We start from the raw sequence: 72,089 nt of genomic DNA, 5'->3' as shown, positions 1-72,089 counted from the left end.
ACTTTGTTATAAAGCAGAAACTAACACACCATTGTAAAGCAATTATACTCCAATAAAGATGTTAAAAAAAATAAAAATGGACATTTAGGTTGCTTCCATGTCTTGGCTATTGTAAAGAGTGGTGCTATGAACATTGGGGTCCATGTAACTTTTCAAATTAGAGTTTTTGTCTTTTCTAATGGCTTCATTTGAACTTAATCACTTCCTTAAAGGCCTTATCTCCAAATAAATACAGTCACATTCTGAGGTACTGGGGTTAGGGCTTCAGCATAGGAATTGAAGGGGGCACAATTCAATCCATAAGTAAGTAAGTACAGGAAGTGAGACAGGGAGAAGGAAAGAAGCAAATGAGGGGAGCTCTGGTTGCTGCTGTGGGTGACTGGGGACAGTGGGAGACAGTGTAAAATGCTCAGAGTTACTCCCAGGCACTGACTCTCCAGCGCTCCTAGTCCAACAGGAAGTGCTCAGACTGAGCTGCAGCCGCCTGCAGTTAGATGCAGTCAACATGCAATGGAATGGAGTGTGCCAGGGGCATGTGGGTGGGCGCTGAATGTCCACTGTGCCATCCCCCATCTACTCCTAAGTCCGTCAGATTCTTATGTTACAGTACTTGGCTCCAACCCAACTCTAGTTGGTTTCAACAGCCAATCTCAAAATGATCTTTATGTTTACAAATGGCAAAGTCAAGTTAGAGCCCTTCCATCAGAGCCTGCTCAGTTTCTACTTTCTGCTGCTCGTCCCATCCCATGGCGGGAGCTATTGCATTTTCACGCCTTCTGGTTCAACCTTGTAAGAGTCGGGACTCTTGCATTGCAAATGGCAGAAACTCAGTTCAAATTGGCTTAAAAATAAAGAGGGGAAAAAAAAAAAAAAAAAAAAATAAAGAGGGAAGGGGGTTAGTTAATAGGCTCACGTAACTGAACGTGCCAGCACTGCTGATTCAGGAGTTCAGAAAATAACCTTGGGAACTAACACAACATTGTAAACCAACTACATTCCGATAAAATTTTTTTAAAAAATAGCCTTGGGAATTTGTCTTTCTGAACCTATTGGCTCGGTTTTTCTGTGCTGGCTTCTCTTGAAGGTAGGTTCTCTCTATGTCATGGCACAAGTGACCTCGAGCAGCTCCAGGGCTACATCCTACCAGTAGCTTTATCCAGTAAGATGCTTTTGGCTACTAGTAACAGAAAAACTGGCTCAAGAATAAGGACAGCACCCAGGGTCCAGAGGCGGGCTGGGCGTTCACTGTTTCACTTAGCTGTTCAGCGAATACCGCCAAGTCCACCAGGCAACAACTCCAAATATGCAAAGGGCACAAAACATGAGCTCTGACTGCACCTATTCCTGCCCCTCTCCTCCAATCTATTCCCTATACAGAATCCCAAGTGACCCTTTACGGTGCAAATATAACTATATCATTCCCCTGATCAACACCCTTCTGTGGCTGCCTCTTGCTCTTTGGAAATCTTCACCAGCAGAGATGAACACAGCCTCTGCACTGGGTGCATCTTTGACCTGGCAGATGAGTTCTTTTCAATCCTCATCAGAAAGGAGGACCCTGAGGAGTCCCATCCACTTGTTCACGTTCGTGGTCTTGTCCAGAGTGATACCAACCCTCCCGCTCTGTGGCAATGTAGTCCCAAGTGATCTCGATCTTTTGGGCATCCCACTGGTCTACTATACCTCTCACTCCGGTTCACTACACTGATGACACCATGCTCATCAGACCTAGTGAGCAGGAAGTAGACAATATCTGGGCATTCTGGCGTACAACAGGAGAGGAGGTAAACTCTACAGAGATTCAGGAGCCTGCCACATTGGTGAGGTTTACCTTCCAACCTTGTGGTCTGGGGCATAGCAAGACATCGCCTCCAAGATAAAGGGAAGGATACTGCATCTTGCATTTCGTATCACTAAGAAGACAGCACAAGGTTGGCCTCAGGCTTTTAGAGACAATTCATACATACTTGGGGATGCTGCTTCTTGCTAACTTAGAAAGCTACTGATTTTGAATTAGGCCCAGAGCAAAACAGGGCTTTATAGTAGCATTTGCACATTACAGGGGGTCCTGCAACTTAAGCCATATAACGTGGCAGATCCCATGGCAGAGAGGTACCCATGGTGGAAAATGACACTGCGTAAAATCTCTGGCAAGACTTGGTAGGAGAATTGCAACACAGACCCCTAGGGTTCTGGACAAAGGCCATGCCATCTGCATCAGAGAACTCCTCAATATTTGAAAACTCAGCTCCTGGCATGCCACTGGGCTCTGGTAGAGACTCTAGTAGAGACTACCTAACCATGGGACACCATTATGAGCTGGCTACTGTTAGACCCACCACGTCATAAGATTGGGCAAGTGCCTTAGAAACCCATAGTACAGTGGAAATGGCACATTTGGGATCAGTCTTGAGCAGATCCAGAGGGCTTACTTAAGTTATACAAACATGTGGCCCAGACCTCCCTGTTATCTACCTTTGTTGTTCTGATACTCTTCCTCAGCTCATACCTATGTCCTGATGAAGGGTTTCCTACATACCTGTTGGAGAAGGAGAAAATCCAAGCCAAGTTCATAGATGGTTTGGCTCAATATTTTGGTGTGATCTGAAAACGCACTGTTCCTGCATGACTTCCCCACTCAGGGGCAGCTTTGAAAGACTGGACAGAGCTTTGGGCAGTGTATTTTGTGAAAAGAGGAAAGTGGTCTGAGTTAAGGATCTACACTGACTTCTTGGCAGTGGTGAGTAGCTTCAATGATTGGTCAGGAGCCTTGATGAAGGAAGATTAGAAGATCACAGATCTTAAAGCAGAGGCGTGTGGATGGATCTGTGAGAGAGGCACGAAGTATGTAGATCCTTGTGTCTTGTGTTAATACTCATTGGAAGGCATCCACCAAAAGAGAACAACTGAAAAACTGGGTGCACAGGGTGACTTGTTCAGTGGAGATCGGCCAGCCCTTTTTTTTTGTTTTTTTTTTTTACAGTACGCGGGCCTCTCACTGTTGTGGCCTCTCCCATTGCAGAGCACAGGCTCCGGATGCACAGGCTCAGCGGCCATGGCTCACGGGTCCAGCCGCTCCGCGGCATGTGGGATCCTCCCGGACCGGGGCACGAACCCGTGTCCCCTGCATCGGCAGGTGGACTCTCAACCACTGCGCCACCAGGGAAGCCCCAGCCTTTTTATTCAGCTGTAACTGTGCCATAACTGTGAGCCCTTGAATGGAATAAGCACAGCAGAGTTGGAGGCTCAGCAAGGACCCAACAGTGTGGGCTCCCTCCCACCAAGGCTGGTCCAGTCCCGGCTGCTGCTGGACGTTTAGCCTGTCAGCAACACCTGTTGACACTAAGCCCTCAGTATAGTGCCATCCCTGGAAGAACCCCACCTGCCCACTGGTGGCAAGGTGATTGATTGCATTGCACCATTTGTACCCTGGAGGGGCTAGTGGTTTGTCTCTACTGGAGTTCAACTGGATTCCAAGTATGGGTTTGTTTACCTTTCCTGTCCACCCAGTACCTTGGCCAGCACCACTCTCAGAAGACTCACAAAGTGTCTGACTTTCCATCATGGGATCCTGGGTAACAAAGCCTTAGACCGAGGGCCTCCCTTTATGATGAAGGATGTGGACATGATATTCCACATCACTCAGAAGCTGCCTGTCTGAAAGAATGCTCAAATGGCCTCTTAAAAGCACAGCTAAGACACCAGCTCCAGGATGATACCGTAGGGGGTTAGGATGCAGTCCCTCAAGATGCAATATAGAATTTGAACCAACAGCCATTATATGATGGTGTGTCCCTAAAAGTTATAATGCATGGATCTGAGAACCAGAGACATCACTACCCCTCCACCGTCACTCCCAGCAACCCACTTAGGGAATCTGTATTTCCTCTCCCTGCAACTTTAAGCTCTCCTGGACTAAAGGCTCTGGTTCCTAAAGGAGGGTGACACAGTAACCATTCCACTAACCTAAATCTGAGCTGCTATCTGGTCACTTTGGACTCCTTATGCAGGCAAAAAAAAAAAAGAAAGAAAGAAAGAAAAGAAGAAGCAGTTACTATATTAGCAGAGTAATTGACTCTCACTATCACAAGGACATAGGATTGCTGCTATATAATGAGGACAGAGAAGAGGATTCTGAAACTCAGAGGATTTCCTGGGGTGCCCCTTGGTCTCCTATGCCCAACTTTAACTGTGAAGAGGCAATTACAGCAACCCCAGCCTCCTTCTGGCGTGGAAACCTGGGGCTCAGAGCCCTCAGGGATGAAGTTCTAGGCTAAATCATCACACCAGCAGAATTGGTGGCCAAAATAAGTCCAGGAAAATATGCTCAACATCATCCGTCATTAGGGAAATACAAATACAAACCGCAATGAAATATCACTTCACACCCACTGGGAGGTCCGCAACCAAAAAGAAGAACAAGTGTTGGTGAGGAAGTGAAAAACTTGGAACCCTCATCATTGCTGGTGGGAATGTAACATAGTACAGCTGCTTTGGAAACAGTGTGGCCGTTTCTCAAAAAGTTAAGCTTTGAGTTACCATATGACCAAGCAATTCCACTCCTAGGTATATACCCAAGAGAAATAAAAACATATGTCCACACAAAGACTGTACATAAATGTTCATAGCAACACTGTTCATCACAGCCAAAAAGCAGAAACAACCCAAATGCCCACCTTGAATGGACAAAGAAAATGGTATATTCATGCAATAGAATAGTATTCAGCCATAAAAGGAATGATGTACTGATACATGCTGCGACGTGGATGAACCTTGAAAATACTATGTTACTATGGAGAACAGCATGGAGGTTCCTTAAAAAACTAAAAATAGAGTTACCATATGATCCAGCAATCCCACTCCTGGGCATATATCTGGAAAAGATGAAAATTCTAATTTGAAAAGATACATGTACCCCAATGTTCATAGCAGCCCTATCTACAATAGCCAAGACATGGAAGCAACCTAAAAGTCCATCAACAGATGAATGAATAAAGAAGATGTGGTATATATACACAATGGAATACTACTCAGCCATAAAAAAGAATGAAATCATGCCATTTGCAGCAACATGGATGGACCTAGAGATTGTCATACTGAGTGAAGTAAGTCAGACAAAGACAAATATCATGATATCACTTATGTGGAATCTAAAATATGACACAAATGAACTTATTTACAAAACAGAAATAGACTCACAGACATAGAAAACAAATTTATGGTTACCAAAGAGGAAAGGAGGGGAGGAATAAATTGGGAATTTGGGATTAACAGATACACACTACTACATATAAAATAGATAAAAAATAAGGAGCTACTATATAGCACAAGGAACTATATTCAATATCTTGTAATAACCTATAATGGAAAAGAATCTGATCTGTATATGTATATATATATATACATATATATATTATATATATATGAATCACTTTGCTGTACACCAGAAACTAACACGACATTGTAAATCAACTATACTTCAATTTTTAAAAATTTTAAAAAAGAAAATATTGTGATAAGGAAAAGAGGCAAGGTGGAAAAGACAACATATTATATGATTGCATTCATAGGAAATGTCCAGAACAAGCAAGTCCACAGAGACAGAAAGTAGATTGGTGGTTGCCAGGGGTTGGATGGGGCGGGGCGGGGCGGGGGTTGGACGTGAAGGGAGTGGGCCGTGGCTGCTAATGGCTATGGAGGGGTGAAAGTGACCTGAAATTAGATAGTGGTGATGACTGCACAAATTTGTGAGAATACTAAAAACCACCGCACTGTCCACTTTACAAGAGTGAATGTTATGGTTTGTGGATTTTATCTCAATAAAAAGAAAGGTATGAGAAAAAAAATTGCTGGCCAAAGTTGAGGAGAGTTGAGAATGGTGATTGGAGATAAATGACGGCCTCAGGACCAAATGAAAGAGCAGAGATGGAGCTTATACCACGGACCCTCCTTTTGGCTATCTTTTTTTAAAGAAATTGTCATGATGGGCCACCACCCAGAAGGATCGGTGACAGGACAGAGGGAAGAACACAACGTGAAGCATGAGGGAATCCAAGCACACACCCTTCGCTATAGCTTCGGCAGCAGCTATATTGGCCTCAGTGCTCTCTCTGGCCACAGGCAAGGAAGCCCACTCAGTCCACCTGCAAGGAAAGCCTGGAGTGCCCTTAACAAATGCTGATAAGAACTGATGGGGGACTTCCGTGGTGGTCCAGTGGTTAAGAGTCCCCTCTTCCACTGCAGAGGGCATGGGTTCGAGCCCTGGTCGTGGAACTAGGATCCTGCATGCCACGCGGCGCAGCCAAAAACGAAACAAAAAACGGATGGATTACCCAGCAATTACACTTATAATACTTTATACTATGAGACATTCTGATATGGTGTGTACAAAGATACAGTGTGTGTAGGATGCTAATAATAGCAGTGACGACAGCAACAAAAAAGGAAAACAACCAAATGTCCACAATAAAGGATGTAATAAATATACAGTAAAAAAAAAAAAAAAAAAAGAATTGATAGATTAGCAGCCCATCTCTCTCTTTACCTTAACTCTGTGGTGCGTGTTCTATACTTTCTCCCCGAGTTCCCCAGTGGGGTCTGCACCCCAGTTGCCCACAGCAGTAACTTGTTGCACAAAACATTTTTAACTGGCTTTCTTCCCTTCCCTGTCTTGTGACTCTAATACCCTACTGAGGCTTCCTGGGATCAGCTGCCAAACAACCTACTTGCATTCACACCCTTGTTGCAGGATCTGCTTCTAGGAAAACTCCACTGGTGACAACTCCATTCCAGGCAGGGTCTCCCCAGTTGCAATCAGTACATTCAAGTTTACATTTTATCTTTTCCTCAAACTAAACTGGGAGAGGGGGGTAGGGTGGAGATAGATTGTTTCTCCTGAATTACTTTATGGCCCTGGGAGGAGGGTAAAGTGAGGATCTCTGAGAGCACTAGGCATTTTCAAGGAAAAGTGACAACTCTTCTTTTTTTTTAACACCTTTATTGGAGTATAATTGCTTTACAATGGTGTGTTAGTTTCTGCTTTGTAACAACGTGAATCGGCTATACATATACATATATCCCCATATCTCCTCCCTCTTGCCTCTCCCTCCCACCCCTCTAGGTGTTCACAAAGCACCGAGCTGATCTCCGAGCTGATCTCCCTGTGATATGCGGCTGCTTCCCGGCTCGCTATCTGTTTTACATTTGGTAGTATATATAAGTCCATGCCACTTTCTCACTGCGTCCCAGCTTATGCTTCCCCCTCCCTGTGTCCTCAAGTCCATTCTCTACATCTGCGTCTTTATTCCTGTCCTGCCCCTAGGTTCTTCAGAACCATTTGTGTTGGGTTTTTTTTTAGATTCCACATATATGTGTTAGCATACAGTATTTGTTTTTCTCTTTCTGACTTACTTCACTCTGTATGACAGACTCTGGGTCCATCCACCTCACTACAAATAACTCAATTTCATTTCTTTTCATGGCTGAGTAATATTCCATTATATATACCTGCCTCATCTTCTTTATCCATTCATCTGTTGATGGACACTTAGGTTGCTTCCATGTCCTGGCTATTGTAAATAGAGCTGCAATGAACATTGTGGTACATGACTCTTTCTGAATTATGGTTTTCTCAGGGTATATGCCCAGTAGTGGGATTGCTGGGTTGTATGGTATTTCTATTTTTAGTTTTTTAAGGACCCTCCATACTGTTCTCCATAGTGGCTGTATCAATTTACATTCCCACCAACAGTGCAAGAGGGTTCCCTTTTCTCCACACCCTCTCCAGCATTTATTGTTTGTAGATTTTTTGATGATGGCCATTTTGACCAGTGTGAGGTCGTACCTCATTGTAGTTTTGATTTGCATTTCTCTAATGATTAATGATGTTGAGCATCCTTTTATGTGTTTGTTGGCAATCTGTATATCTTCTTTGGAGAAATGTCTACTTAGGTCTTCTTCCCATTTTTGGATTGGGTTTTTTGGTTTTTTGATATTGAGCTGCATGAGCTGCTTGTAAATTTTGGAGATTAATCCTTTGTCACTTGCTTCATTTGCAAATATTTTCTCCCATTCTGAGGGTTGTCTTTTTGTCTTTTTTATGGTTTCCTTTGCTGTGCAAAAGCTTTTACGTTTCATTAGGTCCCATTTGTTTATTTTTGTTTTTATTTCCATTTCTCTAGGAGGTGGGTCAAATAGGATCTTGCTATGATTTATGAAGAGTGACAACTCTTTGAGATTTCCAGCCCTTGGACCCCAGCAAATTTTCAACAGTTGCCAATGTTCCCTATTTTGTCATATTAGAAGCTACTACCACTGTCTTGAAAGAATCTTGGTGTTTCTTTCCACTGGAGTGGAATCATGCCCTGTGAAATTTCCTTAAGCTTTTCTTTCACGGGAACATTTTAAGATGTCTCTGCACGCTGACAAGTGTTTCTAGATGTAGGCACTGCACCTTCACTAGCACAATACACGTGATCTAAAAGAGGTACTTCAGGAATTCCCTGGCGGTCCAGTGGTTAGGACTCCACGCTTCCACTGCCGGGACCCGGGTTCCATCCCTGGCCGGGGAATTAAGATCCCTGCAAGCCGCACAACTCGGCCAAAACAAGGGTGGGGGTGGGGGGTAGTATTTTAAGTGGAGGAGCAAAGTAAGCCTTTGCATGCCACCCCAGAAGCTTAGATTTTCAATGGTCCCACGAAGTTCATCTGGGATGTGGGCTCAGGGGACCTGAAAGCAGACTTGATGGAGGCTGCTATGAGGCTATACAGGTCCTGGTGGACAGAGAGTCCTGCTGTTTTTCTTTCTTTCTTTCTTTCTTTTTTTAAGTGGAGTGGGTGGGAGAGAGGTGCATGAACAGTGTCTCTGTAGGGAGAGGAAGCACTTAATAAACCAACTCTAATTTGCTGCGTAGGGTTTGTGGCAGTGTAAGTAAAGGATTAATTAGCTTCAGGCTTGGGCTGGGGCAGGTCTACCTGAGAATGACCCCAGGTCTCTGAGTTCTCACAGTGCAGTTTCCTTGGAAAACAAAGAGTTAGGGTGAATATGGAATGTCCTGAGTTTTTTCTGCTGTGTGGGAATGCAGGAATGCACCTGTATTGGAGGCTCTCTGAATCTGCATGTGAGCCTTAGGGCCGTGTGACTAACATGGTATAAAAGATCGGTAATAAGTCAAGGCTGAGGCTTCTCTGTATAAAGGTGATGTATACACACTTTAGCTCTTGTCAGGGCAACTGTACACAGGTGTTGGATGTCACAACTAGGAGAAGGATGCTACTGGTATCTAGTGAGTAGAGGCCAAGGATGCTGTTAAATATCCTACAATACACATGACAGCCCCACAACAAGAGATTATCAAGCCCAAAATGTCAATATAGTGCTGAGGGTGGGAAACTATTAAAGTCTGTGATGCCTCTAAACTCTGAAAAATAGCCAACCCAAACTTGTAACCAAAGCTGTGATGCTACAGGTTGACCTCGATCTTGGTCCCCAAAAGTGTACTCATGCTGCAGGGGTAAGAATGTTATTTCTTTACACCCTGGCCACACTGAGGATTATCAATTTGTTTACTCTCTCCTGGAAGCAGAATGCTAGTATAGAACAGAGACCTGACTTTCATCAGGAGAGTGGTGAGGGACCCAAAGGGGGTTTCTTACCCTCCAGTGGGAGCAGTTTTGCAAATTTCCACTAGGGGGGCAGCTATCAGCAGCATCCCCTCTTAAAGGTGGCTTAAAATTAAATCAAAATAAAACAAAACAAGAAAAGACCTGCTACCTGTCACCATGCTCTCCTAAAGAGAAGTGAAAGAGCCTGGAATAAGAGAGACACATGGCTTAAAATCCCAGCTCTTCCATTTACCCATATTTGCCCAAAAAATAAGAGATACTGATGAATACCACATTCTGTTTTTCCAAGGAAATTTTTCAGTGAAAAATATATGTAAGTACTCTCAACATATTTGTATGGAAAGTTATTTTTTAAATGACTTTATAAAGACAAATTTGCTTTTAAAAATATATAGTGAAAAAAATATATAGTGTAACTTTTATAGTTGAACATACACATGGAACAAATGTCAAAATGTGCAAAAGAATACACAACGGAAAGTAGATCTCTATCATGCTTTTTATTTTATGCCATATCATTAAATTGGCAAAAAATTAAGAGTGTTGTCAAAAATAAATTTGAAATGGATCAAAGACGTGAATGTAAGGCCGTACACTATGAACTCTTAGAGGAAAAGCTAGGCAGATCACTCTTTGACATAAATTGCAGCAATGTCTTTTTGATCCACTTCCTAGAGTAATGAAAATAAAAACAAAAATAAACAAATGGGACCTAATTAAACTTAAAAGCTTCTGCACAGCAAAGGAAACCATAAACAAAGTGAAAAGACGGCCCACAGAATGGGAGAAAGTATTTGCAAACGAAGCAACTGACAAGGGGTTAATCTCCAAAATATAAAAACAGCTCATGCACCTCTATATCGAAAAAACAACCCGATCAAAAAAAACGGGTAGGGCTTCCCTGGTGACGCAGTGGTTGAGAGTCCGCCTGCCGATGCAGGGGACACGGGTTCGTGCCCCGGTCCGGGAAGATCCCATATGCTGCGGAGCGGCTGGGCCCGTGAGCCATGGCCGCTGAGCCTGCGCGTCCGGAGCCTGTGCTCCGCAACGGGAGAGGCCACAACAGTGAGAGGCCCGCGTAACGCAAAAAAAAAAAAAAAAAACAAAACAAAAAAAACGGGTAGAAGACCTAAATAGACATTTCTCCAAAGAAGACATACAGATGGCCAAAAAGCACATGAAAAGATGCTCAACATCACCAATTATCAGAGAAATGCAAATCAAAACTACAATGAGGTATTACCTCACACCGGTCAGAATGGCCATCATCAAAAATCTACAAATAATACATGCTGGAGAGGGTGTGGAGAAAAGGAAACCCTCCTATACTGTTGGTGGGAATGTAAATTGGTACAACCATTATGGAGAACAGTACAGAGATTTCTTAAAAAGCTAAAAATAGAACTACCATGTGATCCAGCAATCCCACTCCTGGGCATATATGCAGAAAAGACGAAAACTCTAATTCAAAAAGATACACCCACCCCAGTGTTCATAGCAGAACTGTTTACAGTAGCCAAGACATGGAAGGAATCTAAATGTCCATTGACAGATGAATAGATAAAGAAGATGTGGTACATATACACAACGGAATATTACTCAGCCATAAAAGGAATGAAGTAATGCCACTTGCAGCAACAGGGATGGACCTAGAGATTATCATATTAAGTGAAGTAAGTCAGTCAGAGAAAGACAAATGTCATATGATATCACTTATATGTGGAATCTAAAAAAATGATATAAATGAACTGATTTACAAAACAGAAATAGAGTCACAGATGTAGAAAACAAACCTATGGTTACCAAGGGGTAAAGGGGGTGGGGGAAGGGATAAATTGGGAGATTGGGATTGACATATACACACTACTATATATAAAATAGGTAACTAATAAGGACCTACTGTATAGCACAGGGAACTCCAGTCAATACTCTATAATGACCTATATGGGAAAGGAATCTAAAAAAGAGTGATTACGTGTATATGTATAACTGATTCACTTTGCTGTACAGCAGAAACGAACACGTTGTAAATTAACTATATTCCAATAAAAAATTTTTTTAAATTAAAAGTGTTGTGATTCTATGTGTTGGTATGAATGGAGATTCACAGACACTCCTTTACTGCTGGTGGAAATATGAGTGGGTACAACCACTTCGGAAAACAGTATGACATTATTAAAGTTAAAGATGTATAATTCCTCTCCTCGTGTATATATGCAATACATGTATACATCTGAGAACATTCATAAGATCATTGTTCATAATGCTGTTGGGAACTTCCCATATGTCCATCTATGGTAGAATGCATAAATAAATTATGGTATATTCATGCAATTGATACTATACAGAAATGATTATCTTTTTGATCTCAGGACTCCTTTACACTCTTAAAAACTACTAACCAAAAAAAAACTGCTAACCGCCCCAAAGAGCTTTTGTTTACATTTATATCTATACGTATTTACCATGTGGGAAGTTTGAACTGAGAAACTTTTTAAGTGTTTGTTAATTCATTTAAAAATAATAAATATATACCATAACATAAATAATATTGTTATGAAAAATAACTTTTTTTAAAGCCTAGCAAAAATGGTGACATTACATATATGCAAATCTCTTTAATGTCTGCCTTAATAGAAGGCAACTGCATTCTCATATCTACTTCTGCATTCATTTGTTGCAATATCTCACCTCATGTAGTTCCTAGAAAGCTCCACAGTACATTTTTTCTAGAAAGCTACACAGTACTCATGAGAGAATAAAGATAAAAAAGGCAAATCTCTTCTTAGTATTTATATGCTATGTGTGTATACTTGGTACTATGAAAACAGTTTTGACCTCTTGGATGGTCTGATTTTAAGAAGCACCACTATATAGCGATGAAAATGAATGAGCTACATCATTATATGCCTCGTCGTAGAGAGTTCTCTCAAACATATTGAACAAAGGAAGCAAGATGCAAAAGAATACGCTCAGGGGAAGGGGGAGAATGGGGAGTTAGCGTTTAGTGGGTACAGAGTTTCAGTTTTCAGTTTTGCAAGAGTAAAAATGTTCTAGAGATGAGTGGTGGTGATGGTTGCACAATACTGTGGATGCACTTAATATCAGTGAAATGTACACTCAAAGCTGGTTAAGATGGTGAATTTTATGTTACATGCTGTTTTCCCCCCAGTTAAATGGTTCCTTAGATATGACACCAAAAGAAAAAATTGATACATTGCACTTTATCAAAATTATAAACTTTTCTGCTTCAAAGGACATCATCAATAAAGGGAAAAGGCAAACCATATAATGGGAGAAAATATTTTAAAATTATATATCTGATAAGGGAACTATATCCAGACTATTTAAAGAATTCTTAAAACTAAACAACAAAAAGATAAATAACCCAATTTTTAAATGTTCAAGGACTTGAATACATATTTCTCTGAAGAAGATATACAAATGGCCAATAAGCACATGAAAAGATGCTCAACACCATTAGTCATTCAGAAAATACAGGGACTTCCCTGGTAGTCCAGTGGATAAGACTCTGCGCTCCCAATGCAGGGGGCATGGGTTTGATCCCTGGTCAGGGAACCAGATCCCACATGCCACAACTAAGAGCCCACATGCTTCAAGTAAAGATCCTGCACATGGCAACGAAGATCCCGTGTGCCACAACTAAGACCTGGCACAGCCAAATAAATAAATTAATATTTTTTAAAAAGAAAATACAAATCAAAACCACAATAAGATACCACTTTATATCCACTTGATGGCTGTAATAAAAAAAGAGGCAATAACAAGCCTTGGTGAGGATGTGGAGAAACAGGGACCCTCATACATTGTTGATGGGAATGTAAAATGGAATAGCTATCAACTATACTTCAATTTAAAAAATTAAAAAAATAAAAATAGGGACTTCCTTGGTGGTCCAGTGATTAAGACTTCGCACTTCCAATGCAGGGGGCGTGGGTTCAATCCCTGGGCGGGGAACTAAGATCCCACATGCCGTGTGGCATGGCCAAAAATATTTATTTTAATTTAAAAAAATAAAAAATAAAAAAAATGGAATAGCTGCTATGGAAAATATTTTGGTGGTTCCTCAAGAAGTTAAACATAGAATTATCATATGACCTTGCAATTCCATTCCTATACTCAAGAGAATGGAAAGATCTGTCCACACAAACACTTGTGTATGAACATTCATACAGCATTATTCATAATAGCCCCAAAGTGGAAACAATCCAAATGTTCATCAGTTGATGAATGGATAAACAAAACTATACAATGGTATACTATTCAGCCATAAAAAAGCTGGACAGGGGACTTCCCTGGTGGTGCAGTGGTTAAGAATCCGCCTGCCAATGCAGGGGACACGGGTTCGAGCCCTGATCCAGGAAGATCCCACATGCTGCAGAGCAACTAAGCTCATCATGTGCCACAACTACTGAGCCTGCACTCTAGAGCCCGCGAGCCACAACTACTGAGCCCGCGTGCCACAACTACTGAAGCCCCCATGCCTAGAGCCCGTGCTCCCCAACAAGAGAAGCCACCACAATGGGAAGCCCACGCACTGCAATGAAGAGTAGCCCCCGCTCGCCACAACTAGAGAAAGCCCGCGCGCAGCAACGAAGACCCAAGGCCACCAAAAATGAATAAATAAATTTATTTTTTAAAAAGTTACAGAAATTACTCCAGCCTCAATTTTTATAACACATTGTCTTAGAGACTTCTTTTAAGAATGATTAGCTTCTGTGTCACAGAAATATTTTTATTAAAGTATATTAATTCCTTTCAGTTTTTCTTTGTTAGTAAGTCCAAGTAAAATTAAATGTAAAACTTGTATTAAAAAACAAAAAAGAGAGAAGCCACTGCAAAGAGAAGCCCACGCACTGCAACGAAGAGTAGCCCCTGCTCGCTGCAACTAGAGAAAGCCTGCGCGCAGCAACGAAGACCCAAAGCAGCCAAAAATAAATAAATAAATCTATTAGGAAAAAAAAAACAAAACTGGACAATTATTTGGCAAAAAGTACTAATACATGCTACAACATGATGAACCTTGAAAACATGAGCTAAGTGAAAGATGCCAGACACCAAAGAGCACGTGTTGCATGATTTCATCTATATGAAATGTCCAAAATAGGCAAATCCTTGAAGACAAACTATGGTTTGGGGCAGGGTTGGGGGAGGGGAGGTGGGGTCAGGCAGGCATGCATGGGGAGTGACTGCTAATGGGTTTCTTGTGGAGGTGACAGAAAATGTTCTAAAATTAGTGGTGATGGCTGCGTAACTCTGTGAATATACTTAAAGCCACTGAATTTATATGTTTAAAAGGTAAATCTTATGGTATGTGGATTATACCTCAATAATGCTGTTATAAAGATATATGGTGGCAAACAAGCATGTGAAAAGATGTTCCTCATTATTAACTATTAGGGACATATATATGAGATACTCCCACATATCTGTTAGAATGGCCAGAAAAAGGAAAAAGACGGACAATATCAAGAACTGACAAGGCTGTGGACACACTGGAAATCTCATACATTGCTGGTGGGAATGTAAGATGGAGCCACTTTGGAAAACGGTTTGGCAGTTTTTTTGTAAAGTTACACATACACGTACCATAAGGCTCAATAACCTATTCCTAGGTGTTTACCAAAGAGAAATGAACACATGTTCATACAAAAACCTAAACATGAATTTTATAGCAGTGTCATTACCAGAACAAGAAAACCCAAGGACTTCCCTGGCGGTCCAGTGGTTAAGAGTCTGTGTTTCCGGTGCAGGGGGCGTGGTTTTGATCCCTGGTCAGGGAACTAAGATCCCGCATGCCGCACAGCACAGCCAAAAAAAGGAAGGGAGGAAGGAAGAAAGGAAAAAAAGAAAGAAAGAAAGGGATGACCCAAATATTCAAATGATGAATAACCAACCATGGTTCATCCATGCAATGCAAGAGGAGTCCGCAACAGAAAGGAATGAACTGTGGCTATAACAATGTGGATGAACGTCAAATTAAATAGGTTAAATGAAAGAAGCCAGCCCCAGAAGGCAACATACAGTATGATTCCATTTATAGGATGAGCTGGAAAAGGTAAAACTGTAGGGACAGGAGACAGGTCGATGGTTGTCAGGGGCTGGAAGTAGAGGGAGGGGTTGACTGCAGAGGAGCACACGGGAATTTTGGAGGCGACGGAAATAGCCTACATCTTGACTGTGGTGGTTGGTACGTGATTGTATGTGTCTGTCAAAATTTGGAAAACTGTAAACTAAAAAGAGTGAATTTTTATGTATGGAAATTATACTTCAGTGATTCTGACTTAGAAAAAAAACAAAACCAAAGGGGGAAAGAAAGTGGTTCTTCCTCTCATATGGTTGGACCAATCTAATTCCATTTTCCCTTCCGAGAAAGCAATCACTGTTACCAGTTTGTGTATCCTCTCAGCTTCTCAGAAATACTCTAGATATATACAAGTGCATATGTATATATGCATGTATATATATATACATGCACAGATATGTATACATACAATTTTAGAAGCCTATTATACACTGGTTTTTACTGTGCTTTGCACTTTATATATTTTGAATATCCTTCCATATCAGTACAGAGCAGGCTGTCTCATTCCTTTATTTATTTTTTTAATTAATTAATTTATTTTTATTTGGTTGTGCCGGGTCTTAGTTGTGGGCAGGCTCCTTAGTTGTGGCATGCGAACACAGTTGGGGCACGCAAGTGGCATGTGGGATCTAGTTCCCTGACCAGGGATTGAAGCTGGGCCCCCTGCACTGGGAGCGCAGAGTGTTAACCACTGCACCACCAGGCAAGTCTTTTTTTGAAGCAGGCAGATAACTTGGCTGAACTCAAGCTGCAGGCTGCCCCCCGCCCCACCCCGGATCTTAGCTGAAGTGTATCCGTTCACTTTGTTTAACCGCAGCTGGAGTTGCCCTGTATACAAGGGTTCTGCTAGAGATTGGAGCAGGGCTCACGTATAGAATGGGGTGGGGGGGGTTCCTCTTCTCTGGATCTCCCTTTCCAGGATTGCCCCCTCAATTTCCAGAGGCCATGTTCATGCACACTTAGCTCTCTGATTCTTCAAGCCAGTAAACCAGGCATTCTGGCAGAGATGCAGCCACCCCCACCCCCACCCCCTCTGCCCTGCCTTTGAAAATGGGACATACACCCGGGTCCTGTCCCTTTCTTCTACGTGACAACACCCCTTCAGCAACGGTCTGTTTTTGGTCATTCTCCAGTGCCCTCAGGTAGTTAAGTTTTTTACATTTTATCCAGCATTTACAGCTGTTAACTGCACAGGACTGATGTGGGGAGGTGCTCGGCCATGACTGGGAGAAGGATTTTGCCTCACTCTTTCTAATGGCCACATTGCACCTTCAGGACAACCCTGCAGGAAAGGTAATATTATTGCCCCCTGCCTGCAGAGCAGTGGGTCATATGGGCCCATTAGACCCCAGATCCTTTGAGCATTTTGGGATCGAGTGTGATTCTTTTTCCAAAGATTTTATTTTATTTTTTAACCATCTTTTAAAATTGAAGTAGAGTTAATTTACAATGTTGCATTAGTTTCAAGTGCACAGCAAAGTGATTCAGTCATATATATATTCTTTTTCAGATTCTTTTCCATTATAGGTGATTACAAGATATTGAATATAGTCCCCTGTGCTATACAGTAGGTCCTTGTTGTTTATTTATTTTCTATATAGTAGTGTGTATCTGTTAATCCTAAATTCCCAGTTTATCCCTCTTCCCCCTTTCCCCTTTGGTAACCACAAGATTGTTTTCTATGTCAGTGAGTCTATTTCTGTTTTGTAAATCAGTTCATTTATATCATTTTTGTTTAGATTCCACATATGTGATATCATATTATATTTGTCTTTCTCTGTCTGACTTACTTCATTTAGTATGCTAATCTCTAGGTCCATCCATGTGCTGGAAATGGCATTATTTCATTTTTTTATGGCTAATATTCCATTGTGTATATATACTACATCTTCTTTATCCATTCATCTGTTGATGGACACTTAGGTTGTGTCTTGGCTATTGTAAATAGTGCTACTATGAATGTTTGGGTGCATGTATCTTTTCTAATTAGAGTTTTTGTCTTTTCCAGATATGTGCCCAAGAGTGGGATTGCAGGATCATATGGTAACTCTATTTTTAGTTTTTTAAGGAACCTCCATATTGTTCTCCATAGTGGCTGCACCAATGTACGCTCCCACCAACAGTGTACCAGGGTTCCCTTTTCTCCACATCCTCTCCAGCAATTTTTATTTGTAGACATTTTGATGATAGCCATTCTGACCAGTGCGAGGTGACACCTTGTTGTAGTTCTTTGTGGGTTTTTGTTTTTTTTTTTTGCCCATGCTACGTGGCTTGTGGGATCTTAGTTCCCCGACCAGGGATTGAACCTGGGCCCTTGGCAGTGAAAGCACAGAGTCCTAACCACTGGACCATCAGGGAAGTCCTGATGCCTCATTGTAGTTTTGATTTGCATTTCTCTAATTATTAGCGATGTTGAGCATCTTTTCATGTGCTCGTTGGCCATCTGTATGTCTTCTTTGGAGAAATGTCTATTTAGGTCTTCTCCCCATTTTTTGATTGGGTTGTTTTTTTGACAGTGAGCTGAATCAGCTGTTTGTATATTTTGGAAATTAATTCCTTGTCAGTTGCATTGTTTGCAAATATTTTCTCCCAGTCCATAGGTTTTTTCACTTTGTTTATGGTTTCCTTTGCTGTGCAAAAGCTTTTTTCTTTTTTTTGATTGACAATGTTTTATTTCTGTTGTACTGCGAAGTGATTCAGCTATACATATATATATATATATATATACATTCTTTTTTACATTCTTTTCCATTATGGTTTATCACAAGATATTGAATATAGTTCCCTGTGCTATACAGTAGGACCATGTTGTTTATCCATTCTATATATACTAGTTTGCATCTGCTAATCCCAAACTCCCATTCCACCCATCCCCCACTCCCCCTTCCCCTTGGCAACCACAAGTCTGTTCTCTGTGTCTGTAAGTCTGTTTCTGTTTCATAGATAGGTTCATTTGTGTCGTATTTTAGATTCCACATATAAGTGATATCACATGGTATTTGTCTTTCTCTTTGACTTACTTCACTTAGTATGATAGTCTATGTCCATCCATGTTGCTGCAAATGGCATTATTTCATCCTTTTTTATGACTGAGTAGTATTCCATTGTGTATATGTACCACATTTTCTTTATCCATTCATCTGTCAATGGGCATTTAGGTTGTTTCCATGTCTTGGCTATTGTGAATAGTGCTGCTGTGAACATAGGGGTGCATACATCTTTTTGAATTATAGTTTTGTCTGGATATATGCCCAGGAGTGGGATTGCTGGATCCCACTCTATTTTTAATTTTTTGAGGAACCTCCATACTGTTTTCCACAGTGGCTTCACCAACTTATATTCCCACCAACAGTGTAGGAGTTTTCCCTTTTCTCCATACCCTCTTCAGCATTTCTTATTTGTAGACTTTATAATGATGGCCATTCTGACCAGTGTGAGGTGGTACCTTATTGTAGGTTTGATTTGCATTCTCTAACAATTAGTGATGTTGAGCACCTTTTCATGTGCCTGTTGGCCATCTGTATGTCTTCTTTGGAGAAATGTCTATTTAGGTCTTCTGCCCATTTTTCTATTGAATTTTTGGTTTTTTGTTATTGGGTTGTATGAGCTGTTTGTATATTTTGGCAATTAAGCCCTTGTTGGTCATATCATTTGCAAATATTTCCTTCCAGTCTGTAGGTTGTCTTTTCATTTTGTCTATGGTTTCCTTTGCTGTACAAAAGCTTGTAAGTTTGATTAGGTCCCATTTGTTTATTTTTGCTTTTATTTCTATTGCCTTGGGAGACTGTCCTACAAAAACATTGGTATGATTCATAGCATAGAGCTCTTAGAGTTTTGAAATGCAGTCTGTAACCACCACCATGATCAATGTATAGAACAGTGTCATCACCCACAAAAGTTACCCCATGCCTCTTTGTAGTCACCCCCTCTTCAAACCTCAGCTTTTGGAAAGCACTGATTTTTTTTTTGTCCCTATAGTTTTGCTTTGTAAGAATGTCATATATATATATATATATATATATTTCTTGACTCTATTCTGTTTTATTGATCTAGATATCTACACTATCTCTAGTACAGTGCTGTCTGGACTATTTTTTTAACATCTTTATTGGAGTATAATTGCTTCACAATGGTGTGTTAGTTTCTGCTGTATAACAAAGTGAGTCAGCTATACACATACATGGGGATATATGTCTGGACTTTTTAGCTTTTATAGTAGGTCAGAAAATCAGGTAATGTGAATCTTCCAACATTGTTCTTCGATTTCAAAATTGTTTTGGCTATTCTAATTCCTTGACTTCTACAAATAAATTTTAGAATCAGCTTGCCAATTTCTACAAAAGTCCTGCAGGGATTTTGGATCAGAATTGCACTGAATCTGTAGATCAGTTTGGAGTGATCAGCGTTAAAACAAAAGCTTTTAAGTTCACTTAGGTCCCATTTGTTTATTTTTGCTTTTATTTCCATTATTCTAGAAGATGGATGCTAAATGACCACAATTCACGTCAAAGAGTGTTCTCCTAGGAGTGTTCTCCTAGTGTATGTTTTCCTCTTGGAGTTTTATTGTATCTGGTATGACATTTAGTCTCTAACCCATTTTGAGTTTGTTTTTGTATATACTGTTAGAGAATGTTCCAATTTCATTCTTTTATGTGCAGCTGTCCAGTTTTCCCAGCGCCACTTATTGAAGAGACTCCTTTCTCCATTGTGTATTCTTGCCTCCTTTACTGTAGATTAATTGACCATAAGTGCATGGGTTTATTTCTGGGCTTTCTATCCTTTCCATTGATCTATATGTTTGCTTTTGTGCCAGACCATACTGTTTTGATTACTGTAGCTTTGTAGTATAGTCTGAAGATGGGGAACCTGATTCCTCCAGCTCTGTTTTTCTTTCCCAAGATTGTTTTGGCTATTTGGGGTCTTTTGTGTTTCCATACAAGTTAAAAAATTGTTTGTTCTAGTTCTGTGAAAAATGTCATTGGTAATTTGATAGGGATTGTGAATGTGGTTTTTTGTTTTGTTTTGTCTTTTTATTTTGGCATCTATGCACTTAACCACGTGCAACCTAGAATGTGGTGGTTCTTAATCCTGGCTGTGCATCAGAACCACCTGCATATCCCGCCAAGCCCTGCTGAATCAGACTCTTTGGGCTCTACTTTGGAAAGAAACTCCATGCCTCAACACAGAGTCAGGGCTCAAATATGGGCATGCCTTTCCCCTCCCGTCTCCCTTTTTCTGCCTCCCTGGGGAAGATTTCTACTGCCAGCCTCTTCCTCTACCAAGTCTCAGACCTAGATAATTAGGGTTACCTTTGACCCATTCCTGCCAGATCTATGTCACCAGCCTGCACAACAGGTGGAACAGGCTTCAGGAGCTGCAGGAAGAAACAGCTATCCTTTGGATCATCCTTCTCCACCTGTCAGAAGCCATAACCCTGATTACGTGACTGCTGGGAAGGATGCTATGAGCCATGGTGTATGTGCCACCCAATCTCTGTGTTTAAATAAACCACACCTGACAGCCCCATGCTATCCTGAGCCCCTTCAAGTTCCTGGAACCTCCCAGATGCTTCTGAAGGTAATTGTAGTTCAGCTGTGGTACCAGCCACACTTAAATTGCCCTGAATGTTAACGTGGGAGGGAGTTCTCATACACCTCTAGGACATTCCTCTCTAAGTCAAAATTTGTTCATATGGCTTTTATGGTCCTATGTGATTGGGCCCCTGTGTATGCCTCTGGCCTAAGCCCTGTCACTCCCCATCGTTATCCATACCTCAGCCGTCCCAGCCTTTTGACTGTCCCTAGATCACACCTCAGGACTCTTGCACATGCCACTCACCCCAGCTAGAAACTTCTTCCCTTAGAACTTCACACTCAAATGTCACCTCCTCACAGAGGCTCTTCCTGACCAGCCAGTGTTAAGTCACCCTCACCCACCGCCCTGTCACTCTCCATCTCCCTAACCCGGTTTAATTTTCTTCATAGTACTTATCACATTCTACTGTTATCCTCTCTCTGCTTGTCTAGTTGCTTATTGTAGCTCTCCCCCACTAGATCGGAAGCTCCAGGATAGCAAAAGACTTGCGCATCACTGCTGTATCCTGCATGCCTCAAGCAATGCCAGGAACAAGCCGTCACTCAATAAGCAACCGTGAGAGAATGATACCTTTGTCATCAGCAGCAAACCAAAGACAGGTAGACACCTGAGGCAGGCACAGGGGACAGACACAGCGAGGAACCCCACACAAGGTAAGTCAGCTCACCCACTGGGTTTGAATCCTGGCTGCATCACTACTAGCTGTGACCTTGGTCTCACCTCTGGGGGATGTAACCTTGGGCTTCCTTCTCTGATCCTCGGTTTTCCTCCTGCATAAAACCGGGAAAAGAATCAGACCTACCTCACAGTGTCATAGTAAAGGTAAAGGAGATACTACACTTTCAGCATGCAGCACAGAGCCAGGCCCATTGGATCAATAATCCTGGATGCAGAGTGGGATAGGGGCATGCACAAAGCCTGAGAGATGGCCTGTGTACCTAAAGGCGCCCCTGTTTGCACTTCCTTAAAAGGTAGATTCAAGGCCACTGCCCTGTGTTAATCTACCAAGCTTGTTACTGCTGGAGAAGCCAGGCAGAACCACTTATCAAGCGTCCTTTTGGGGCTCCACAAATAATTATCTGGGGCACCTGCCAGGTGCCTGAGGGAAGACAGGTGAAGCCGATGAGGTCTGTGCCCCCTGAGAACTTAATCCAGGAGCAGAGACAAGATAAAACACAGGATCAAAGATAACAGAGGGTAACTGTGAGACGGAAGAAGGCCGGGGACAGTCTGTTGGCAGTGGATCAGCTTTGCTCCTGGTACACGAAGATAGGATGCCCCTCCCCGTGGGCCCCTCCATAGGATGCCTCTGCTGTCAAATAGAGTCGTGGTTAGGAGACCGTCCTCCCCAGCCAGGCACACCCTGTTTTAAATCGTGGATCCTGTGTGACCTCAAGCACATGACTTCACCTCTCTGAACCTCATCACCTCGTTTATAAAATGGGGATAATATTAGGACCTATTTGCAGGGTTCTTGGGAGAATTTAAGGAACTTTGCATTAAAAATACTTGGCATGGGGCGTGGTGAATAGGAAACGGGTGGCAAATGCCAGCCAGAGTTGTGGTGGTGTTGTTACGTTTATCCAAATGGGAAGCGCGTCAAAGAAACATCTCTAGCATGTGCCACTTGAATTTATTTACCTGGTGCTTGTGTGCTAGACAATGTCAGGGAATTGTCTTGACAAACATATGAGGAAGGTACTATTTTTTTCATCTTTTTTTTTTTACGCATAACATAAAATGTATCATCTTAACCATTTTTAAGTGTACAGCTTAGTAGTGTTAAGCGTGTTTACTTTTGTTGTGCAACAGATCTCTAGAACTTTTTCATCTAGCAAAACTGAAACGCTTCCCATTTCCCCCTCCGCCAACCCCTACTTTCTGTTTCTAGGAAAACACTATTTTAACTCTGTTTCACCAATCAAGAAAACCAAGACCAGCTACATACTTTGTGGGACTCAGGACCAAATGAAAATGAAACTTAAAAGGAATGTCTAGACCGCAATATCAGAGCATTAAACCAAGCACAGGACCCTTCTGAGTGCAGTCACACAGGGCCCATGAAACAGGTCCCAGAGGAAACCAAGGTCCAGAGAAGTTAAAGTACTTTCCCAAGGTCACACAGCAAGTTTGGGAGCCTCTAAAATGACACGATTTCCCTAACTTATTGTAAACGCCCTGCAGGCAGGGGCTTTGATATGTTCACAGCGGATTGCCCAGCAGCCAGCACAATGCCTGCCACACACTGGCGCTCGTTACAAAGTTCATATCTGGGGAAATGAATGAATAGGTCACATTCATCCTAGAGAGAAGAGGCTTCTCCAAGTTTCTGAGCTCTACCTCAGCTCTGACGCAATAACATTCCCATTGCCACTCGTCTTTTTTTTTTTCTTAACATCTTTATTGGAGTATAATTTCTTTACAATGGTGGGTTAGTTTCTGCTGTACAACAAAGTGAATCAGCTATATGTATACATATATCCCCGTATCCCCTCCCTCTTGCGTCACCCTCCCATCCTCCCTATCCCACCCCTCTAGGTGGTCACAAAGCACGGAACTACTCATCTTTTGCGTTTACCTAGAACCCTCGCATTCCTAGGAGAAGCAAGCGTGGCGTGTGTCTGTCTCTACATAATGTCCCCTGGCACTTTTATGAGGCCACACCTCTTCAGAACATTCCTGGTTTTGAGTTCCACTTTTATGAGGTGAAGTTAGAAGACACAGGACAACATGAGGTCCCTGGTGGCACGTTCTGGCTCCAGGTCCCTAGGTCACCCAGAGTCTGGTCTGAGGGTCAAGTCGCCTCTCTGATCTGAACACAAGAAAACTAGAACAGAAGTATAAGCAAAACATGAGGGGGCTTCCCTGGTGGCGCAGTGGTTAAGAGTCCGCCTGCCGATGCAGGGAACGCAGGTTCGTTCCCCCGTCCGGGAGGATCCCACATGCCGCGGAGCGGCTGGGCCCGTGAGCCATGGCCGCTGAGCCTGCGCATCCAGAGCCTGTGTCCCACAATGGGAGAGGCCACAGCAGTGAGAGGCCCGCGTAACGAAAAAAAAAAAAAAAAAACATGAGGTGTTTTTGTTTTGTTTTGTTTTGTTTTTTACAGTTATGGCATTAAGTGCTACAAGAGTTTAGGGAGCTAGCCTAATTTTGGTTTCTTTGAAAGGGACTTCATTTTTCTGTCTGTTTGTGAGATTCTTTGCTGGTAGTGGGAAGAAGGGAGGGCTGGAACTTCAGGAGCACATCAGTGGATTAATCATAACCCTGATCTCATGACCTCTTGTCATCATTGCTCTGTGCATGGCTCCCTTGTAGTTTAATTGTTCTTTCTTTCTTTCTTTTCATTAAAATAATGAATACCTGTGAACCTACCCAAGACCAAGATCATTACCAACAACTCTGGCTTCCTCTTCTGTATCTCACCCTTCCTTCTCAGAAGTAATGAGTCTCCTGGATTTTGTGTTTTCCAGTTGTCTTTTTGCCGATGTGTTATATCCGTATGACTAACTAAATAACGCATTGTTTAGTTGTACCAGTTTTTGAAATTCACAGAAAGGGTATTATATAATACGCCATCATCTGAGACTTGCTTTTTTGATTCAAGAACAGCTAAAAAGATTCCCATCACAATATTGTTACATGTAGCTGTATTTTACTTATTTTTCACTGCTGTACAATATTCTAGTGTCTGGATGGAGTTTAATGAATCTATTCTCATGGCATGGGCATTTGGGTTGTTTCAGCTTTTTGTTATTAAAAAGAGAGCCTCCATGAAATTCTTGTGCAAGTACACGAGTTAAATTTTGCCTTGGGTATATAACCAATATAATATGAGAAAGATACTATATATATTTTTTTGTGGGGGTGGGGGTGGGGGAGTGTTGCGTGGCTTCTGGAATCTTGGTTCCCTAACCAGGGATTGAACCCAGGCCCTCAGCAGTGAAAGCACAGAGTCCTAACCACTGGACTGCCAGGGAATTTCTGAGATACTATATTTCTGGTCTTTTTTTTTTTTTATGTAACACAAAATTTATCATCTTAAACATTTTTAACTGTATGCTTTAGTAGTGTTAGATATATTCACTTTTTTGTGTAACTAGAATTAGAATTTTTTCGTCCTGCAAAACTGAAAGTCTATACACATTGAACATCTCCTCCTCATTTTCCCCCTCCCCCAACCCCTACTTTCTGTTTCTAGGAAAGTAGCATTTTAACTCTGTTTCACAAATCAAGGAGTGGAATTACTGATTCATGGGGTATAGGAATGCTCAATTTTGCAAGAGAATCCCAAACTGTTTCTCCAAATGACTGTTCCAATGCACACCCCCCAATGATCACAGGGGATCCCACTGTTCCCCATCTCCCACACATGGTATTATCATTTTTTTTTTTTGCCACACCACATGACTTACGGGGATCTTAGGTCTGGGACCAGGGATTGAACCTTCGCCCTCAGCAGTGAAAGCACCAAGTCCTAACCACTGGACTGCCAGGGAATTCCCAGTCAAACTTCTTACTTTTGCCAATTGAATGAGTGTTGAGTGAATACATGAATTAACGGTGGAGGGAAAATAGGTTGCTCATATCAATTTTCAAAAACTCAGTTCATATGAGGACTTAAATAATCAATGACCTTCAGCTTTCAGCAAATTAAATGTGCCTTAAAATGCTGCTAAGAAGGCAAAATGGAAGGAGTCAAACATAAGGTTGCAAAAATATTCTAAAAACTAAAATCACCTATTATAAGTAGATGTAAGATAAAAATAGTTTAAAAACAAAGTCCCTTTATAGATCATATTGTAGTTTGCATCAAATCATAATATATATATTTATGCTTTTTTTCTTTGTTAACAATATATTTCACAATTTTATTTTATTTTTTAATTTTTTTTTTAGAAATGGGTTTTTTTTAAAACAAGTTATTTATTTATTTTCGGCTGCATTGGGTCTTCTTTGTTGTGCGTGGGCTTTCTCTAGTTGCAGAGAGCGCGGGGGCTACTCTTCATTGTGGTGTACGGGCTTCTCATTGCGGTGGCTTCTCATTGCAGAGCACGGGCTCTAGGCACATGGGCTTCAGTAGTTGCGGCATGCGGGCTCAGTAGTTGTGGCTCACGGGCTGTAGATCACAGGCTCAGTAGATGTAGTGCACAGGCTTAGTTGCTCTGCGGCATGTGGGATCTTCCCGGACCAGGGATCGAACACGTGTCCCCTGCATTGGCAGGCGGATTCTCAACCACTGCGCTACCAGGGAAGCCCCGCAATTTTAAAAGGGATAAAATCATCTTTGCTCTGTGTATCCTATACACAGAAATATTCAAATAGATTACAGAGTTTAATTTAAACTCAGGAAGCTCATACATAAACTAGAAGGACACGTAAGCAGATAAATATCTAAAGTGGGTACTGAATGGCCAGGAACTACTTTTTTAAGTATACAAATAAAGGTAAAAACCATGAAGGAGGGAATTCCCTGGTGGTCTAGTGGTTAGGACTTGGCACTTTCATTGTCGAGAGCACGGGTTCAATCCTTGTTTAGGGAACTAAGTTCCTGTAAGCTGAGTGGTTCGGCCAAAAAAAAAAGTGAAGGGAAGAAGACTGATGGATTCTATTAAAAATGCAAAAATGTTTGTGGGCCCCAATATTAAATAAATATAAAGGTAATATAAGGGCAATCAATCAACTATCTGGGGAAGATACGTTGGTGGTATGGGGATATATGTATCTACCTTTGATGAATTTGGCCTCAGAGTGTGCAGGCCAGAGTAAGAATCTGGTGATGTCACTGCTACTGGGGCACTTGGGGGATTGGATTATAAATGTATATAAATACAGTCTCCGCGGGGGCAGGCCTCACTCTAACTTCTGGAGCCTGGGTAGTAGTCCAAGTCCCCTTCAGTGGACAGGCAGAGGTTCTTCAGTCTCCCAATTAGGAAATTTTAGCAAAAGGAAATAAGGTAGGAGATCTACTAAATGTATGTGTTTGGTGGAGGTGTGAGGGTACAGTGGGTTTGAGAATGACAAAGGTATAAAATCCTAGATGTGAGAGCCCCAAAATTGCTACAGAGGAGGAGCTTGGAAAGGGATGCTTCATTCACCATAGGTATAGCACAAAAGGCTCTTCAAGGGTTTACAAAAATATTGGGGAGGTAGGTACAGCAGTGGCAGGGAATGTAGTTCCATATAACCGAAAGAAATTTACAAAATTGATATTAGTAAAGGAATTTAATGAAATGGACCAGATGTAACATTTCGCCAATTAGTCAGGCAGCTCAGTTAAATCTCATCAGGGACTTCCCTGGTGGTGCAGTGGTTAAGAATCCGCCTGCCAATGCGGGTTCGATCCCTGTTCCGGGAAGATCCCACATGCTGCGGAGCAACTAAGCCCCGTGCGTCACAACTACTGAGCCTGCAAGCCACAACTACTGAAGCCTGCCTGCCTAGAGCCTGGCTGCTCCTCAACAAGAGAAAACACCGCAATGAGAAACCCGCGCACCACAAGGAAGAGTTGCCCCCGCTCGCCGCAACTAGAGAAAGCCCATGCACAGCAACAAAGACCCAATGCAGCCAAAAATAAATAAATTAATTAATTAAAAAAAATCTCATCAAAAGTATATTTAATGTGGGTTGTGGGTACATTTTGACCTGTTTGACACGATAAGGCGTGAGCTCTCCATAAATGAGTGCCAAGGGTGAGCAAAGCTTTGTAAAGGGCTCTTGGCTGAGGAGAACGGTTGGACCAAGTCATACCACTGACTGTATTCTTTCAAAGTACACTTACTCCTCTTCTGGCAGGGGTCTGATCTACTCTACCCTAAGGGTGTGGCCTCCTTTGAATCCCATCAGGTTGATTAATTAAATTGGGTGTGGAGGAATTAACCAAAGACCACTTTGGAGGCAGGGATACCAAGACGATTCATCATTCTCTTGTCCAGTTTTTCTTTCATTAGATGTGATTTCCCCCTTTCATTCACACAGAGCTTTTTTTCAAGAAAAGCAGCTGTTCTACAGTGGACCCAAGAGCAAGAAAATTTTAGTGAGTTACCAAAGATAAAGGAGAGAGAAATTTGTTACATGTGAAAAGCACTGATGATGTGGTTGAATTAAATTGTATTTGTGTCTCTGGGACTGCCCTTGATTTGCCAAAATCTTATCGCCATGGTATTTCTATAGGTTACATAAAAATGTATTTAGTTATTCAACAGATATTTCTTGAGTGCCTACTATGTCCAAGCAGTGTTCTAAGATCTGGGGATACAGTATAAGCAAAAGAGACAAAAATCCCTTTTCTCAGATGAAGGGGAGACAGAGGATTTAAAAGTAAACATACACCCTGTAAGTAATGATGAGTGACTGCTTGGAATAAAATTAAGAGTAAAGGAATAGAGAATGATGACGGTGCTATTTAGATAAGGTGGCCTCAGGAGACTTTTACAATAAGATAATTGATTTAAACCGAGTTCAGTAAGAATTTGGAGTGTGTATTTAGGAAGTCCCTGGCAAACTTTGCCACATCTTGGCTGTGTGACCTTGCTCCCGGTGACTAACTTCTCTGAGCCCAGCCTGTAAAATTCAGAGAGGAAAATGCGGAAAATGCATTTGTAAATAATAGTGATTATTGCAGTTTATGAACACAATTTTATTACATTATGAATTTTATGAACGTAATAATAACTTCCCCATGCACCAAGGAAAAAATAGTCCAATCTACTGAGGGGGTTCTTGGTACAGTTCCCGGCATGTATAATTAGCGATGGAATTTCGGACCCCGCCACTGAGCAGACATTCCCCTGATTCTGCGAATTCAGAAAGTGCATGATCGCTCACTAGCTTCAGTTCCCTCATCTATAAATTGGAGATAACGGTAGTGCTGACCACCTCGGGTTTTTTGTTGATGTTGTTAAACTAACATTTATTGAGCCACATTGAACCATGTGCCAGGGACGGTCCTAAACAATGGATATGTATTCATTAATTTAATCTCTAACAACCCAGTAAACCAAATACGATTTTTTTAAACAACATTTTATAATATAACCGAGGAAACTAAGGCACAGAGGAGTAAAATCTAGAGTCCCCACAGCTAGGATTCCAACCCAGACAACTAGGCTCCCGAGCGTGAAAATACTGTAAAGCGCTTACCCCCATGCTTAATATATCAAGCATATACTTAAACAGCTCAATATATCTTTACAGTAGTGGTTGTTATCAGTTCAAGCCCGGGGCTGCTCCAGAATTTCTCCTTAGGAAGAACGTTAGGTAACCAGTTTGTTGTAAGAGGAAGCTAGGGGGTGCTTGCATAGCAACCATAGTTTACTGCATTTCAACCATAATGCTTATTTAAACTGGGGAGAGGAATCGGTGGTTCCCCCCCGCCCTTTGAGGCAGATGGTTTCTTCCGTTCTCCCGGATGGCTTAGGTTACGCGCTCGGGAGTCACAAAGCGCGGGGTCACGTGGGCGGGCCGGTGCGCTTTGTGACGCCGCAGGCCCCGCCCTTCGTCCCGCCTATGCGCGCACGTCAGGCCCGCCCCGCGCGCGCCGCCCGTGCAATCCCTGCTTAAGAGACCCCGGAGTGGGGCGCTCGTCCGAAGCCAGGCCGCGTCCGCCATAGTGGTTGGCCTGGAGGTGTCGCCGGCACCTGGCGAGAACCCGAGAGCGGCAGGGGGGGCGAAACAAAAAGGGAGCCGGCGGAGCCCTCGCCGTTGCCCGGCGGTTTCCGGGCCTAATCTTTCGGTACTGGGCCGAAAGGCGACGGAAGCGAAAGGCGAGAGAAGCGCGGAGCACTCGGCGAGAGGAAGCGTCAGGGAGCCTCGGCGGTGTCGCCAGGGTCAGCCGAAGCCCCCCGGCCGCTGGCTGGGGCCCGGGGTGGTGAGGAGGCCCTGCAAGGCCTAGCCGAGGCCTAGTACCGGCTTTGTGTCTGAGGCGGCGTTGGCGGCGGCGGCGGCGGCGGGGGGGAGGCGGAGCTGGGGGCGGCCTGCGGGAAGGCCTCTCCTCCGCCGACCGCGCGTTTCGGCCTAGGCCGCGGGGCCGCCCGTGGCCTCCGGGGAGCAGGCGAAAGGGGTCTGTGTGTGGTGGGGGCCTGGGCCTGGGGCAGCCGACGCCGGTCGTCCGGAAGCCAGGAGGAGGCGAGAGGCCGCTCGTGGACTCCGGGCCTAGGCCCTCTCCCCTCAACCTTCTCCCGGGGCCTGGGTCACCCCCGTCCACGGAGAGAGAGACCAACCGGGAGGTGCGGCCGCGCTATGGACCCCTGACCCCGCGGGGTCGCTCGGACTTTAACGTGTGGACTGACCGCTACTGACTGCACCGCCTGCCCCCGTCTCCTGCCGGCCCTTAGCATGAGCGAGGGGGACCCAGCGGGGTGACATTGTGCCCGTTGGCGGATTCTCGCTTGCCCCCTGCCCCGTCCTCGTCCTCCTCCTCCCACATGAAGCGATTTTGAATATCCGGGGGGGGGGTGTTCTGGATTATTGTTTTTACGAACCCCCGCTTGTGGCTGGGGGGTTATTTAATCTGAGGCCTTAGGGTCCTTCGGTGTCTCTTGAGTGTTCTGTGTGTGTACATATTTTGCTCTTAAGTTTATAAATATACATACATTGAGCGTGTCCACGTCTACTCGCTGAACCTTAGGAATCCTTTGGCACCATGTCCTGTGTGCATTATAAATTTTCCTCTAAACTCAACTATGATACCGTCACCTTTGATGGGCTCCATATCTCCCTCTGCGATTTAAAGAAGCAGATTATGGGGAGAGAGAAGCTGAAAGCTGCCGACTGCGACCTGCAGATCACCAACGCGCAGACGAAAGAAGGTAAGAGCCACAGGGGCTCCAGATCCTCGCTGGTGGAAGAGAGATAGATGCTGGTGGCGAGGTGCCTGGCAGGAGACTAACCGCCATGATGTCTCTTGTGGGACTGTTCGTTCAAACACTTTGGGGACGACTTTCATTGATAGCCAAGGGTTGCAGCAGTCGGCCCTGGAGTTTGACTTATTTGATTTCTACGTACTTGGATCATCTGGAACAGGCTGATCCCCAGTCGTGCGAAGTCTGATGATTCCTCCCAAATGATTTTTTAAAACGAGGATTTCCGTGGCACAGGATGGGGGTGTCGTCCAGGTTCTCTGAGTGCTTGCCCTGGGGCGTTTTCTAACCTGTTTTTCTTCAGAAGGAGGGGAGGAGCGCATAAGCCAGGCTGCTTATTTGTTAAAGCAGCACTAGAGATACTTTTCTAACTTTCTAACCTAACCACGTTTGGGGGTTTAATGGCAAATTCTGTGTTCTCTTCTCCCTCTCCTGATTTATTTAGTTAGTTTTAAATTTTGGAGTTGCCTGCGTTGTGGTGAAAGATCCTCACTTTAATGTTTTAGAGGATTTAATCCAGCCAGTCTTTAATGTTGGAATTGCTTTTGGAACTTGGTATATTCCGGTGTGACCACTTTTGTCTTGTGTGTAAATTCCAGAATTAGTAATGCAGTAATTAGGTAGTTGAACTCTTAGTTCATCACATTACTCTCAAACTTCAGCAATTTCGTAAAGATCAAAAGTTCTTTTTTTTTGAATAGTAATTGCTAGACTTTACATGATTATGTTGATACTAGGATACTGAAAAATAGTCAGCTGCTACCATATGAGTAGCTTATTTATAGAAGCCACTCATTGGAATCTTTAAGTTCTTTCTCCTTTTTAAAAGCATTTTATGCAATATTGAGAATGTAGCACAGGTATGAGAATGAGACAAAATGGCCTTTTCAGATTCTGGCTTTGAGCTTGTTTTGGTTTCTTTTTCGCATTACTGTAATGCTGATGTGTAGTTTTTAGTAGGTCAGTCTTTTGAGTTTTACTGATGGGATGAGAAGTAAAGTGAAGTGCTAGTTAGGGTATTTCATTGATCACTACATTTGGCTTAAGGTGGAACATGGGTTCTTTTAGTTGAAATTTGGGGGGGGCCCCCACATCTAGCATATAGTTTGGTAGGTAGAGTAACTCTTGTCATGTACAAGAGCTGTTTTCCATTTATCAGTACATCCAGACATAACTAATTGTGTTATGTTAAGAAACTACTACTGACATATCACAACTCAAAAATACTCAATAAGGAAGAACTTTATATACTCACTTGATAACACGTGAAAGAATAGTCTCCACTTCCCCCCCACACTTTTTTCAGTGTATCAGACCTGAGGGCCACTTCATGTGAGGCTTTAGTAATTGTAATTATGTGGGGAAATTATTGGGGATCATGAACAGTTGAGAAACAGCTTTTAAAAATATTATTCAAGAAAATACCTTAAAGAAGATATTCTTTAAGGCCACAAAAGCATCCCTTAAGCGTTATAGTCACGCTTAACAGAACAGATGGATTTACACGAATTTTAGGCCATCTTTATATGTTAGTGATACTTAAAGAATGAGAGGAAAGAAAATATAAATGAAATTAGAGAATATTAAGGCAATTTTAATCACATACTACGCAATTTCATATTTTACTGGAGTATAACAGGATTTAATCATTTAAGGCTAGACTTTGTCCATCTTTTCCACCTAATAATTGATAACAACTTTGTTAAACTGGAGTAAATTATTGTTGATGGAATTCTTGTCCGTGAATTTAAGAGTTTTGTCATGTGTTGTTTTTTTTTTCTAAGCCAGGAAATTATATGATACGTTATTTTTACAAACGCTGAAAGCAGGGAAGTGCTTTGCCCAGCAGCATATTTTTTATGTATTTGTGAACTGTCATTATTGGAGAAAGCTTTGCTATTAGATTGGTTAAGAGAAGAGAAAATTTGCATCTTATGCAGTCCTCAAATTAGGAGAGAAAAAGATATCTAGGCACTTAATGAGTTTTATGAGAAATAGCATCCAGTGTCACAAGGTAGCTGAGTAAGAATGCCACTTGGTTTTAGCACCATCCAGTGAATTAAAGAGGACGGAATAAATATAGCTTCCTAGTTAGGAGATTGCCTAGGAAAGAATGCCAAACTGGATCACTTTCGTTTGTTTGAATTAATATTTCTATCATGTTTCTATAAAACATTCCTTACAGTTTTGGAAATCTGTCCATGTTTAGGACTCTTACATCTTAATTAGACTAAAATGCTTGGATCAGAATTTCATGTTTTAGATTTAAGAATTCTTCTTTATTTCTAGACTGTATTTCAAAATGAATCTCAAATTATCTTTTTTAATGTTTTTCCTGAATAAACTTGTTTTCCTAATTTTCTGCTTATTTGCAATCCCCCTCCAAAAAAAAAAAAAACACACACACGCGCGCGCACACACACACACACAACAAAACAAGCTTTATCCTGAACTTAGTGTGAAAGATTTGGAAGCTGAGGATGAAGTATTTTCAAGACTGTTTCTCCATTTCTTAAATTCATCTTGTTTTTCATTTCATCCATAGTCTTCATGTTTTTGGATCCGAAATGACAGTGTTGCATAGAAAGGGTCTTTTGAAGTTAACAGACTACTTATTAAGGAGGTATTTAAAGGGTAAGAAATCATCAGTGTAACTCAGATACTTTAAAAGGTCAATTAGAAAGCATGTGGCATCAGGGCACCAGACTTCAAGCTTGATAGAGCACTGTGTTGATCAAATGAATAAGTTGGATTGGAGAGCTCATGAACATACTTGCTATTTGTTCCCACAGTGAACTCTTTTGAGGGTTGTTACATAGGTAGAAGCTTAACTGTCCTGTGTTTGACACCAAGTTTTGGTTCCAGAATTTTTAAAAGATACCCCATCTCCCCTGCTCCCAGTTTTTCTTACTCAGATCTTGCTTGGAATTTGGGACTATCCTGAACTATCCAAAAGATAATGATGGTAGCCTTACATTGGTATGCGAAATCTAGGAAATTGCATCACTCTAATTGGATACTTGTGAAGATGCAGCTTACTACCTGAAATATACTGAAAAGAGCCCTTTCCTGAACACTTTAGTTTATAACAGGAAATAGTAATAGTGTGATTAAAAATAATAGAGCTGATACATATATAAAAGCTTAAAATGCTTACATATGTGATAAACTTAAAATAATTAGAACAGTGGTAGTCAGCCCCTAGGTGCTGAGTAACATTAGTGAATCAGGTAAACTCAGTAATCTTAAAAGAGTGAACCCTGATACCTGATTGTGTGATTAAGGGAGATGGGTACATTTTTACATTTGTCTCCCTGTAGTGGATTATTTTTCTTTTTGGTAATTTTACAAATTCCTTTCATAGCAAATCTTTTTTTTTTTTTTTTTAACCATAGTTGAATTCATTGGTCCAGCTTCCTTTTTAATTTCGTTCTTAGGAAAGTATTGCAAGCAATAGTCAAAGAGTAGAAAAATTCTTCTCCCTGTTTGTCTTCTGAGAAAGTGACATCCTTGTTCATCCAGTTGCTTAAGCCAGGAACCCAGGAATTCATACCTGATTCCTCTTTCACCTTCATCTCTGCCCCCGCATCCATCCGAAAGCCTTCGTTCTACCTCAAAACACTCTGACTCTTGATTTCTCTGTCACATTCCAGAACAGATCATTATTCTCTCTTACCTAAACTACGCAGCAATCTTCATATTAGTCACCCTGTTTCTATTCTTGTTCCCATGCAGGTTCATTCTCCACTTACCAGAGTTATCTTTGTTTTTAATATTGTTTTTAAAATTGTCATCATTTTTATTTGAAATCCTTCAGTGGCTTCCTGTTGTACTTAGAAACAAGATATGAATCAGTATATATAATGTGTACCTTTCTACCTGTATTTCAAGTCATTCTTTCATTTTCATAAGCTCTTCTGGCCTTTTTGTGTCATTTTTTCATATGCTTTTCCCTCTATCTGAAACATTCTTTGTCCGGTGTTTTTGCACATCTTGCTGGCTTCTTAGTCTCACATGTCAGTTCCTCAGAGGGGCCTTCCTTGAATCAACATACTATCCAAAGTTGCATCCACTTTTAATTCTTTATTACAAAGCCCTTTATTCTGTATTTGAAATGTGTCATATTTTAATTTTTTACTGTGTCTTCCCCAGTAATACTGTGTTTAGGGCCTAGGAGAGATAGAATGTTTGCATTCTAAATAACAGCTTTTTCTCATATAGTTCAGATGTTCTGCATTACTGGCTAAACAGAGAATGACTTAGTCTTACTGAGATTTGGGGTTCCACAAAAGTAGAGGTGCCAGAGCCAAGAACCTGCTGATACTATTGGGTGTCCTTTTAAGAGAAACCCCTTATGGCTTTGGATATTTGTTCTGACAATTTCAGTAATCTAGATGTAAGGAGCATGTAGGTACTAATGCTCCTTTATATTTAAGATCATTTCCCGTAACATTTATGTCTGGTTGAAGTTTTCTATTTCTTGAGGACTATGAATTATCCAAATCCCAAATAGAAATTCAAATCTTTATCTTTTTATTTACAGAATATACTGATGATAATGCTCTAATTCCTAAGAATTCATCTGTAATTGTTAGAAGAATTCCTATTGGAGGTGTTAAATCTACAAGCAAGACATACGTTATGTAAGTATTTATTAAATCCCATGTTTAAGTTCTCAAAATAGACTTTTTTTGTGAGAAAGAACAAGTATATTTTAGAACTGAACTCATTACTTTACCCTAATAACTATGTCTTCTTAATCCTTAAAATTGTGAGGATGAGTTTGTTTTTTCCTGATTTCTTCCCCCAGCTAACTTAACCTCTAGTTAGGAGTAAGAGCTAATTAGAAAGATTTTTTGCTCTGTATAGGTAATATTTACAAAGACAAGAAAATGATGTTCAAATTAGTGAATAAATATTTCTGAACCCTTCTTTGGTTTTTATTTGCCTGTACACTTTTTCCCCCTACCATTTTTTCACTACAGAAATGTATATTAAGTGCCTTAAGAGATCTGTCCTAAATGTTGTGTCAGCATCAAGAGTATTCAGTAATGCTAACATTTGTTCCTAATCAGTACGGGGCTTTTGTTGGGAAGCAACCACAGACACTGGAATCAGGCTTAGGTTTGACTCCATTTACTACTTCCCACCAGTTGTGTGAAGTTGTATTTGGGTAAGTTACCTAAAGCCTGTGACTCAGATTCCTCAAAATAAAATAGGGATATGAGTATTTAACTCCAGGGAGCTGTAGGAATTAAATAGTGCCTGGCACATGGTAAATGCCCTTTATTGGAGTAAGAATGTGGTAATATCTTAGGAGTAGTCTAGAGCTTAAGAAATTCACTAAAGGGGCAGGATTAAAACTTTATATCTAACTTTCTCTACTTTCTTGAAATTTCAATGGTGATAACAATTAAAATATGTGAAAAGGGTAGCAATTTGAGCTATTTAAAGCGTAGAGATTTTTACCTTACTTGAAATTCTGGCAAATTCTGCTTTTGGTCAATGAAACATTCTGGAATTTGCCAGTCCTAGGAAATGGAATGTGTTCTTGGAATTGAGGGAAAATAGTCATTTCCTGGAGCTTTACCTCATGTGGACAAGTTTTCTAAGAATATTCTCATTAGTTTAGTGTAAAGTTATGTTCCATACGTTAACGTTTGGAGGTTCTTTTGTGTATTATCTTCTGTATAGCAACAACTTAAAAAGCTGAATACTTTTTTTTTCCTGTAAATACCAAGTGAACTATGTGCCTTTTACTTTACATAATTTTGAGACATTGTAAGAGAAGAATTAATTCTTAGAATCTAGTGTGAAGTTATTCCTTAATTTACCAAGTGCTTTTTAAAAATAGCAAGCGTTCGATTTCAGTAGATTTTTTTGATATTCAGAGACTTTGAGGAGAGAATTGTTCAAAGTATCAATACTAGGGAAAATAGTTGCCCCTTAAAGAATTAAATGTGAATTCACTATGTATATGATTTCCTTTGTGATATACTTGCCTCGTGAAGTGCCTTTGAATTTGTTGAGCAAATACTGGTAAATTAAAACTTCATTTTTATCTCAGGACTTCCAAATCATGCACAAATTTAGAAACTCCATTCATACGCTGTCTGACATTTCTTTGTAGTCAGGATAGCGTAAACTTAAAACTAAAACTAAGCCTTTAAAGGCTGTATTTTAGCAACTTGACTCTTGTCCCCTTTTCTGTGTGGACTTTTAAAGGAATTTCTCCTTGAGCTTATTTGTGTATGTATTTTAAAAATCAATTTGTTCAGTTCTCCATAACCAACTTATTTAACTTATTCTTTTAACCAAAATACTCTGTCAGACTGTTGATTTTTTTGGAACTTAGAATTCTTATTTAGTCTTTGGTCATTGTCTTGAGACTTTTAAAAAATTAAACTGCCAACCTTTCTGGATTTCAAATTTAGTTTTTGGAGCACAGCAATTTCTCAGGGATCCAAATTTAAAAATGTTAACAACAGTGGTCTTGCTTTAAGGAAATCCGATGTATGAAAATTCACGTCTGTACCTATTAAGAAACTGAGGAATAATATTATTGTTCAATCTATTAAGAAATAACGGCAAAGTTTCTTAAATAACAAAATCCTCATACTACCTTTCAGAAAACATTTATTGTATAAGTGGCAAGATACACATCTATTCTAGAATTCCCCAGTATGGATTTTTTTTTTTTTTTAAACCAGAAATGCATCTTAAACTGTTCAAAGATAGTAAAGATTAATCAAGGTAGTGTGTTTATTACTTCTGAAATTGGCTGTTTTAAAATCTTTATGCCAAGGAAAAATTGTGTTCCTAAAAATGTGTGATTAGAGAGATGTTTTTATCACAAAAATTCATTAATAGCTACTCACAGAGAGCTAATGCTGACTTTCTTTTTGTCGTTTTAGAAGTCGAACTGAACCAGTGATGGGAACTTCAAAAGCAGTATGTAAAAACACAATCTCACACTTTTTCTACACATTGCTTTTACCTTTATAATGTAGCAGTGAAGTAAATCATTTTAGAACTTAATATCCAACTGATCATAGTACATATTGTAAATAAAATGTATTTGATTACAGCTCAGTTGAATATGGATATATGTGGCATAACTTGCACACTTTATTTTGTAGAAATGGGTAGTTTGTGCCCAAAAAACACTGTTTCATATTAAATATGATAGCATTCTTCCTGTATGACGCTGTGTTGTACAGTTAATGTATGATCTTTTTTTAGATCATGTAGGTTTTACACTAATGAACATGGTAACATGTTCTACATCTGTCTGTCTATAGTTAGTATTTTGTATGTATGTACAGGCTGTTGTGTGCTTTTTGTTTCTTGCAATAAAAAAATGTTTGGAGTGTATATTTTGCCATTTTCACGTTGTATCACTTAGTTTTTCTTTTTTTGGTTTTTGGTTTTTTTTGGTTTTTGGTTTTTTTTCTGCCTGATTGATGGCTTTGAAAAATGCATTAGCAACATCCAAAGCATATATTTAAGGTTTGATTCTTTCTCCAGTTTCAGACACGTCATAGAAAAGAGCTTTCCAGAGACCATTGATGCAGCTTTTATTATTTACTTTTGCTTTATTTGGCAATTTTGAGCTCCTATTCTTTGTTTATATCTGTACTGTAAAGTGAAACCTGGAATTGGGCCCCCTACAAGTATATCAGTGTCTCGTCGATGATTTTGATGATTTTATACAATTGAGTACACCGTTCTCAAGTTTTAACAGAGGTCTTCTACTTCTCTAGTCTGCTCAGTTGTCCAAATTAAAATATTTCCTGTTTCTCATAAGATATTAAAATGCTGCATTAATTGTAAGCCAGCTGAAAGCTGTAGCTTATCAAAGGTAACTCCCCTTAACCAGGGTAACATCTTAACCTTAAGTATGACACCATTTTGACTTTGAGCTTTTAAGTGAAAGGTAGCAGCATTCCTAAGTTGTGGGGTGAAACATCCGTTTCAGAACAGAGATCTGTAGTAATTGGGTTCTGTAAACTTGATGGTGCTCTAAACATTTGACTGCTCAGGCTTGATTTGTACACAATACAAGATGTCTGAAATCTTCACGTAGAATTTAAGGGTATTGCTTGCTGTTTCAACTTTATCCTTTTAAAATGCTACTGATCTTTTAATTGTGTATCAGGCATTTCACTAACCTTGGATCATTGGATCTTAAACATGATAACATAGAATATCTGAACTTTGGACTTGTTCTCTATAAAGTATATGGCCTTTAGTTCTCATGGAACTAAATATAGTGATTCAAAAATCACAACTCTTAGTGTTTGGGGTTTTTTTTTTCCCCTCTTTGGGGTATATGGGTTTTTTTGGGGCGGGGGTTAAAGCGTAATGCTGTAAAGACTGTCCACAGTTTCTGTTTTGCTGGTGATTGGTTTAAAACTGATTTTTATGTATCCAAATGCTAGCACAAATCAGATTGACTATACTGGTGACTGTAGTAGTTAATGTAACACATTTTGTATAAAGTACATTTTATATAGTATTTAAACTAATTCAGATGAAGTTTTATTTCTTGAAAACAATTATTTCCTTTTTGTTTATTAGCATGTGTATAAACACAGATCACATGTTCATAAATAAAGTTAACGTTCTTTTAGCCTTGTGTGTTCCCTGGCATGTCTGTATTACACTTACAAGAAGCAGTTTATTTTATGCTTATTTAGGTTTCTCTTTTCTTTCTTCTTTTTTTAAAAAATAACTTTAAATGTGGCTTTGATTTTTAGGTAGAATAATTTTAAGTGGAGATATTAAGTAACTTAATATCCCCATCATTTATTTGCTTGGGGTACACTTGCTGACATTTAAGATTTGAGAGAATATATTCATAAAGTGTAATTAGTGCCCATCTTAGGAGACTTACGTGCATTGTGCAAATTCACAAAAGCCAATTAAGACAGAATCACTAAACCGATTTTTAAATTCTAATTAGTAAAAGTAAATGTATGTACACTTTTGATAATTTAAGTCAGCTCTAATCAAGGATGACTGTTTCTATCTATATTCCACAACTTTTGTTTGTAGTCATCTTTCTATGTTGGTACTCCAAAGCTGCGGGTTCTTCCTGCTTACATTTTGTAAGATCCTTTAATTTCAAGCAAATATAGTTGGCATAAAAGATTTCAGATTCTTGCTTCCAGATGCAAGACCACAAATTAGATGTGAGAATGTGGGTTAATTTTGATGTCTATGGTGTGCATTAATCAGTGTTTTTGGAGACTATTTTTTTTAAGTAGCGTTTTTTTTTTAAATCTGAAAGTTACTGTTTTTATTGATGTTTAGCACGTATAAATTCCTAGTTTCTAAAGCATTTCTTGTCAGCATTTTACACTTATTTCTTAGTACCTTGCTATATGTAGAAAACAATTGGATGCCTTTCTAAATTGGTGGTAAATTTGACTTGTGAATTATAAGGTATTAAAGTGTTATAGGGATTATTTGATGGAAAAAGATGATTTAGATGCTGTTGAATATCTGAAACCACCAGATAAATATACACTACTAATAACAGGTTGGCAGAAATCTAAAAGAAACGATAGGAAGGCCCAGCATAATAACAAAAAGACAGCTATATCTTAGGAGTGGGAAGAACAAAAAAAGTTAGTTTTTTAGTTCCAGCAATAAAAAAGGGTGATATAACTGATTGCTTTCTTTCTAAGGAAATGATCAGTATGTATATTCTAGACCGTAATAGGCTATTTTTAAAGGCTATTAATTTCATGGATTGACAGCAGTTTGTTCAGTCCTTGTTTCTTAAAATTCAGGTAATTCCTGGTTGATATATCAATAAAATGTTACCCTCTTCAAAATAGATTGAATATGTCAGAATTTGTTCTGGATAAAAATAGTCTATGTGTTCTTTCAATTTTTCTTTTTTAAATTTACCTCCTGAGATACTCGTTCTTTAAGGAAAGAACACTTCAAAGCTGCACGAGAGTGGGTTATATGGCTAGGAATGTATGTGGGATTAGTGCATTATGGACTCTGTAGTCCCTCAATGTGGAGCTAAGAACCTTTTGTTTAAATAAACATCCCAGTAATAATATCCATCAAACTAACATTTAAAACTCTTAAGATATTTATAAGATGTATTTTAAATTTAGCCAACATCAGTTTTGTTTCCATTTGTTGAATTGCTGCTGTGGTGGGCATTGGGCTAAGAACTTCGTATCGAAACTGATGACATTTCTGTTTGGGGCTCGAAGTCATGCTGCTTTTATTTTAATAATATTAGTTCTCTGGAATACCTGAAAAATACATGGTGAAGACTCACTTTTTTTTCTTTGATGCAGACAACTTGTTACATTCTCTCCATTTTAAAGAAGAGTTCTGACCAATAATGCATGAGAAATTTATAACATGTCGAATAAGCAGCCCACTTACTGCATAGGAAGCTAATAATGTTTTCATTTTGGTACACTTGTAGGGAAATCATATCTTTAGAGTTAGAGGCTGAAGGTGTGTGTATACACACATACATAAACATTTTTTTAAACTGATATTAACATATTCAGGGGAACAATAAGAAGTTTTAAATGTCACATTTGAAAAAAAATGTTTTTTAAAGCCCTTTTATATCCATGTTTAATACTTGCTCTGTTTGATTAAATTAACTTTCTTTTCTCTGCATATTAAAGTCCATTCTGTAACTGCTCTGTTTGCCCTGCCCCGGGGTACCTTTTGTTTCCCTTTATTTGGCTTAACATCTTTGCCCTGATAAAGCTGTGGTTTCTTTGGCAAGATTAGCTATTGTTACTCTTTGTATGGGAGAATAAATGAACTTATTCAGACTGAGCAGTACATACTCAAAGAAGGAAAAGTAGCAATTATCTGGAACCTGTTTTATTAAAGCAATTATCTGAGCCTTTAAAGAGCTGCTTGTTTTTACAGTGTTATATAATGGCATTACGGGAAAGTTTGAAAGATTTCTTATTCTCTCTTCTAGTGTACATTGTCTTGAGCATTATCAAATTTAGAGACCATTGATAGACATGGGACTCTTTCTTAGTGTTAAACCACCACTCTGAACAGGTTTCCTATGTGATATAGTGTTCTTTACCCTGTTTTCTCATTGTAATTGAGTCCCTATCAACAGTTAGCCTTTATTTACTGTATGTGGGATGTGTGGAGAAGGATAAGTGGGGTGAGTTACATTTCAGCTTTAAAACAAGATAACATTCTTTAGAAAACGTCTAAGAAAAATGCCCAGTATTTGAACATTAAGTGGCAGTAGGGACTAAATGATCACTTTCAGATGTTTTCAGTGTGGAACTTGAATGTGTGTTTAATTTTTTGTGAACAGATTGATGACTCTTCTGCGTCTATTTCTCTGGCCCAGCTTACGAAGGTATATATATATATATATATATTCTTGAAAATATAAATCTTTTTCTAACATCGTATTTTTTTTGTTGTTGTTTAATGTGGAACAGTGTTTTAAGAGGGGTTGGGGGAGGAGATATTTTGCAGACACATTGTACGTACTATTACTATCCTGTAGAGAGTAGTTGCTGTTTTGAGAAGATAGGGGGAGTATTTTGCAATCAGCTTCACCATAATGTTGGAGTATTGTTCATCTTCAAGACAGAAGAAACACATGAAGCTACACTTACTCGCTTTTTTTCCCCTCATACATTTTGTTTAATTATACATTGGAAACTAGCAAATTTCTGGAGGAATTCCCTGGTTTTGGCTGTAAATTATGTGGACTTTACGCAGCCAAAATAGAAGCTTTCCTTTACACGGACGATTGCGTGGTTATTTCTTGAATATTTGAATTGATCCCTTGAAGGTCAACATTTTAAATGTGATACAATTGTTTCTTTATGCTATAGACTTGTAGTCTGTCTGCATTAGAAAAAGTTTTAAACAACCTAATTTGTTTGAACACAGACTACATGAATTGTGTAAATGTATAAAGTTGTTTGCAGGAATATACCAATGTGTATGTTTGGCAGAGGGGAAAATTGTTACCTCCTGAAATCATTGTATATGCCATGTTTTCCGATAAGATTGCTTGCAATTTTCTGCTCAACAATGTGTACCTTTTGTTTGGGAAAGCACTAGTGATGGATTAATTTTTAAAACAACAGACTTAGTTTGCAAATCGTGCCTTTAGGGGAAAAAAGGCAAATATTACAGATCAGGCAGATTTTTGAGGGCCAAGAAGGAAGTTTTCCAGTTTTCCGAAAATTGTTTTTTCCCTATCAGAAATGTAAAACCAAATTTAGCAACCGAGGTTAATGAGTTAGATGAGTTTTCCATTAGTGCTGTCCCTATCTTGTCTTTGGCTTTGTTATAGGTTTTGTCCTTATCCCCTAGAATGTATCCCCCAAAATGTCCTAGTAACAAATACAGCTTCTTAAGTTCCTGTTGTGGGAAAAGTAAACATTAAAGTTGATGATTCTAAAACATGAAGTGGGCTAAAACCAATCTCTATAATTTTTTAATGCAAAGTGGTTTAGCATAGAGTTAACATCTAGCAATTTATAGTTCACTGTTTTAATTCATGTGTACTGTAAGGACCATATTTGAGTTTTGGTCTATTCCTACCATTGTTTCTTTGTGGGAAGCAGTTGCGGAGTTTTGGAGGTTTGGGGGATTTTTTTTTTTTTTTTTAAACTATCTGTAAGTTACTGTTTGGGTTCAAACAAATTAGTTGTTCAACATCTGTAATCCAGTTTTCTGTAAATGTTGCTGTTGTTCTAAGCTCTGTTAATGTTAAGCATTCTTTGTATATAAAATTACAATAAAGTGTTAAAACTGGTTGCTTGTTTTGTGGATGAATGTAAAGCTAAAACCTAATGAATGGCTGATATGAGTGCTAGATGCTTGAAGATTCAAGTTATTAGGACTCACTCCCTTAGACCCTGCTTATATCTAGACTATTGTATGTAATACCTTAAAGTTCATAAATCTTTGGAGAGTTGGATTTAAAATTTGAATGCTCAGTGCATGTGCTTTGCACTTAGTTTGAAATTTGACACCACTACCTAAAGAGCCTTCTGACTTGTAGTATCTGCTGCATAATATGTTCAATTGTTCTACCCCCAACCCTACCTCCAAGTTATATGCTTGACATTTGATGCTTAATGCTGTGACACTTGAACTATTTTTAAGACTTAAAAACATCAAGTGTTTCTCTCCTAGCTTAATCTCAGTTTTTAACTCTTAGAAGAGTAGTATGCAAATCTTAAATGTAAGGTACAAACAGGGTCTAAGGTTTGAGTGCCCCCAGAAAGACTTTCTTCAGCACCATAGACACCCAAACATCATGTAATGACCTAATGAACTCCCAGTGCGTCTTCTAGGTTATACTTGTAAATAACTGTTTTTATGCAAGATTAGATACTGCTCTTTACAGGATGAGTGGTGTTGTCTTTGGCTGTGTGGTCTTAAATGTGTTTCTAATGTGTGTGTCAAATAATTACCTGTTAAACAGACTGCCAATCTGGCTGAAGCCAATGCTTCTGAAGAAGATAAAATTAAAGCAATGATGTCGCAATCTGGCCATGAATACGACCCAGTCAAGTAAGTTCATAAATACTTTATACTAATAGGTACTTTGGGATGGGGTCTCCCCCCCATATCAAAAGCATTTTTTTCAAGTCTTTGTGTACATGTAATTTTTTTTTCCCCTTTCAGTTACATGAAGAAACCTCTAGGTCCACCACCTCCATCTTATACTTGTTTCCGTTGTGGTAAACCTGGCCATTATATTAAGAATTGCCCAACAAATGGGGTAAGTTCAAAGTAGAAGCTATGATACACCTTATTTTTCTTAAAATCTTTTCTTAGCCATATTATTTTTCTTGGTAAATACTGCCTTCTCTATTACAACGGCAAATGAGCATAGCTTTTAGAGCCAAACTGCCAGGCTTCAAATCTTGACACTGCCACTGAGTGAGCAAGTTACTTGATTTCTCCAAGCCTGTTATTTCTTCTCTGTGAAATGGAGGTAATAATAGTACTTACCTCAATGGCTGTTGTGAGGATTAAATGAGATCATATATGATAGCACTGCGTGTTAGCTAATATTAAATAAAGGTAACTGCTTTTTCTCTTCCTCCTCTCTCCTTTCCCATACATATAGGATAAGAACTTTGAATCTGGTCCTAGGATTAAAAAGAGCACTGGAATTCCCAGAAGTTTTATGATGGAGGTGAAAGATCCTAACATGAAAGGTGCAATGCTTACCAACACTGGAAAATATGCAATACCAACTATAGATGCGTAAGTATTCAAATTAGGTATGATCTATGGAGACTACAGTCAGTCCAGGTGATAGTGTTTTATTTAATCTTGGGCTTGTAAGTTGGCTACTTGGATTCCTTATGAACGTTGTATACCAAGACTTAGTCTGCACATGTTGCATTTCTGTGTTAAGAATGAGAGGCTGCAGTCTGCTCCACTTAAAGCAAATTTAAAATGGATTTGGGGTTTTTTTGCTGCCAGTGAGTGCCACTTCCCTTGTGATCTTCTAATTTTTCTTTTTCTGTCATTCCCTGCTTTCTTCCTCATTCACATACATACTCCCACATAGTCTTATATGCTGTTTGCATCCTTTAAAAGAACAAGACAAGTATCTTAAACTTTCTGAGAAGCAGGACGGTTAAGAATAAAAGTTCTGTAAGATATCAAGGCAAATTTAAGTGCCAAGATTAAAGGAAATGCTGAGGTATCTTGAATAAGTTTGGATATACTGTGTGAGTCTTAAGATTCTGAAGTGTGGTTTATTTTATAAACCATTAGTTCAGATCAGCTATAGCTCTATAAGCTATACCTTAATGCTTATTTTTAATGTGTTTTCAGATTTTATTTTATGAGCCAATTTTTAACGAAATGAATAGACAGTAAACCTAGAGGCATAGTTCAACTAGGTAACTTCCCATTTTATATGCTTTTATTAATACATTTAATTACCTTTTTGATTACCATCAACAGTTGTAAAGTCTCACAATATAAAACACAATATTAAGTGTTCTTTGGAATATGGTTCGCTAACTTAATCGTGCATAAGAATCTTACAAAAGTGTGTTAAATAACCTAGGTACCCTGCCCCGCCCCCAGGGATTATATGATGAGACTCTGAGTCTGCATTTTTTAACAAGTCCTCGAGGAGATTATGAGTTTAGGGGATCCTTAGGGCATACCTTGAGAAACATCAATTTAGAGAGTAGATGTCCATGTTCTTAGTGACAAAATGTATATTAAGAACAGTTTTCCTCAGCTTCATGCTATATTGTCAGATGTGGTGAGCAGGTAAGGATGATGAAAATGGCTATGCTTACAGAATGATACTGAAAAAAGATTGTGTTTTTGAGTAGGTAAATACATTGTTTTTGAGTAAATACATTGTTGTAGTTCACAGATAAGAATTAATGTTTTCCTAAACTCCCAACCCTACTCACTTTCTCAACTTCACTCCCATCTATTTTTTATCAGTCTACCATCCTGTGTTTTTGTGGTTCGTCTTAGAACAATTTGTTGTTACGCTGTTTCTAATTCAGACATTTCATACATGATTCCAAACAGCTTTAGGTTGAAATTGATGACTTCTACAGACACAATTTAAGAGCAGACGGCTACATATTAATATAATATGTAGATATTAAAGTATTTAAATAGAAATTTGTGTTGGAAAAATTAACATCACCTGTGAACCCCTACTAATAATTAACTTCATTGCTTTTGAATACTGAAATACAAAAGCCCATCTGTGCCAAACACACAGCAAATACTGGGGAAAATGGGAACCCAAATATTTTAAATGAAACTTTCACCTTCTCCACTAACACCACTGATAAGCAACTTAGACTCTTCTTCTGTTTCTTTTTCTATCCTCTCTTCTCCTCTTTTTTTTTTTTCTTTTCTCTCTTTTGGGCAGTGGGAGACTCCTCTTTCACAAATTGGGAACAATGGGGCATAAGCAAATTGATACATATTTCTGGAATCGTGGTGATGTCTATGGAGCAACTGCAACACAAATAACACACCTAAGGTACCCTGCTCTGTCCAGATGAGATTCTTTCATTTTAGCACTTGAGATGAACACACTCTGTTCCTGAATGAAACAGAAAGGATTTCTCTAGGAATTCCTGTGTTTTACAAATGTGCCTGATTATTACAAAGATGAGGGTGTTGGAAGCACTGGTGATAAGTCTGAGAATAGAATATTTTGGTTTTTTATTTTTAATATATTTAATACCCAACATTTCTGCAAAGTACATTTCTACGAAAAATGGACCTCCAAATATCTAATGAGGTGTTCCTTTAAATTTTTTACACATATTTTTAATATTTAAGTCATGAATATTTCTTAATTGACTATAAATAGATTAATCTCTCTTAAAATGTTAAGTATAGTAGACCACTGTTTTGAAGTCTGATTCTGGCTATTAATTACTGGTGTGATTAGTGACATATTTCCCTTGAATTATCCCCCTTAATTGTGTAATGTCAGTTCCAATTTTAGTTTCCCATATTGTGGTATTCACATTAGTACCTTCACAGGTTTTGGGGGGACTGTTAGACTATGGAGGAAGAAAAAACAATTTTTTCCCCCAAGAAACATGGTAGTATAGAAAATAGTGATTAGGGTGTTGTCATAGCTTAAGCTCAAATCCCGTCTCTGCCACCCATATAAATATAACTTTGTGGCACTGATTGTGTCGCTTTACTTCTCTGGCTCTCAGTTCTTAGAGTTACAGGTTCGAAGATCCTTTTAGCCACTTTCATAGCATTTTTTTTCTTTTTTGTTATACTTGTTTAGGATTTTGTTTTATATCTTTTTGTTCGGGGAGGATGTTCATAACTGCTCCCTTATTTTGGGAGGTACACACTTATATAAACTGATTTGACATTGTACTGAATTATAAGTACCCATTATGGTATAGTAGAATATATAAATTTTTTTGGAAATACTTTGCCTTAACAGTGTTAAAACACTAAAACTTTCTTTTACAGAGAAGCATATGCAATTGGGAAAAAAGAAAAACCACCTTTTTTACCAGAGGAACCATCATCATCTTCAGAGGAAGATGATCCTATCCCAGATGAATTGTTGTGTCTCATCTGCAAAGATATTATGACTGATGCTGTTGTCATTCCATGCTGTGGAAATAGTTATTGTGATGAATGTAAGAAATGTTGAATCTTTGACAATACATAACTTAGAGTATGTGTATTTCCTTGGAAAGGCTGTTAGCAATATTGTATATTTTAATAATATGAATTATTGATAAATTAATGAGCATTTATTAACTTTTTGTTGCTACTTTTTTTTAAAAAAAACAACCACCTCCTTGTCCTTTTAAATATTAGAATTGACCACATTCTTTACCTTCATCAAGGTGACTTTACTGAGGTTTTATAAAATGTAGGATTTTTATTTCCTCTGTGTTTTAAATGGTATACAGAAATTTAAAAGCCTTTTGGGCTTTAGATATTCTAGAAGTACTTTTAAATGATATCTAAGTCCCTTTCTAGGAATGTGAAAAATAGCTTATTCTAAAATTCTTAAGTGTGATTGAGAACTACTCTGTAAAGATATTACCCAGCATTTGCCAGGGGGTTACTTGTGAATCATTTATATTCTATTAGCACTTGATTTTTTTCTGCCACTTAATCTTAAGTTTGTCCCTTCTTACGTCATCTGAAAATTTCATTGCTCAGTCCTGCTCTGGTCTTCATCATTTCTAAAGATAGTTTGGGGGGACTTTGCTGGCAGTCCAGTGGTTAGGATTCCACACTTCTACTGCAGGGGACGCAGGTTTGATCCCTGGTCGCACGGCCACAAAATAAAGGTAGTTTTGGATACAAATCTTTTTTATGGGCCCTCTTCAGTGAAGACCAAAGTCAAGAAGAGGTCACTTAAAAGTTGTTTCAGAGTGTGTCTTGAATTTAACAGACCACTTATGATTGGATTTTTTGCAACACTGAAGCATAGTCAGTGCATCTATAATTTAGTGTTGGTTCTTACCTGCTGTGCTATAGATGTCTCTGATTTCCTTGCCTGAATAATGCTTCTGTTATTTATAATGCCCTTTTCTAGTGATGCTTTTTTTTTTAGCACCACATACCTTGTGGGATCTTAGTTCCCCTACCAGGGATTGAACCCGGGCCCTCAGCAGTGAAAGTGCGGAGTCCTAACCACTGGACCACCAGGGAATTCCCAAGTGAGGCTTTTTTAAAAGCCCTATATTAGCCATATAATGTTTTTGTCTCTTTCTAGACTATTTCTTTTTTTTTTCCCTATAATATTCCGATTACTAGCTAAACAAAGAGAATGGTATTTGGGAAAGAGCATCTTTTCTCTCAGTTTAAATGTTTGTTTAGCTTATATCCATTACTTCTGTTTTTAAGATAGAGATTAGAGCAGAGGAGTGCTATCAGGCGAGAAATTTTACTTTTAAATTTCTTAATCTAAGAATAGAAATGGTTAGTGATGTGTGCTTGAAAAACAGTAATGTAACTGAACACATGTAAACTGTCTTTTTAATTCATTCAGTAAAAACTGGGTTCCTAACTATGCTTTTGTTAATATTTAAAATCTTATACATAGGTATAAGGACAGCTCTCTTGGAATCAGATGAACATACATGTCCAACATGTCATCAGAATGATGTCTCTCCTGATGCTTTAATTGCCAATAAGTTCTTACGACAGGTAGCTATATTTGTATCACTTATGAAAAATTAAAAAAAATCTTTTAATTGATTTAACCGTACTTGAGTAAATACTACATTACATTTTTCTGCATTTTTATGATTGGTGTCTATAGGCTGTTAATAACTTCAAAAATGAAACTGGTTATACGAAAAGACTAAGAAAACAGTTACCTCCACCCCCACCCCAACTACCACCTCCAAGACCACTCATTCAACGGAACCTACAACCTCTGATGAGATCTCCAATATCAAGACAACAAGATCCTCTGATGATTCCAGTGACATCATCAACTCACCCGGCTCCATCCATATCTTCATTAACCTCTAATCAGTCTTCCTTGGCCCCTCCTGTGCCTGGAAATCCATCTTCTACCCCAGCCCCTGTACCTGATATAACTGCAACAGTCTCCATATCAGTCCACTCAGAAAAATCAGATGGACCTTTTCGGTAAGTCTATGTATTTCTCGCTGTTAGGAAACAAGTGAGATCAGTGATGTAGTTTTTTTTTTATTGTATATTGCTTTAACAGTTGTTTTAGTGACCTTCAGTCTGTTGCATCCCACTGTGCTCAGTAAGGTGGATGACTTGTAAGAAATGACGTAGTCTTTGGGAATTCACTGGCAGTCCAGTGGTTAGGACTTGGCACTTGCACAGCTGGGGCCCAGGTTTGATCCCTGGTTGGGGAGCTAAGATCCCACAAGCCACACGATACAGCCAAATTTAAAAAAAAAAAAAAAAGAAATGGCTAAGTTTTACTGGAGGAACAGACAAATGAAGGAGATTCATTTGCAAATTATTAAGCATCCCAAGGTCAAAAACTATATACATTGCCAGCAAGTCACATTAAATGTTGAATAATATCCCATGACAGCTCTGCAGTTCACAAGAGGGAGAGGTCACTTATGGTCACCTCTTATGGTGTTATTAGAAAAGAGTAGATTTGAGCAGAACTAAGAACAATTTGGATAAATAGAGAAAGAGGGGATGAAATACTGGTAGAAGTAGAGAGGTCAAGAAATAATTGTTTTGGAGCATAATTATGTAGGAGAGTAGTGAAAACTCACTTAAATCCTACCACTCCTGAAATGAAAGGGACCTTAATAGTCCAATGGCTCATAAAGGCTTAAAAAATCAACCAGCTTTTAAAAAATAGATGCCAGGGGTTTGTTCCCAGAAACAAAATCTTTAGGAGTAGGACCTTTACAAGTACATTTAAGAAATCCCTGCAAAGTATTATATATAGGATGGATAAACAAGGTCCTGCTGTATAGCACAGGGAACTGTATATTCAATATCGTGTAATAAACCATAATGGAAATGAATGTGAAAAAGGATGTATATATATGTATAACTGAATCATTTTGCTGTACAGCAGAAATTAACAGAACATTATAAATCAGCTATACTTGAATAAAATAAACATTTTTTTTAAATCCCACTTAACCTATTTTCAGCCTTTTATTTGATTGATAGTGGGAATAAGGCCCAGAGAGTTCATTGACTTATCTAAGGTTACCCTTTTGATTTAGTGGTAGAGGTGGAAGTAGAATTTACTCTTAATCCTTTATTTATTTATTTTGTCTCAAGTTTTTTTTTTTTTAGCTTTACTAGTCTTAAAACTGAACCAATTTCTGTCATATCTATCATAGATTGTACTTCTTTTTTTTTTTTTTTTTTTTTTTGCGGTACGCGGGCCCCTCACCGCCGCAGCCCCTCCGATTGCGAAGCACAGGCCCCGGGCGCGCAAGCCCAGCGGCCATGGCCCACGGGCCCAGCTGCTCTGCGGCACACGGGATCCTCCCGGACCAGGGCACGAACCCATGTCCCCTGCATCGGCAGGCGGACCCCCAACCACTGCGCCACCAGGGAAGCCCGATTGTACTTAAGGAGGCTTCTTCATTTAACATTTCACTTACATATGAAGAACTCTTCAAAAGTCCAGTCCTCTCTCACTTTCCCCAGAAGTTTTCATCATCTTTGATGTAACTCATCTTAATGCAAGTGTGACGGATGAACAGTAACAAGATGTGATTTTTACTCTTTATTTTCCTTTGATAATTTTTACTCATTACATGCAGAAGTAAACTTTATAATCCTATTATCACAGATTATGTATTCCCGAAATAATATTTGTGTAATGCAGACATTTCCTTCAGGTCTATTATTTTTCAAACTTTGCAAGTATTATATATAGAGGCCTCTTAAATATGACTCAGATCCTTGTAACATGGAATTTTTTTTTCAAAAATATGGAAAATATTGCCTATTTTTTTCCAGTTTTATCGAGAAATAATTGACATACATCACTGTATAAGTTTAAGGCATACAGTACAGTGATTTGACTTACATACATTGTGAAATAATTACCACAGTAGGTTCAGCTAACATCCGTCTTCTCATGTGTAAATACAATGAAAAGGAAAAAAAATTTTTTTCCCTTGTGATGAGAACTCAGGATCTATGCTCTCTTAACAGCTTTCCTATATACCATACAGCTGTGTTAGCTATAGTCATCATGTACATTACGTCTCAAGTACTTATTTATCTTATATAACTGGAAGTTTGTAACTTTAATCCTCCATTTCTGGTGACTTTTTAATGTATTGTAAATTATATTATTATCTAGGGATTCTGATAATAAAATACTGCCAGCTGCAGCGCTTGCATCTGAACATTCAAAGGGAGCCTCTTCAATTGCAATTACTGCCCTTATGGAAGAGAAGGTAAGTTTCACTGGCTTTTAAATTTGGAGATTTTTTATTATTATTATTACAGTAGAGTTTTTTGTTTTGTTTTTTTAACTATACCTTTTTGGTTTTTTCCCAAAGGGTTACCAGGTGCCTGTACTTGGAACCCCATCTTTGCTTGGACAGTCATTACTGCATGGACAATTGATCCCCACAACTGGTGAGTAAAATCATTTTGGTTTGAACTTTTTTCCTTAAAAAATAATTTTAACTTTATTTAACCTGTAATTTTATATTTACTTATTGGTTTTGTTTATTTTTGTTTCCAAGGTCCAGTAAGAATAAACACTGCTCGTCCAGGTGGTGGTCGACCAGGTTGGGAACAGTAAGTATATGTCTCAAATAATCTTCAGATGATTGCTTTCAAACCGGATGATGGAAATTACAATCTCAGCAGTGTGTGCTGAGTGTCTTTTACTGTGAACTCCTCTTTTATGTGCCATGTTAACACAGTTTTTATGTAAAATGTCACAAATTCAAGACTATATGAAGAATTCTTCTTAAAAAATTAGTAATTCTTTTCTATAATAATAAGATGTAAATCCTTTTTACTTTTATGACTTAACAAATGGTGATCTTGGCAGAATCTCAGTTAATGAACAGATAAGAATTACTTGAAAGAATATTTTAAATACTGAATCAGTTATTATGCTGGTAGATTAAACGTTCCTCTTTAATTTGGATGTTTTTGATTTGAGTAAATAAACACATAATAAGATTAAAGTCTGTCAAACACAAAATTTCTCATTTTGACTAGCTATGTTAATGAAATTTTATTGCATATTAAAATCTGTAGGGTGTGGGAGACACTGCTTTGTGAATGATCCCTGGTGTTCTCCTTACTGCTGCAAGTAATAAATCCTTCCGTCTCCCAGAAGAAAAAAACAAAAAATTCTTTAGGGTATGATTTTCTACCCTGGAGTACTAAGGACTTTGATCTTCTATAGGATGTTCTATGGCATTAAAAATCAGATTTATTTATTGTTTTTATATAATTATTTCTGTTTATGTGACCCATATAAATGGGCTCATATATTTATGTAAACTGGCTTATGTTCTAAAACTTTAATCTTTTTGTTTGAAAGATAAACCAAACTTCTTATAGAAAAAGTATGTTAGTTGAGAGACTAGCAGAATATATCAGTAGAAAGAACACGGGATTTGGAGACAGACCTGGGTTTGAGTCCCATCTCCTGCATTTGCTAGCTATGTGACAAGGGTATGTGATTCTACTTCTCAGCCTCCATTGCCTCATCTGTAGAATTGGAATGGTGCTACTTACCTCACATGTCAAATGCCTCTGCATAGTGTCCAGCAGATAAAAGAGCTCTTTTCCTTTTCTATAACAATAAGTTCATAGAGTAACTTATAGAATGCTAATTAAAATACAATATTACATAAAATATATATTGAAGCTTAATTGTTTATGTTAATCAGAAAGAATATTTCATTTTAAGTAAATATGACACTTGATCATATCTCTGTCTGAAACAAGTTTAAGAATCAGGATCAGGGAGTAAGGAAAAGTTTTCAAAATAGTTAAAATAGGTATATTAAAGTCTACACACGAAAGGCTGTGTATAATACTCAAGCCTATTTTATCCTTCTTTCCACACAGTTCCAACAAGCTTGGATATCTGGTTTCTCCACCACAGCAAATTAGAAGAGGGGAGAGAAGCTGCTACAGGTAGGCTTGCTAAAAATCTTGAAAAACAGTAATCTGATGACACACTGAAAAATATAACACAAATTAAAGCACAATAGTGGTAGGGGGAGTGGGTTCATTTGGTTTATACTTTCCTCACTTAAATCTTAAGTAGTTGCCCTTAAGAGGCCTATAAAAGAATAGATTACATTTAATATTTTATATATATATATAAATTTATTTACTTTTGTCTGCATTGGGTCTTCATTGCTGCACGCAGGCTTTTTCTAGCTGCAGCGAGCAGGGGCTACTCTTCGTTGCCATGCGTGGGCTTCTCATTGCTGTGGCTTCTCTTGTGGAGCACGGGCTCTAGGCACACGGGCATCAGTAGTTGTGGCACATGGGCTCAGTAGTTGTGGCACATGGGCTCTAGTGCGCAGGCTCAGTAGTCATGGTGCACGGGCTTAGTTGCTCCATGGCATGTGGGATCTTCCTGGACCAGGGCTTGAATCCATGTCCCCTGCGTTGGCAGGTGGATTCTTAACAAGTGCGCCACCAGGGAAGTCCCTACATTTAGTGTTTTAAATGGTTTTTAAAATTTTTTATTTTTATTTATTTATTTATTTTTAAATGGTTTTTTTAAGGCTACATCTTTACTACTCCTTCCCAAGGACTACTTTCTCCCTGCCAGCACACAGCAGAATACTGGCTTACATTTACTCTGTTGAGTGTAGAGGGCGGTCAGTAAGGCCCAGACAAACTAAGGTGTCGATTTAATTTAAGATGGATGTTAACGAGCTCAGCTCCCAAATGCGAAGAAGACTTGGATTTATTTCTCCCTTAGACTCAGTTATCCCCATCTTCTACTATCTTCTCTTCCAAAAGGTTAGACAGAAGATTGTTAGGGGCCCTTGCCCAGAAGATGCACAAGCAGTGTTAATCTAAGAAGTGAGCCATACAGTTCTTACTATCTAGGTCATACTTAAGGGTATCTTCTAGTGCTCCAAAGAGAATTGCTAAGCTTATGAAAGATAACTATTGTTTTGTTGCTAGATCACATATTTAATAAGAAGATAATATTTACTAATCAGACTCTGAAAAGAGACATGAAATCTAAATCCCAGCTGCTGCTATTGTATACCAGTTACCTATAATTTAAAGATCCTTTTAGCTTAACAGAAATAAGCCCACTTTTTTAAAGAAGCCACTGTTTGTTTGATGAGGCAGAATTTAGAAACTTTGGCCAGCACTGTTAATTTTAACCTAACCCTTTGAGAGAAAAAGTGAGATTTTCAGTTGTTAATTACAAATGTTAAAACTAGTATTTATTCTACTTTGTTTGTTTTTAAATAAATTTGTTTGTTTTTGGCTGTGTTGGGTCTTTGTTGCTTGCATGCGGGCTTTCTCTAGTTGAGGCGAGCAGGGGCTACTCTTTTTTTTGGGGGGGGCTACTCTTCGTTGCGGTGCATGGGCTTCTTATTGCGGTGGCTTCTCTTGTTGCAGAGCATGGGCTCTAGGCGTGCGGGCTTCAGTAGTTGTGGAATGCAGGCTCAGTAGTTGTGGTGCACGGGCTTAGTCGCTCCACAGCAGGTGGTATCTTCCCAGACCAGCGATCAAACCCATGTCCCCTGCACTGGCAGGTGGATTCTTAACCACCATGCCAGCAGGGAAGTCCCATGTTTATTCTACTTTGAAGGGTCTTATTTCCTCAAAAAGATTATAGGAAGTGGGTTTTCTTCATTTAAACATTTGGTCTTGGAAGGCATTTTGGGGAGAAATAGGTCACAGAGACATTAACCTGTCAGTTCCTTTAAATGACAGATTAGGAAGTAATGAGATCATTGTGGAGTGATATTTGGACTTCACAAAAGATAACTCTTATCAAAAGATAAAAGTATGGCATCTCCATATAAAGAAGACCTTGTAAACTTATCCCAGTCCCTAACTGGCCTTAAAAGTTGTTTTTAACATATAAATGATGTTACTTTTACATATAAACAATATCTGTGTCCCTGTGCTTATTTGAATAGTTGATTCTTTTCCATTGTTTGTGGATTGAAAAGATTATGAGTAGAAAAGATAAGGTTACTTGTCTCAGATGCTTTAATATCTTGGAATTTATTTTTCCAGAAGTATAAACCGTGGACGACACCACAGCGAAAGATCACAGAGAACTCAAGGCCCATCGCTACCAGCAAATCCAGTTTTTGTACCTGTCCCACCCCCTCCCTTGTATCCTCCTCCTCCCCACACGCTTCCTCTCCCTCCAGGTGTTCCTCCTCCACAGTTTTCTCCTCAGTTTCCTCCTGGCCAGCCACCACCTGCTGGGTATAGTGTTCCCCCTCCAGGGTTTCCTCCAGCTCCGGCCAATTTATCAACACCTTGGGTATCATCAGGAGTACAGACAGCTCATTCAAATACCATCCCAACAACACAAGCACCACCTTTGTCCAGGGAAGAATTCTATAGAGAGCAACGACGACTAAAAGAAGAGTAAGTGTTTGAATTTGAAATTACACTTTCATTTTCTGATGTAACGTTAAATAGGTATCTTCGGAAGCATTTTCCAGTGTTTCTAGTTAGTATAAGAAAAATCACCTAAAAATTAAACCAAGCCATACAAGCAGCTTTCTCAGGGATTCCTAGTTATTTATAGTTTTAAAGTGGAAAACTAATGGCAATTTCATTCATTTCATTCATGATCTAATTACATTTGTCTTGTTAGTTTTCTTAAATGGTTTTTGTTAACTTTCGCTCTTTAACTTTATTTTACTAGGGAAAAGAAAAAGTCCAAGCTAGATGAGTTTACAAATGATTTTGCTAAGGAATTGATGGAATACAAAAAGATTCAAAAGGAGCGTAGGCGCTCATTTTCCAGGTTAGTGTTTTGCAAGCCTTCACAACAGAATTACAAATGGGACTTTGAATATCCAGGGATTAGCTATGGATATAAATAACATTGCAGTGATGGAATTTTTCTGATTCGGTCTAGGTTTATAAAAATGGAAATGTAGCTTATTTCCCAATATCTGTTTATTGAAATATCTCACTGTAAATTCTATTGTGTAGAACTAGCAGTTATGGGGATTAAATTGCCCTCGTCCCTTGAAGTTATTTGTAGTGTGAAATAATTGGGAAATGTTTGTGGAAGGAAAAAAATAGTGGACTAGCCAAAGATTACATTTCTGAGACCCCTTTTACCTAAGGCTACAGCTTTTTGCTGGAACATTAACCTGTGTGATTATGAACTAACAGTAGAATACAAGTTGCTTTATTGATAGAAAAACTGAATTATAAATATTCCCAGGAAGTTTGTTTAAAAGACTTATTTTTTATGCTTGAGATGTTCCTTTTAAAGCTAGACTATTGGCCAACGTAGGACAAAAAAAGTTACTCCTACTTAATAATCAGATAGGAAGTAATGTTTAAATTTAATTGGCATTTTATTTGATGCTAGGCAATATAACTCACGGTACATTAATGCACTTCACTCTAATTGTTAAGATTTCACTCTTGTTTTATAACAAGTGATTGCTCTGATCTTTGTGTACTTTATTCCATTCCAGTAGAGGTCACTGTGCCTCTTTAATCATCTAAGATGAAACGATATAAATAAATAATGAACCATGAGGAGAACATACTGAAATCTGAGAGTCTGTATTTTATTTTGTATATATTTCTCAACTATCAACTATTGTTTTATTTTTGCTTTTAGGTCCAAATCTCCCTATAGTGGTTCATCCTATTCAAGAAGTTCATATACTTATTCTAAATCAAGATCTGGTTCAACACGATCACGTTCTTATTCTCGATCGTTTAGCCGCTCACATTCTCGTTCCTATTCACGATCACCTCCATACCCCAGAAGAGGCAGAGGAAAGAGTCGAAATTACCGTTCACGGTCTAGATCGCACGGGTATCATCGATCTAGGTCAAGGTCACCCCCATATAGACGGTATCATTCACGATCAAGATCTCCTCAAGCATTTAGGGGACAATCTCCTAATAAACGTAATGTACCTCAAGGAGAAACAGAACGTGAATATTTTAACAGGTACAGAGAAGTTCCACCACCTTATGACATGAAAGCTTATTACGGGAGGAGTGTTGACTTCAGAGACCCATTTGAAAAAGAACGTTATCGAGAATGGGAGAGAAAATACAGAGAATGGTATGAAAAATATTATAAAGGCTATGCTGCTGGAGCACAGCCTAGACCATCAGCAAATAGAGAGAACTTTTCTCCAGAGAGATTTTTACCACTTAATATCAGGAATTCTCCCTTCACAAGAGGCCGCAGAGAGGAGTACTCTGGTGGACAGAGTCATAGAAGTCGAAACGTAGGTGGCAACTATCCGGAAAAGCTTTCATCAAGAGACAGTCACAATCAGAAGGATAATACAAAGTCAAAAGAGAAGGAGGGTGAAAATGTTTCAGGAGATGGTAAAGGAAATAAACATAAGAAACACAGAAAAAGAAGAAAGGGGGAAGAAAGTGAAGGCTTTCTAAACCCAGAGTTATTAGAAACTTCTAGGAAATCAAGAGAGCCAACAAGTGGTGAAGAAAATAAAACAGACTCATTGTTTGTTCTCCCAAGTAGAGATGATGCTACACCTGTTAGAGATGAACCAATGGATGCTGAATCCATTACTTTTAAATCAGTGTCTGAAAAAGACAAGAGAGAAAAGGATAAACCTAAAGCAAAAGGTGACAAGACCAAACGGAAAAATGATGGATCTGCTGTGTCCAAAAAAGAAACTGTTGCAAAACCTGCTAAAGGACCTCAAGAAAAACTAGATGGAGAGCGTGAAAAATCTCCTCGATCTGAACCTCCACTTAAAAAAGCCAAAGAGGAGACTCCAAAGACTGACAATGTGAAGTCATCATCTTCCTCTCAAAAAGATGAAAAGATCATTGGTACCCCCAGAAAAGCTCACTCTAAGTCAGTAAAGGAACACCAGGAGACAAAACCAGTCAAAGAGGAAAAAGTGAAGAAGGACTACTCCAAAGACGTCAAGTCAGAGAAGCTAACTAGTAAGGAAGAAAAGACCAAGAAGCCTAATGATAAGAGTAAACCACTTGATAGCAAGGGAGAAAAAAGAAAAAGAAAAACTGAAGAGAAAGGTGGAGATAAAGATTTTGAGTCATCTTCAATGAAAATCTCTAAATTAGAAGTAACTGAAATAGTGAAACCATCACCAAAGCGCAAAATGGAACTTGATATTGAAAAGCTGGATAGGACGCCTGAAAAAGACAAAATTTCATCATCAACTGCTCCAGCCAAAAAAATCAAGCTTAACAGAGAAACTGGTAAAAAAATTGGAAGTACAGAAAATATATCTAATACAAAAGAACCCTCCGAAAAATTGGAGTCAACATCTGGCAAAGTTAAACAAGAAAAAATCAAAGGAAAGGTCAGGCGAAAAGTGACTGGAACTGAAGGATCCAGCTCAACACTTGTGGATTATACCAGGTATCTGATAATGGGCGGGTGGAAAAAGTGGAATATGATAATTAAGAATGTATTGATGTTGGGGGTTAGCTGGTTACTCTTGTCTTTGAAGAAAGGAATTGTTAAAAGATAAGTAGATTTTTGGGGGTGAGCCACATTTGTTTTTATATAATCATACACTTAAATCTTTATATCTCAGAGCAAAATAAGTGGCTTTTGAAAGTTAAAAGGACATTTATCATGTTTAAGTTGGTCTTTTTATACTTATCAATGTTTAATAACTGTAAGTTCTTCATTAATTAAAAAATATTTTAATTCTTTTTAGTACCAGTTCAACTGGAGGCAGTCCTGTGCGGAAATCTGAAGAAAAAACAGATACAAAGCGAACTGTCATTAAAACAATGGAAGAATATAATAATGATAACACAGCTCCTGCTGAAGATGTTATTATTATGATTCAGGTTCCTCAATCCAAATGGGATAAAGATGACTTTGAATCTGAAGAAGAAGATGTTAAATCCACCACACAGCCTATATCAAGTGTAGGAAAACCTGCCAGTGTTATAAAAAATGTTAGCACTAAACCATCAAATGCAGTCAAATATACTGAAAAAGAAAATGAGTCATCAGAGAAAATTCAGAAACTCACCAAGGAAGTGAGCCATGAAATTACACAGCATGAGGTCAAAAGTTCAAAAAACTCTGCATCTAGTGAAAAAGGGAAAACCAAAGATCGAGATCATTCAGTGTTGGAAAAGGAAAACCCAGAAAAGAGGAAGAACAGCACTCAGCCAGAGAAAGATAGTAATCTGGACCGTCTGAATGAGCAAGGAAATTTTAAAAGTCTGTCTCAATCTTCCAAAGAGACTAGAACTTCTGGCAAAGAAGATAAGCATGATTCCATTCGAGGTTCCTCAAATAAAGACTTCACTCCCAACAGAGACAAAAAAACTGATTATGACAACAGAGAGTATTCAAGTTCCAAACGTAGAGATGAAAGGAATGAATTAACAAGAAGAAAAGACTCTCCTTCTCGCAGTAAAGACTCTGCAGCTGGACAAAAAACTAAGCCAAGGGAGGAGAGAGATTTGCCTAAAAAAGGAACAGGAGATTCCAAAAAAAGTAACTCTAGTCCCTCAAGAGACAAAAAACCTCATGATCATAAATCCACTTATGATACTAAACGTTCAAGTGAAGAGACGAAATCTGTAGATAAAAATCCCTGTAAAGATCGTGAGAAACACGTGTTAGAGGCAAAGAACAATAAGGAGTCAAGTGGCAATAAATCACTGTATATACTTAACCCACCGGACCCACAGATTGAGAAGGAGCAAGTTACTGGGCAAATTGATAAGAACACCATCAAGCCTAAACCCCAGTTAAGTCATTCCTCTCGACTGTCCTCTGACTTAACTAGAGAAACTGATGAAGCTGCTTTTGAACCAGATTACAATGAAAGTGACAGTGAAAGCAATGTATCTGTAAAAGAGGAAGAAACTTCAGGGAAAATTTCTAAGGAACTGAAAGATAAAGTAATGGAGAAAGCAAAAGAGAGCCTGGACATGGCAGCAGTCAGCCAGGTAGGTGTAACCAGGAGCCAGAGTCAAAGCAGCCCTAGTGTCAGTCCAAGTAGAAGTCATAGCCCTTCTGGAAGCCAAACCCGAAGCCACAGTAGCAGTGCTAGCTCTGCAGAAAGTCAGGACAGCAAGAAGAAGAAGAAAAAGAAAGAAAAGAAAAAGCACAAGAAACATAAAAAACATAAGAAGCATAAGAAACATGCAGGCACTGAAGTAGAATTGGAAAAAAGCCAAAAACACAAACATAAGAAAAAGAAGTCAAAGAAGAGCAAAGATAAAGAAAAGGAGAAGGAGAAGGATGACCAAAAAGTGAAATCTGTCACTGTGTAAAAGGGCAGATTTTAAAAATTGACTTAATTACTAAGTCATCTGTATTAAATTTTGTTATAATGTAAAGAGATTCAAGCCTTGTAAATAATGATATGGAAGACCCTGTGCTGCACTTAAAATATTGCTGCTTGATTATTTGATTTTTACATCAGAGCTTTATAACACGAACTTTTGTACAGAATTGTGAGTTGTGACCATGTAACATGAGAGGTTTTGCTAGGGCCTATTATTTTTAACCACCATTAATTAGTTGGGGTGGAGTTTACTGTACTGTGAAATTTTCACATTGAATTTTTTTAATTGCCTGGCAAAAGCTGGTATCAGTTCTAAAATATCAGCAGAATGATTTGCTGAATTCATTACAACTCCGTTATGTCACTTTTTGATTACAATAAAAGTTTTCAGTAAACTTTTCAGATGTTGAATATCTGCCTTATTTGAAGGAAAGTGTGTCATGTCTCTTCCCCCTTCCATTTTCATATTTAAAATATCCTTTGAGGCTTTAGTATAAGCTGAGCTGTATATGTAAAATTCTGAAGTAAACATGGAAAATGTACTTCATTAGTGGGCTGGTAATAGGTGGCCAGAAATAAGAAATCATGGCTAATTGGAGATCTGGTTGAATAAATCTGGAAGGGTCTTAAATATAGTAATTAGAAGTTTGGACATGAATTTTAGAGATGAGGAATTTTGATTTGTTTATGGTTATGTATTTTTCTTGAAACCCTGATAAATGAGTATTAAATTCCTTGATAAAGTACTAAATAACACAACAGTCTGTGGCCTACCCAATCTGTCCAGTTGACAGAAGCAAGCAGCAATAGGAGGCAAGAAGCACTAGGTAAGGCTACAATGGATTTCCTTAATGGCTCTGGTTTAGGAAGTTTATTGTAAGCAATAAAAAGCTATTGAAAGGATGTCGGGAAGTAGGATAAGAATGGTACTTTAGAAACATAGCTGTATAAATGGAGATTAAGAAGACAATGGCTAAAAGCAGGAGAAGACCAGTTCTAGTGTGAGGTAGTGGTCCTAAAGTACTTTGGCAGGGGGCATTGGTCTATGGTGGTAGAAGAGGAAAGGGTTTACATTAGCAGCAACTTTTATTAACTTCCTGTCTTGCCTTGATACATTATTTCCAGAGCGTACAGTACAATATTTACAGTATTGTATACCATTGTTGGTACTCGGTTTTAGGTGGTATCCAAACATACTTAAATGTGTGTAATGCAGCGTTTAATATTTAAGGAAAAAGTGATTTAAAGAGAAATTGTAAGGCTGATAGTAAGAATGCTATTAGCCTTATGAAAGCCGTTCAGGACTGAGTTAAGTTTGGGAAATGTGAAGTTTGGGAAATGCTGGGAAAAGTTTGGGAAGTGTTAAGTTTGGGAAATGCTGCCTTTAAATGAAACCGACTTGACTTTCTGAAGTCACATTTTTTTATTCCTAGACATCTCCATCACTGGGGATGGGATGCCTGTTCTACCCACTGCCAACCTCACCCCACCCTACCCACAACACATACCACTTGTATTTTCAGATACTCCAGCAAGACTACACTTTTTAAAAATTATTTATTTTTTGGCTGAGATGGGTCTTTGTTGCTGCACGCGGGCTTTCTCTAGTTAACGGCAAGTGGGGCCCACTCTTTGTTGTGCACAGGCTTTTCATTGCGGCGGCTTCTCTTGAGCACAGGCTCTAGGCGCGTGGGCTTAGTTGCTCCGCAGCACGTGGGATCTTCCTGGACCAGGGCTCAAACCCGTGTCCCCTGCCTTGGCAGGTGGATTCTTAACCACTGCGCCACCAGGGAAGCCCAAGACGACACTCTTAATACTTAACGAATCTCGACCCAAAATCTAAACTATATCTCGCACGTTCACCGAGGATTTTGGCATCTAGAACTCACTTTTTATCATAAATTCTGTCATGTGAGGTCAGTTTCATTACCTAGGTGCATTGTTATTTCAAGCTCAACTCCACTTTAATTGCAGTCCACTCCTATGACAATTTTCCGGAGTTGTTAATCGCCTGTCACCATTCCCATCTTAAATTAAAACTCCATTATGTCATCTGCAACCTGGTTTTTCAGCTCCATTCTCTATTGGCCTGAGGTTTCAACTCATCCCGTAGTTATTCTTTTATTGTCCTTCCTTCTATAGTTGCCTATATCCCATCATTTCAGCCACATGCTAACACTCCCAAAACCTGCTCCCCCTAGTCCATCTTGCTGTATCTGAACAGGTTAAACCCCAAATCTAGATACAGGTGCTGCATGCTGCTTAACAAAATTAAAAGGCTTGAAAGAAAATTTAAGAAATAAGTGCCGGGTACTGTGCTAGGTGCAGTACTTGATCCTTAAAAATCCTGATGGCTCATGTTGTCTAATGCTGGTTTGAGCAGGCAACTCCACTGCCTCTGAAGGTTCAGTCCAGCCTTGGGTACTCCACTAGTGCCTGACTTGTCCACCTCACCCCTGCCATTTGGTGTTGGACATGTGAAACCTCTCCAAAAAGACAAGGTTATATCTGAACTCAGTTGGCTGTTTCACCTGGCTGGAATTTCCTTCCTCCTCTGCCTGTCTTCACAAGTTCCTACCCATTGTTTGAGAGTTAGCTTGATTGTTTTGAGTTCTCTCAGTGCTGTCTGCCATCCTCAATATACATGTTCAAGATGCAGTAGAATCACTGAATATGCTATAGTAACACCAAAGTGCTTACTAACAGGCTCTGTTTGGTTGTCTCCCTCAATGGATCATGGAAACCAGGAATATGTCAACTTTTTAAAGACAGGAAAAAACTTTTGAGCTACTATAAACTTGGGTGATAGTATCATCCTTCCAGTGACTAGCTGCGTCAGTGTGCCAGGGAAACTCCAAAGCCTTACAATTAGGAATCTAAAAATAACTCCTTTGCTAGTCTCAGCATGACAAATGAAGAAAGCAGATCCCCTCCAAAATGTTTAGGGCAGGGATTCAGAGAGGTAGAAAGCTAGTTAATGGTTTATGCATCCTGATTTGTGTAAGTGTCCTCATCTATGTCTTGTCCACTTTTTCCTGCCTTTAATTCCTTTAATGAGCACTGTTCTTATTGTACAAAACTACATAGAACAGAACTTCTGATTTGGAACTTCCTTCTGAGTGCTTTTACACCACTGCCATTTACTTAAGCTAGCTTCAGTGGGTCTCTTAACAACAAAGGCCTCTCTAATACATGTATATGGTGTACCCTGCTTTTTCTTTTTATATATCATAATCACATCCTTTTGACATTAACATTTTTCACATTTTTTAAGAATTGAGAATGATCATGAAAAGAGAACTGAATAAAAGTAAACCATTTAACTCCTTGATAAAGGGTAATGTAGAGCTGCTAGAAGTGAATAACAGGCATACAATGTGAAAGAAATGGGGTTAACAGGAATATTCAAAGATTTCACGTGAATTTTTTCAGTAACCTCAAGTATAAACAGTTTATCAAGTCTTTGTGGCCTTTGAGATTATTTTTAAGATCATGTTAAAAGGACCTTTTTAGGGCTTCCCTGGTGGTATAGTGGTTAAGAATCCCCAGTGCAGGGGACAAGGGTTCGAGCCCTGGTCCGGGAAGATCCCACATGCTGCGGAGCAACTAAGCCCGTGCGCCACAACTACTGAGCCCGTGCGCCTAGAGCCCGTGCTCCGCAGCAAGAGAAGCCACCACAATGAGAAGCCTGTGCACCGCAAGGAAGAGTAGCCCCCGCTCACCTCAACTAGAGAAAGCCCGTGTGCAGCAACGAAGACCCAATGCAGCCAAAAATAAATTTATTTTTAAAAAAATTTTTTAAAGACTTTTTAAAAATAGCTATTGATAATTTCATTATGCACTTAAAGCTGGAGGGTGAACAGTGATCTTTTATTAAAGCCAACACCAACATGAATCTTTTCCACTTTGCAATGTGGCTGTTTAGTAATTTGCTATGAAATTGGCTTGGCCAGTATGAATCTTTCTCAATTTAATTGTTAACGTCTTTAGTAGTAAAAGATACTAATACAAGAGTGGACATACATTTAGGATTTAAAAGAAAATATTCTTTTGTAGAGACGTTAGCACCTTAAAATTATAATAATTGCTTATAAATGTTTTTACCTAGGCTTAATGATATATGAATAAAGCTGGTAGACTGATTCTTTTTCATGTCCTAAAAATTAATAACAAATTTAATGAAAAATGAACATGAGGGGGGCTTCCCTGGTGGCGCAGTGGTTGAGAGTCCGCCTGCCGATGCATCAGGGGACGCGGGTTTGTGCCCCGGTCTGGGAAGATGCCACATGCCGCGGAGCGGCTGGGCCCGTGAGCCATGGCCACTGAGCCTGCGCGTCCGGAGCCTGTGCTCCGCAACAGGAGAGGCCACAACAGTGAGAGGCCCACGTACCGAAAAAAACAACAAAAAAAATGAACATGAGGCAAACTATATCAGTGCTAGATACCAGGTAAAGCATAGGAGGGGCAGACATAGAAGTGTGTAATTTCTGCCACAATACCACATTTTTAAGGTTTTTTGGTTTTGTTTTTTTGGGTTTTTTGGTCACTCATTGGTGGGTGGCCATCTGGTGATTATTACTGTTGGAAATATGCTAAGAATAAAAGTAGCAGTTCATCAGTTAGTAGCAATTTTTCTATTAAGAAAAGGCTGAAACTGACAATTCATGAAATTTTGAACCCCCTGAATTGAACTGATATTTTGGAAGGATTTCAATTTGACTTCATCAAATTAATTCAGATTCAAAAAGAATCCAATCCAAGAATCCAAAGAATCTTGGCTTTACTGGAGTCAGAATCTCAGGCTAAAGAACAGACTTCCTGTCATGCAATCAATCATTACCTCTTGTAATTACTCTGGGAAATGTTATTTTTCTATATCTAGTGTGTATTTCTTAATTTAATAATATATATTTAAATAACAATTATCTTAAATATTAATTGGCTTTGGAAATATAAATTTAATAAATATCAATTTACAAAATCACATTGATGATTAATTTTATTTATATATATATATTTTTTGGCTGCATTGGATCTTCGTTGCTGCGCACGGGCTTTCTCTAGTTGTGGCGAGTGGGGGCTACTCTTAGTTGCGGCGCGTGGGCTTCTCATTGCAGTGGCTTCTCTTTGTTGTAGAGCACGGGCTCTAGGCGTGCAGCCTTCAGCAGTTGTGGCATGCAGGCTCCATAGTTGTGGCTCACGGGCTCTAGAGCGCAGGCTTAGTAGTTATGGTGCATGGGCTTAGCTGCTTCACGGCATGTGGGATCTTCCCGGACCAGGGCTCGAACCCGTGTCCCCTGCATTGGCAGGCGGATTCTTAACCACTGCACCACCAGGGAAGTCCCTATCTTGTCATTTTAAATGTTTCTAATATCAAAAAACCTAATTAGCACAACTCTTATTATATATAACTGACATAACCTGTTTAAGGTGTATAATCTGTTGATTTGATAGATTTATATATTGCAATATGATTGCCAGCATTGTGTTAGCCAACATCTCTATCACGTCATGTAATTATTATTTATTTTTGTGGTGAGAACAATTAGGATGTAGTCTGTTAGCAACTTTGAAGTTTATAATACAGTATTGTTGGCTATAAAAAAAAAGTAAACACCTACAATTTTTTTCCTTGAGAAAGCAGATGGCCTCTTGAGAAGTACAAATAGATCATCACAGGCATTATGAACACCTTGTAAGTTGGAGGGACAGGGTAGGTTGTGGAGCACATGAGGAATATTCCCTTTGAGTCCACTTTTGATATGATGGAAATTGCACTTCAGGTTTCCTTAACCTGGATCTTAGGCTACAGTGTTGATTGGTAAAGGGGACGATTTTATCCAAAAATAGATTGCTATACCTGGTCTCATTGCCAGGAAGAAGGCTAGGCCACACAGGCCTCATTCCCCTTGCTGTTACAGGTAAGGGGAAAAAACAAAGATATATAATTTTCAAATCATTATGGTATTGGTACTAGCAAGGGCAGACAATTAAGTGGAATTGAATAAAATTCCAGAAATTGATCCAAGTATAAGAGTAGTAACAGCTTCAGCATAAATAAATGTGAGAAGGATAGATTTTTCAGTAAGCAGTTTGAGACAACTGGATAGCCATTTAAAGTAGCTTTTTTTCACATCTTAAAATTCTAGACAGATTAAATATTTTTTATCCAAAATTTTGTTTTATTGCATAACTCAAGTGTTGATCAGTTTTCCTCCAGCCTTGTAGAATCACCTTTTCTTTACTAGTTTAGGTCTTTATTTTTCAAATCAGACAATTGGAAACCCAGGTCCTTCCTCATTATTTCTTTTTTTTTTTTTTTGTGGTACGCGGGCCTCTCACTGTTGTGACCTCTCCCGTTGCGGGGCACAGGCTCCGGACACGCAGGCTCAGCGGCCATGGCTCACGGGCCCAGCCACTCTGCAGCATGTGGGATCTTCCCGGACCAGGGCACGAACCCGTGTCCCCTCCATCGGCAGGCGGACTCTCAACCACTGCGCCACCAGGGAAGCCCCTTCCTCATTATTTCTGATGGTACTTGTTGAGATCTGTTTGTCTTGGTTTACCCCTTTTTGATTTCCTGATGTCCATTCTTGGTGCTGATTTTTCTCTTCTAATCTCACTAGGGTCTCAGTCTTCATAAGTTTTATGACATTTCTCCTAGAACAAATTTTCCTCTCATTTTTCTATGTACAGCATCATCCTTTTCAGTCCTATACCATAGGCTCTTCATCTTTTAAACTGAAATTAATCATTAAGTTATTTTTCTGAACCAAGAAACAATTCTTCTGTGATGAATTATGCCATTAGGGGGCAGAAGAAGCTACAGTTTGTTCTTTAAAATAGCAACTTTTTTTCCCTCTACAACTTTTAAAAATTACACTCAGCTATTACTCAGTAATACAAATGGCCGGTTAACATCTGAAAAAGATGTCACTGATAATAAAATTCCAATAAAACAAAGTTCCATTGCCCTCAGGTGTTTAGAATTACAAGTCCAAAGCCAACCTGATTCTCCATTCTCCCCGCACCTTGACATTTCCACCAGGATTTGTCTATGATGGTTAGTTTTTTCATGAAGTTCACCCAGATCATGATTTACACATTCTCAATTGGAAGGCTTTTAAATTTTGTTTTTAACAAAGTTGTACATAGTTTTAAAAGTCACAAATTGCCTCAAGACTTCACATTCAGTCTCCTGCCCTAACCCATTGCACCCTGACTCCAATTCTTCAGAGGCAATTTCAAGTCTGCTAGTTCTTTCTTTAACAACAAAAGCAAAACCCAAAACCCAAAAATAGAGCATTCGCCTCTTATTTCTTGATTTTCCAGTTTCACGTATTAACTATTACTTTAGCTCTTCCTTGTCCCTACCTGCCCCTTCCCCACCACATATACATCCTCTCCCAGCCTCCAAATAAAAGTTTCACTATTTGGGCTAAATCGAATGGTGTGTACATTATGATATATTCAGAATCAAGTCATTTGGTATATTAGGATTTCTTTCTTATGAAATTTTGTTTTTCCTGGAATTAATAACTGCCTCATTTTAAAATGTGTTTTGTTTCCTATGGATTACCAAAAATGTAAACAACCTCTTGGCATATTCAAATAAATCCTGTTCTTTCGGTTTTATCTTTTTTCTTGTGACAATTCTAGAACCTTCTTTATATCTATTCCTATTAAAAAAAAATGGGTTCTCTTCTAGGCCTGCTGCACAGCTCTGATCCCACAAGCTTATTTTACTATTCTGGGAATTTTCCTCACCCTTTCACCTGCACTCTATCTTTGTGTTTTCCATCCTGTGTGCCTCTTTCTAGGTTTGTTTCCTCATTTGGGGTGGAGGGCACATGCTCTAGTAAATTCCTAAGAGGTAAATTTTTTGAGCTCCTATAATATTAAAAGTGTTTTTACTCCACCCCACATTTGATTTATGGCTTGACAAGGCATAGAATTCTAGGTTGGAAATTATTTTCACTCGTACTTGGAGGCCTTTCTCATGATACAGCTTGGCATTGCTGATAAGGAGTTCAAATCCATTCTGACTTCTAATCCATTTGTTTATTTATTTTTTCTCTCCCAGGAAACTTTTGGGAACTTTCTCCTATCCTGGGTGCATTAAAAAGCCCAGTGATGTACATCAATGTATTTTTTAATTTATTTTGCTGAGTGCTCTATGAGCCGTTTCAATCTGGAAATGCATGTCTTTCAGTTCTAGAAAACATTCTTTTATTACTTGTGGGACAATGTCCCCCCATTCCATTTTTCTCCTGGGACTTATTATTTAGATGTTAGATTTCCTGGACTGATTGTCTAATTTTCTTACCCCTTTTCTCTTATTTTCTATCTATGTTTTTTATGGTGAAGACTCCTCAACATTTCCCAATTTTTATTCCTGCTAGCATATTTTTAATTTCTCAGAATTATTTCTTGTTTTATTCCCTTTTTGTAACATTTTGTTCTTTTTTCATGGATATAATAGGACTTGTGGAGAGATGATAGGTTTTGAGTTTTTTTTTTTTCTTTTGGTTGGTGTCCCTTGCATTAGAAACTGTGTGTGACGTTTGTCAAGTGGGTTCTGTTGTTCTTGTTGGATCATTTCATTAGGGGAGCCCCAGCTGCTAGTATCTCCCAGACTAGTTTTCTTGGGCTAGTTTCCCCAAAGAGGAATTTTCCACTCTTCAGAATGGGATAGAGGAGGTAAAATATAATTATGAAGCTTGCTACCAGGAACTTTTGGGGAGCCAGGTAGGCTTCATTCAGTATATAGACTTAGAGTCGATCTTCCTATTCTCATTATAGCACCCCTGATGCCCTCAAATCCGGAGGCTTTCTGTTCAGTGGTTCTCACAGGGCTGCATATTGAAATTACCTGGGGGGCTTTAAAAATACTGAAAACTGGGTGAATGCTACCCTCCAGAGTTTCTGATTTAATACATCTCCCCAGGGGATTCCAATGTGCAGCCAAGGTTTGGAACCACTGCTCTAATTGAGCTAGTCTTCATTCTTCTGCAGGATGAGCTGCTGTGTATTCACCCTTCTGGCCCTACCTGCATCCCTGCTTTCAGTAGTATCTGTCACCTATGTATTCTGATTCTTCCTGGGCTTCTATCTTATGAATAGCCTCGCTTTGGGCTACTGATTTAGACCTCTGATTTTCTGGTCAGTTTCTACTTTTCCATATGAATTTCACCTTCCAAAAATGTGTTGCTATTATTTCTTCTCTTTGTTCTTGTTCATTTGTGCCCCTTTTCTCCCTTTATTATCATTATAGTGAATTTTCAGGAAGAATCAGAAGGAATTATATTCAGTCCACTATGTTTAGCTGGAATCCCTCAATCCGACTCTATCATCAATAATATTGTTAAACAATGTCAGCTGGGAGCTTGCCAAGTCCTACAGATTAGCAAAACGTGAGCCTGTAAAATGTCAAAGTTTTCCCCCAAGATTCTGTAAATTTCTGGACTTCTCATGTTTTCAAGGCCATTCTAGATTTGTGCCTAGAATCCTTGGTCAACTATATCAACCTAAGTTTTTCCTTTAGATCAGGAACTTTTTCTTCCACTCTTTCCTTATTTCTTCTTCTCTTCCTCCACATCTTTTATTCTGTTGGTAACTCTGGTTCTTTGTAGGGTATAGTTAAGGGATTTGTCTTCCATATACCTTTCCATGAGCTTGTTTTTTAATTAAAAATTTTTATTGAGTTATAATAAAATAAAATATATTAGTTTCAGGTGTATGACATAGTGATTCAATATTTTTATACATTATAAAATGATCACTGCAGTAAGACCAGTTACCATCTGTCACCATGCAAGTTGTTACAATATTATTAACTATATTGCCTATGTGTACATTACATCCCCATGACTTATTTATCTTATAGCTGGAAATTTGTACCTCTTAATCCCCTTCACCTATTTTGTCCATTCCCCCCATCCCCTGCCTGGCAACCATCATTTTTTTTCTCGGTATCTGAGTCTGTTTTTGGTTTTTTTGTTTGTTTCTGTTTGGGTTTTTAGATTCCACGTGTAAGTGAAATCATAAGGCATTTATTTTTCTTTGTCTGACTTGTTACACTTAGCATAATAACCCTCCATGTGTCTATCCATATTGTCACAGCTGGCAAAATTTCATTCTTTTTTATGACTGAGTACTATTCCATTGTATATATATATATATATATATATATATATATATATATATATACCACATTTTCTTTATCGATTCATCTATTGATGGGCACTTAGGTTGCTTCCATATCTTGGCTGTTGTAAATAAAGCTTCAGTGCATGTAGGGGTACATATATCTTCTTGAACTCGTGTTTTTGCCTTCTTTGGATAAATACCCAGAAGTGGAATTTCCAGATCATACGGTAGTTCTATTTTTAATTTTTTGAGGAACTTCCATATTTTCTATAGTAGCTGCACCAATTTACA

The 72,089-nt window shown here is 39.0% G+C and overlaps 1 protein-coding gene across 4 annotated transcripts; it reads left to right on the top strand.

The window, feature by feature from the left end:
- The first annotated feature begins 30,150 nt into the window (after positions 1-30,150).
- On the top strand, positions 30,151-62,044 carry RBBP6 (RB binding protein 6, ubiquitin ligase). Of its 4 annotated transcripts, XM_089896012.1 has the most exons (19): positions 30,951-31,131; positions 35,726-35,825; positions 38,097-38,133; positions 42,518-42,562; positions 44,657-44,745; positions 44,860-44,956; positions 45,308-45,447; positions 47,102-47,215; positions 48,181-48,353; positions 49,778-49,881; positions 49,997-50,331; positions 52,511-52,607; positions 52,713-52,791; positions 52,902-52,956; positions 54,250-54,318; positions 56,407-56,769; positions 57,053-57,154; positions 57,992-59,749; positions 60,054-62,044. In XM_089896012.1, exons 1-19 carry the CDS (start codon positions 30,966-30,968, stop codon positions 61,633-61,635), a joined length of 5,505 nt encoding a protein of 1,834 aa, XP_089752138.1. In that variant the 5' UTR covers positions 30,951-30,965; the 3' UTR covers positions 61,636-62,044. The 4 variants fall into 4 exon arrangements, with proteins under 4 accessions (XP_022444217.1, XP_089752137.1, XP_022444218.1 ...); XM_022588509.3 differs by lacking the exon at positions 47,102-47,215 and having other exon boundaries at positions 30,151-31,131; XM_089896011.1 differs by lacking the exons at positions 42,518-42,562; positions 47,102-47,215 and having other exon boundaries at positions 30,151-31,131.
- The last annotated feature ends 10,045 nt before the right edge of the window (positions 62,045-72,089 follow it).

The sequence above is a fragment of the Delphinapterus leucas genome, chromosome 15 (assembly GCF_059928025.1).
Source record: "Delphinapterus leucas isolate spDelLeu-1000000601 "Yukka" chromosome 15, BTC_Dleu_Yukka2, whole genome shotgun sequence".
Lineage (NCBI taxonomy): Eukaryota > Metazoa > Chordata > Mammalia > Artiodactyla > Monodontidae > Delphinapterus > Delphinapterus leucas.
This window is presented reverse-complemented; position numbering and strand designations above follow the sequence as displayed.

Bases quoted from the DNA above. Each gene is read 5' to 3' on its own strand.
- RBBP6 (XM_089896012.1), top strand. From the start codon at position 30,966: ATGTCCTGTGTGCATTATAAATTTTCCTCTAAACTCAACTATGATACC. The intron at 56,770-57,052 runs GTAAGTGTTTGA...TTATTTTACTAG, and splicing joins CAACGACGACTAAAAGAAGA to GGAAAAGAAAAAGTCCAAGC. The intron at 57,155-57,991 runs GTTAGTGTTTTG...TTTTGCTTTTAG, and splicing joins CGTAGGCGCTCATTTTCCAG to GTCCAAATCTCCCTATAGTG.